Source organism: Elaeis guineensis, chromosome 15 (genome assembly GCF_000442705.2).
Source record: "Elaeis guineensis isolate ETL-2024a chromosome 15, EG11, whole genome shotgun sequence".
Lineage (NCBI taxonomy): Eukaryota > Viridiplantae > Streptophyta > Magnoliopsida > Arecales > Arecaceae > Elaeis > Elaeis guineensis.
In genome coordinates this window covers 61405734-61477822 of record NC_026007.2, presented here as the reverse complement: position 1 = coordinate 61477822, position 72089 = coordinate 61405734, and the positions used below count along the sequence as shown (strand labels likewise).

Below are 72089 nucleotides of genomic sequence, written 5' to 3'. Positions count from 1 at the left end.
TCTTGTCAAAAGAGATGCATCATCATATGTTAACGGGTGAAATACTTTTATTCAGCATTAATTTCATGTCTTGTCCTTTATTTCTCTTTTCATAATCACATGATCTTTAACCTTTTTCTTTCTGGCTTTGGACTAACCAAGACTATGCTTCAGTTTCCATCCGATCAAATTTTCACTCATAAGCTTCTCAAGACTGTCCCAGGCATAAGCTCCTGACGGGCTGTCTCAGGTATAAGCTCATGACCGACTGATCCACATATAAGCCCGTAGGATTGTCTTAGGCATAAGCTCCTGGCAGGCTGTTCCAGGCATAAGCTCCTGGCCGGCTGATCCATATATTAGCCCGTGGGGACTGTCCCAGGCATAAGCTCCTGGCGGGCTGTCCCAGGCATTAGCACATGGGAGCTGTCCCAAGCATAAGCTCCTGACGAACTTTCTCAAGCATAAGCTCCTGCAGGCTGTCCCAGGCGACTGTCCCAGGCATAAGCTTCTAGCGGGCTGTCCCAGGCATTAGCCCATGGGGGCTGTCCCAAGCATAAGCTCCTGACGGACTTTCTCAAGCATAAGCTCCTGACAGGCTGTTCCAGACATAAGCTCCTGACGGACTGTCCCACATAACGAGACTAGTCCAAACCATATCTTTTTTTTTAATTATTATATGTTGATTTCATCAAATCAATTTCGATTTACAGTGTGATCAAAATAGATATATCAAGCTCATATAATCATGCCATCAATCATGAATACACATATATTGACATAACCCATACTCATGCTTAAAAAATCATATAAGTAAATAATGGTGTCTCAAGCATAGCAAATTCATCGATCACGAATTCAATAATGCAAAATCAACGATACAATACTAACAATAAAATAGCATATATAATGATGATCATGTATAGAGATTCTTATCTCTATCGATGACCGATCTAAATGCAAAATTTGATGAGCTCCTTAATCTACGAATCCGAAATCAAGATATTTTGCTTCATATCTTCTTGTGCAATAATTACATCTCTACATGATCAGGATTAAATACCAAAATCATATATGAAAAAATTACAGATAAACGATCCTAATAACATAAATCCAGGACCTCTCCTAGGATTAACCAAAATTAAAATTTGTGTAAGTATCTGGACCCTCCATGGGTCCACAAGACTTCTAGAGAGAAAATTCATGAAGAGAGAGAAAATTTTAGAAAGAGAAAATTTTAGAGAGAGAAAGTAAAGAGAAAATCTAGAGAGAGAAGATAGAGAAAGGAGAGAGGAAAGAGAAAGAACTCTCTCTCATTTTTTTCTTTCTTTTTCTTTTTCTTCTTTTTCTTTTTTTTTTTTTTTTTTCTTTTTCTTCTCCTTCTCTTTTCTTCTTCCTTTCCTCTTCTTTCTTTCCCTAACCGAACAGAGGAGGGACACGAGGGGGGAAGGAGGGTGGCTTGTGCTCCAATGAGGTGCGGTGGCACAGCCTAAAGTCCGATAGTGATGGCCGATAGCAGAGAGCAAGAGATTGCCGGCAGCGAGGCCCGACTGACGGGGGATTTTAAAAAATTCAGAAAATAGGAGACCCGCCCCTTATCTTTTGTTTTTCGATCATTGGCCAGTTGCCGGCAGCCAAAGCTTCCCGAGAATGACAGGTAGAGGGGTAAGGGTCCTATCCTAGGAAAGAGACGCCGCAAACGACGGTGCTGGTGGTCAGAAAAAAGAGGAAAATAGTTCGGCCAAACAGAGCACAACAAAGCCGCACCTTTTCATGAATTTTTCGACGATCCCAACGGCCGATGAGGGTGCGTGAAGTCATGGGAAGGAGAGGAAGAAAGAGAGAAAGGAGGACCGGGGCTTACCTCCGACTCTGATGAGGTCTCCGGCGAGAATTTGAGACGAACACGATGAGGACACCCATGGCTTCAACGAAAAAAAATCGAAAAAAATAAGAGGAAAAATTCGGTGCTCGTCGTGGCTAGTCATGGAGGAAGGAAGGAAGATTTTATAAAGGTCTTCCTAGGGTTCCTAGTGGCCCTAGGAGTCCTTCTCCTGATCGGGCACGGGGAAGAAGAAGAAGGGGAGTCTTCTTCCAGATTTTTTTTTTCATATGGGCTTTGATGGTTTGGGCTTGGTCCAGGCCCAAATGGCCGGGTATTACAACTTTCCTTCACAATTGTAGGTATCCATTATCATAGACTCACAGCCCAAAAGTTTAAGCTAATGTGGGGTGGATTGGCCTAAGCTAATAAACTTTTATGGTATCCCTCCAACCAGTCAATGTGGGACTATGACAATCTTATCATCCTAATCTTGGGAGATCCTCATCATAGTTGCCTTACTCCAAAAGGGGGACCCACCTATGGCCTTGGTCCTATTTGATCCTAACGGATCATCTTCGACCCTGATTTCCTCTAGTGAAAGGCCCAAATGACTAAGGTTGCGTTTGGTACAATGCCAGGCAATCCTAATCTAAATTATCTGGTAATCTCGATTACCTACAATCTGAATAAATTGTCAATAATATTGATTCTATGTTTGGTACACACAGATAATGTTGCAGCAAAATCACTGAGAATTTTAATTGACATGTTTAGTATGACAATCAGATTACTGGTAATGTAACATCAAATTTTTAAAATATCTTTAAATTAAATTTATTAAAAATCGCATCCCATGCATAAAATTTTTAATTTTTTAGAATAAAAAATAAAAATATATTATATATTATAATATTTTCATCATCATCTCTCCCCATCGTTTTCCTTTCCAGCCCCTCAGAAGTTTTTTTTTTCAATTTTAAACAATTACCTGAGCTCCTCCTTCCAGCCCCTCCCACGGTCCCAACCTTTTACACACCTCCCCCCCCCCCAAAAAAAAGAAGAAGAAGAAGAAGAAGAAGAGGGACGGATCTTCCTGGGCCATCCCCTCTTCTCTTCTTCTTCTTCTTCTTCCCCACCATGCTCCCTTTCCCTTTGAACAGCAGGCCGCCTCCTTCTCTTCCCACATGCGGCCATCCGACATGGTGCCATCATCGATGACTGGCATCGCTTGATCCCTGTCGAGCCCAATCTTTTCCTTCCTCACATCAAGCTAAAAAAAAAAAGAAGATGGGAGAAAGAGACTGCTGGCTCCTCCACATCATGTCCTCCTTCTTCTTCGTGCAGTGACTACAGGCCGGCGTTCGAAGAGGTAGCAGCGACTCCGACAGCAACATTTAGGCAGCCGATTTTGGCCTCCCTCTTTCCATTACTTATCGTGAGGAAGAAAATCGTCCAGATTTTTGAGGATATTTTTGTCCAAAAATATTATTACAAGATTACCAAATACATGATAATCTCGGTAGCCACCATTTTTCAAGGTAATCTGGATTGTCTCTCAAGAGGCAATCCAGATTGCCACTTAAAAAATATATCAAATGTAGTAATATGGTGGGTCCATGTTAAATTGTATAGACTGTCAGCTACCAAACGCAACCTTAGAGAGTTTCCCCTCACAAGGGAGGTCTCTACCATGAGGAGTCCGATTGCATATATAGACTTAAACTAGCTAGCTAGAATCCATGATAGCTAGAATTGTGCCACTTATCTGTCATCTAATAAGTCAGAATTTTTAGATTCAAGATAGTTATAGGCTACCACAATATCTAGGAAATACGTAGAATAAGGCTGAAAAATCTCTAGAGTCCCAGGGAACTTTAGAAGCTTCGAAAGTCCTCAAGGATTTGAGTGATTAATTTCTTTGGATTCCTTTGGTGAGGTTGTGGCATTCTCCCCCATGTATTGCGCCAGTGTTCTCATCGCGCCGCGGCAGAAGTGGATTGATCTTGTCCTCACATTGCCATAGTGCCTCTGCACCATATGGAAGTCCGTTCCATTTTACTACATAATCAACATAGGTTTGGATGCTTGATCTCCACATGGTGCACTTAGTCAAGCACAGCTTCCATTTCTTTCTCAAATAATGTGGTCATCGTCACTGGCACTTGATGTGAAATATCCTCCCATGCTGGATCCTCCTTGTCTACGTGATAAGACTTTGGACAGACACCTCATGTGGAAGATAAAATGGATTTTTTTTAGGTTGGCCAAGTGCATGTACCTTGTAGGTCGCTTTGCCCACCTTCTTGAGAACAGGAAACATGGTCGCTCATATTTCTATATCAACCACTTGTGTACCTTCTGAAAGTCCTTGAATTGCCGCGTTAAAGTTTAACCATGATCACATCTTCTTCTTTGATTGATCGGCCCATTGCACTTCGTGGATTTCTCCAACAGCACCTTTGCAATGTCCATCATTTCTTGTATGTTTGTCACGAACTGTTAAGCTGAAGGGTTCTTGATTGCCTCTCCCTCAACAAGAGTGTGAGGAGCAAGAGGTTGCTGACGTGTTACTAGTTATCTCGAATGGGCTACAGTGAGATGACTCATTCTTCTGTAGTTTATACTTTATGGTAATTAAAATTGGGCAACATCTAAGTGATGTACCTAGTCCTTTTGAATGGCATTTAAAAAGAGTTATGGATATTCCTTCAACAGTGCATTCACTAGTTCAATCTGCCCATCTGTCTAGGAGTGGAAACTTGAAGAGGAGCAGCTTAGATCCAAGGATTTTAAAGACTTCCATCCAGAATTTGCTGAAAAAATATGGGTCTCGATGACTCACTATGCTTTCTGTTGGATGAATGTCTGGCCAAGACACCATCTCTTAAGATCTTTTCGTTACCATACGATGTAGTAGGAAGAAAGAAGAAATAAAACAAAAACAATCAAAATACATGGATCCGCCAAAAAAAGGTTCGCCTCCACGGAGCATGCAAACTTCACTATGAGAAAAGAAATATTACAAGAGGAGATCTCACTCTCAACCCTCGTACATCCAATTTCTCTCTCACAGAAAGTTCTCTCTCATAAAAGCTCTTTCTCTAGAAAGACCTCCTGAACCCTTGAAGCAACCACTGTCCGCTGTCAAGGAGCTCTGCTCCTTCTTTCAGCGTCGCGTGCTCTCTCTCTTCACAGGATTCTTTGTTTTCTTGGTTACCGCACGACCTTATGGAAAAATGAGCCACCACACCATCTTAATGGAGCATCAGGGCTTTTAAAGGCCTTAAAACCTAATTAGATTAGGTTAAAGATTCCTAATCAAGCCCAAAAAACTTCTTCAGCCATTGGATCGAGATCGGGATCAACTCATGCCCTTCAATCGTGCATCGGTCCATGGAACAGTGCCATGGACCGCAAGAAACACATAGGAAATACCCACGCGGTCCACGCCCTCCTCTGTGCACCGTCTGATCCACGGTGGATCGGGCTGTGATTTTCCAACGGCGCGCTGGGCCTGGGCCGCACTCGCACCGCGCGCCTGGTGATTTATGTCACAAATTGACATAAAAAATATCAATTAATATCTAAATTATCTAACTTTATTAGAAAATTGATACTTGTTATTATATTTTGCAGAAGAAGAGGTCATCAATAGAAAGAACAAGGAAAGAGGATTCCAACGGCACAAATTTTAAGCAAAACGGAGTTAAATTGACCCAGGAATTGAAGAATGAAGAAAGAAGACTCAATTGGATCAAACCCGAGTCAAATCAGGTCAAAATTGATCAAAAATCAACTGATTTGGTGATCTAGTTAGCCGCCTGGTCCACAGCAACAGACGCCTGGACCATGGACCCATCGGCGCACCATAAATCAGCCAATCAGCGAGTCTCATCTCACCGCAACGCATCGCGAGCCCGATCCACGCGTGCGGTCCAGGGCTCATGAGGAGAGAGAAGAAGGTCCGAAGGGCAACCTGGTAACTTCACATCACTCGATGGTCCGATCTTCTCTGATCAAGATCCAACGCTCCATATTTTTGCGCCATCAGACGGCCACCATCGCAGCCGGTCAAGATCCAACCGTAATCAAGGCAATTGCAAGAATCAATAAACACTAGGACAACACGGGATCCTTCTGCAGCGCGATCCAACGGACGAAATCTTCCAGTGCCTTGATCGGATGGTCCGCGATGCATCCGACCTAATCCCATCTCTGCAGCGCGATCCAACGGCAGCGCTTCACCCAGATCGTGATCCGACGGCCCAGAATCACTCCCGGCTTGATTTATTAGATGAATTGGGTCCTTTAGATGAAGATCGGACGGCTGAAATAATTTCTAAGGTTTCTTGATGGATTTAAGTACTTTTTGAGCGAGATTTGAGCCCCTAAACCCCCCTAACAGCCCTCTAAAACTTTTTAGTCCCACATCTAAAGTTTTGAAAACCTTATAACCCCCAAATGTCTATAAAAAGCCCCCAAAGACCCTTGTTTTTATGGATTCTTTCCTTCCGATCAAGCTTGTAACCCTAGATAGTGGGGTTTTTAGCTTTCTTCTCAAGCCTCGAGCTTTGAAATTTTTGTAATAATTTTTTTTTATATAAAATCTTATTTTTATGTAATTTTATCTCTTTACATTATGCAATTTATTTTTCTTGCAATTAGGATAGTTTAATTTATGCAATTTAATTTTATGCAATTAGGTTAGTTTAATTTATGAAATTATGGTAGTTTATTTTTTTGCATTTAAATTTTGCAAGTAGATTTAGATCATGTCTAGCTAAGCATCCCTTCTAGGGTTTGCAATGAAGATAGATCATGAGTAGGGGTTTTACATAGGGTTCTTTCTTTTTCTTAGGGTTTCTTTTTCTTCCTCTTTTGCCAAAAATTTTTTATGAACTACAGTTGGGTCAGAGTCCCTTCATAGTTCATGCTTGATTCAGTGCATAGGAGGAGAAAATCCTAAGGGATCCTAGTTACTACTCTCCTGTAAAGAATCTTGATGGGTTATCGTTGGGCCTTAGTCCCTTCATAATCTATGCTTGGGAAAGACAAGAGGAGTAGTCGTTAGGATCAATAAGAAAAATTCTAGGTAGAATTCCCTAATCTAGATCTAGTGGATTCAAAAACCCTAGATCCTTAGTTTTATTGTCTTTAGCAAACAACTTTCGATTTTCGATTTTCGTTAAAGCTCGCTTGAGCATAGATTTGAAAATCGTTTTTAAACCAAGTCTCTGTAGGATCGATCCGTACTCGCTGATCGTGCTATTCTGCACACTGTGCGCTTGCGATTTTATTTATAAATTTTAAGATTTGTCGATCAAGTTTTTGGCGCCGTTGTCGGGGATTGGCATTTTAAATTGTTTTCAAATATTTGTTCTTCGTGCTTTATAACTCTCTTTCTTTTTCCTTTAGGTTTCTAGATTTAGTTGGTGATTGCTGAAAAACTCAGGTACGCTTTTAATTTCTCTTTTATTATTTTTAGTTAATTACTTTTCCTTTTAGACCTAATCATTTGAATTTACTTAATCATAAAAAAAAAAAAAACAAAATAAAAGACATTTCATAATCGTGAAGTAAAATATCAAAATAAAAAAAAAATCTAAATTAAAATCTTTTACATTCTTGGTCATCTTGTTTATTTGCATTTGCATTTTCATAATTAATCTAAGGGCATCAACCCATTAACAAGATAAGGTGGGGATTTCATTACCCTTCCTTAGCCCAAAAACCATCTCCATCATATTGCATTACCTAGACCTTTAATCTTAAAATCAATTAGACGTCAACCTTAAAGAATTCGAGCTCAATAGGACAAGGAACCCTAAGAGTTTTATCAAGTTTGAGTTGTTTGATTAGTTGGTGTCTAGGCAAGTCTCTGAGAGTGGTTTGTTAAATTGGTTCAGTTGCTGGCCTGACCAACTCGTTTGGTGTCTAGAAAGGCAACGATGAGTGAACCTCCCACCTCTTATACTTACCTGGCTAACTAGTTGATCAATCTCCACTTGGAAGGCTTGAAGGGTCATCTTGGAACAGTTAGGAGCTGTTTAGATTTAGGTTAACCCTAGGATAGATTGAGTTTAATTTATTGTTTCACTTGTTTGAAAAATAAAAAAAATTTATTAAAATTTAAATTAATTTGGTTACTTTTCTTTAGATTTAAGACTCCTTAGGATCTTTTCTTTAGAATTTTTTCTCTTTTCTTTCTTTTTCTTATACATAAAAATTTTTATAAAAAAAAATTGTATAAACATCGAGAACCGTACACCTCGTGTGTGGAGAAGAGTGTCGGGTCGTCTAGTTAGAATTGAGTCAATTCCTGTTGTTCCAATGGTTGAACCAATCCAACCCATGACCCTTAAGGATTTGTGTTATCCAGTTGGCTCCATCCAACCATCTTGTATCAGGTTGCCACAACCCACAGCTAACAATTTTGAAATCAAACCTCAAATCATAAATATGCTTCCAAAATTCACAGGATTAGAGGATGCTTATATATTTATTAGAGAATTTGAGGAGGTATGTGCAACCATGAAACTGCAATTAACAGAGGATGAGGTCAAACTTAGATTAATCAACTTTGCCCTTAAGGATAATGCTAAGAAGTGGCTTTATAGTCTGCCAAACCATTCTGTCACTACCTGGGAGGGCTTTGTGAGAATATTTTTGAAAAAGTATTTCCCCCATCATAAAATAGCTAGGATTAGGAATGAAATAAATCAATTTTACCAACTAGCTGGTGAATCATTTTGGAAGTACTTTGATCGTTTCAAGAATCTTTTGACCCAATGCCCACACCATGGAATAGAAACTTGGAGACTATGCCAGATCATCTATGAGGGATTAGATTCAAACTCAAGAACCATGCTAGAGTCCATGTGCCAAGGCCAATTTATGGACAAAGAAACTACTGAAGCTTGGCAATTCTTAGAAGACCTAGCCGAGAAAAATTTACAATGGGAAACAACTAGGGAACCTGATAAAGCTACACCTTCAAGAGGAGGAATGCATCAAATTCAACCAACCCTAGCATCAGAGGCCAAGATTGCAACCTTAACACGTAGATTGGAAGCCTTAGAATTACAGAGACCAGCCAATGTAAATCAAATATCTGCACCCATGTGTAAAGAGTGCAATGCACCAGACCATGTCTTAGAAGAATGTTCCTACTCGAATGAGTGTGCACAGGTGAATGCCACCTATCAAGGACCATTGAACAATCCTTATGCACCCACATATAATCCAGGTTGGAGGAATCACCCGAATTTTTCATGGTCTCAGAATCCTAATGTAGGCAATCCAAATTTCAATCAGCAAAATCTAAGGTCCAACCTAGTGATGAACAACCCGCCAGGCTTCCATGATAATGACAAGAAAATTACCTCTTTAGAGAAAAGCCTAGAAGCCATGATGAAGACACATACCAGTTTTATGCAAACCATGGGTCAACTCATAAATAATAACACCCAAGCTATAGCCCGTCTGAAAATGCAAGTAAGTCAGCTAGCTTCGACCATTAGTGAATGAGAACATGGTAGGTTACCTAGCCAACCTGAGCCAAATCCTAGGAACCAAAATGGTCCACGACCCCAACAAGGAAACCAAGTTAATGGTGTAAATGCCATTCATACCTTAAGATCGGGAAAATAAATAGACAATAAGGTAGTTGCACTTGATGATATAGAGGACTCATCTGTCGAGTCACCTTCTAAAACTACTACCTTTCAACCTCATGCACCAGAAACTAAAAATTCACCTAGTCCAGTACTTAAAAGTCCTAGAGCTCCTTTTCCAAAGAGACTGAAATCCAATAAATCTGAACATTTAGACAAAATTTTAGAGGTATTTAAACAAGTCCAAGTTAATATTCCTCTTTTAGATATAATCCATCAGGTTCCAACTTATGCCAAATTTTTAAAAGATCTTTGCACTAGGAAAAGGACCACTAATGTACCAAAGAAAGCATTTTTGGCTGCAAGTGTCAGTTCATACCTATCTAGCCATGTGCCAATTAAATATAAGGACCCTGGAGCTCCAACAATTTCTTGTGTTATTGGAGAAACCAATATAAAAAAGGCCTTGCTAGATCTAGGAGCTAGTGTGAATATCCTTTCATATTCGGTGTATGAGCAACTAGGATTAGAAAAACTTCAACCTACTGGGATCACATTACAGTTAGCCGATAGATCTCTCAGGATCCCTAAGGGAATGGTCGAGGATGTTCTGATAAAGGTTGAAAATTTCATTTTCCCTGTAGATTTTATTGTTTTAGAGACTGAGCCAGTTGCGAATTCTAAAGGACATATACCTGTCATTTTAGGAAGACCATTCTTAGCTACGGCCAATGCTGAAATTAATTATCGAAATGGTCTAATGAAGTTATCCTTTGGGAATATAACCATTGAGCTTAATGTTTTTAACTTAGAACAGGAATCCTCTTCTCATGCTGATGTCAATGTAGTCCAAGATGGTATTTATGAATCCATTGATATTAGTGATGATGAAATCGACCTAGAGTCTAACCCCTGGTTAATCCATGAGTCTGAGGATGTCAATGAAATACTTAAAAAAAATTAGATTAATCAGGAATCGACACTTCCTACTGAACCAATCATTGAGATGGTGAAATCATCACCTAAACCATCGATAGAGGAAGCACCCATTTTAGAACTGAAACCCCTCCCAGAATATCTCAAGATGCATATCTAGGACCCAAAGAAACTTTGCCTGTAATTATTGCATCAGACCTAGATCCCAAGCAAGAGGAGGAGTTAGTGTCAGTTCTAAAAGCAAATCAAGAAGTAATAGGTTGGACCATAGCAGATATCAAAGGAATAAGCCCTTCTATAGTTCAACATAGAATATACTTAGAGGAAGAGGCTAAACCAACAAGAGAAGCCCAAAGAAGGCTTAATCCAGCTATGAAGGATGTAGTTAAAAAGGAGATTCTGAAACTCCTAGATAGTGGAATAATTTATCCTATTTCTGATAGCTCTTGGGTAAGCCCAGTTCAAGTAGTACCCAAGAAATTTGGGGTAACAGTGGTCCAAAATGATGCAAACGAACTTATCCCAACTAGGACCCAAACGGGATGGAGGGTCTGTATAGACTATAGAAAGTTGAATGCTGCGACAAGAAAAGATCACTTTCCTTTGCCATTTATTGATCAAATGTTGGAAAGACTAGTCGGACAAGAGTTTTACTATTTTCTTGATGGATACTCCGGTTACAACCAGATCCCCATAGCCGCTGAAGATCAAGAAAAGACTACATTCACCTGTCCATTTGGTACTTTTGCCTATAGACGAATGCCCTTTGGACTATGTAATGCACCGGCAACCTTCCAGAGATGCATGATCAGCATGTTTTCAGATATGATAGAACGATTTCTAAAAATTTTTATGGATGACTTTTTTATTTTTGGCCTAACCTTCTCCGAGTATCTGAATCACCTGCAATTAGTTCTAGAACGATGTAAGGAGAAGCACTTAGTTCTCAACTGGGAAAAATATCAGTTTATGGTCAAACAGGGAGTAGTTCTTGGCCATGTCATTTCTAAAAAGGAGATTGAAGTAGACAAGGCCAAAATAGATCTAATTGCAAGTCTTCCACCACCTAAATCTGTGAAAGAAATACGTTCATTTTTAGGTCATGCTGGATTCTATAGAAGGTTTATTGCCAACTTTAGCAAAGTAGCACGTCCACTGACTAATCTTTTGGCAAAGGATACCAAATTTGAATTTACTCATAAGTGCTTGAAATCTTTTGAATTTCTAAAAAAAGTACTTGTATCAGCTCCAATCATTCATCCTCCTATCTGGTCTGAACCATTTGAATTAATGTGTGATGCGTCCGATCATGTTGTGGACGCAATCTTAGGTCAACGGATAAATAAGCTACCTAGAGTGATATATTATGCAAGTAAAACCTTAAATGATGCGCAGCTTAGCTACACCACAACTGAGAAGGAGTTCCTTGCCGTTGTTTTTGCTTTAGAGAAATTTAGATCTTATTTGGTTGGGACCCACACCATTGTTTACACTGATCACTCAGCCATTAGACATCTCCTAGCAAAGAAGGATGCCAAGGCACGCTTAATCAGATGGATTTTGCTCCTTCAAGAATTTGACCTAGAAATTAGGGACAAGAAAGGCACTGAGAACGTTGTAGCAGATCATTTGTCCCGAATTCCAGTCGCACCATCTAGTGAACTACCCATCAATGAATCTTTCTCAGATGAGCAACTCATATCTGTGTCTACTGAACCTTGGTTTGCTGATATTGTAAATTATTTAGCCATAGGTAAGATACCTTCTCATTGGACTAAGCAGGATAAATATAAATTCTTTGCCCAAGTGAAGTATTTCATTTGGGATGATCCTTATCTTTTTAAACAATGTCCTGATCAAATTATTAGAAGGTGTATCCCAGATAACGAAGTCATAAATATTTTATCTTTTTATCATGATCAAGCATGTGGGGGTCACTTCGCGTCTAAGAAAATTGCTGCTAAGGTTCTCCAATATGGTTTTTATTGGCCCAATTTGTTTAAGGATGCTCATGAATATTGTAAAAGTTGTGCTCAATGTCAGAAAATGGGTCGAATCACCAAGCGACACATGATGCCACTCAACCCAATCTTGGTAGTTGAAGTTTTTGATGTTTGGGGGATCGATTTCATGGGACCATTTCCAAATTCTTTTGAAAATGAATATATTCTAGTAGCAGTTGATTATGTTTCAAAATGGATAGAAGCAATTGTATGTAGAACACCCGATAGCAAAATGGTCATAAAGTTTTTTAAAGAAAATATTCTCCCCCGTTTCGGTATTCCTAGGGCAATCATTAGTGATCGGGGAACCCATTTTTGTAACCGACCTTTTGCAACATTGATGAAAAAGTATAATGTCACCCACAAATTGGCCACACCATATCATCCTCAAACTAGTGGGCAAGTTGAAGTGTCAAACCGACAAATCAAACAGATCCTGAAAAAAACTATTAGTGCCAATAGAAAGGATTGATCTTTGAAATTAATTGATGTACTTTGGGCATACCGAACCGCTTTCAAGACCAATCTAGGAATGTCTCCTTATAGGATTATGTTTGGTAAACCATGTCACTTGCCTATTGAGATAGAACACAAAGCCATGTGGGCCATCAAACAACTAAATACAAATTTGAACGACGCTGGAAACCATAGGAAGCTTCAGTTGAATGAATTAGAAGAACTTAGAAATGAAGCCTATGAAAATGCAAGGATATACAAGGAACGAACCAAAGTATTTCATGATCAATCAATTATGAGAAAAACTTTCAATATCGGACAAAAGGTGCTCTTATATAACTCTAGATTACATCTGTTTCCAGGAAAGCTTAGGTCTAGATGGACAGGACCATTTTTAGTAAAGAAAGTCTTTTCACACAGAGCTGTTGAGATAGAAAACCCAAGTAATGGTGTTATCTTTAAAGTTAATGGTCAACGATTAAAACTATTCTTGGAATTACCTGTCGAGACTGTTGAAGATGCCATGGTTCTTTATGAACCAACTTATTCTGATTAAATTGCTTCGAGGTTTGGTCTGGCTGAAGACATAAAACTTAGCGCTTCTGGGAGGCAACCCAGCTTATTTAATTTCTAATACTTTCTTTGTTTTCAGTTTGCTTAGGACAAATAAATTAGATAAACTCCATTGGGGACAATGTCGGTCAAGTTGGGGGGAGAGCTTGAACAAAATCAGGTGTTATCATTTCCTTTTCCTTCCACTATGAGTTATTTCTTGCATTTAATATATTAAAAAAAATTAAAATAAATTAATCTAGAAAAGAAATAAGAGTAAGTTAGAAAGTATTTGCTAATAAATGTAGTGAGTCACGGAGAAGATTAGCTGGTTAGACTCTTGGTGGCCTAGGTCATTTAAAGACTATTAGCACTTTCAATTGCACATGCACACTAACAAGGTAAAGTAGGTGTTAATTGTAAGGTCAATTAAGGATTTAAGTATTATTTAAATTAGATAATTTTCTCTACACCCCAATTTAAGAAATTTGAATTTAAGGAAAGAGCTACCTGCCTGAAATAAAATGCAAAACACAGAGTAAATATGGATTGCCCTAAGCCTAGTAACCGAGTCTCTTCACCTAAGTCAAGTGTTGAGATTCGCGTCAAATGATGGTGGGAAGGCCAGGATGCTCAGCAAAAAAAAAAAAAAAAAAAAACAGTGTGAAAGCTACCTTAGTTCTTTGTTTAATCTGGGGTGTATAGAAAATTAATCGAACTAAGTTATGAAAAATGATACAATTGGCCTGTACAAGTTAATACTGAAATACTAAGTTAGTTATCACTCACACAAGTACTATAAAACTTTAAGTATACTCTAAGAAAGCTCCTGAGTAGACTGACTACCGATTCTAATTCGAAGCTCATTACTTAGTAATACTAGAAAACTTCTTGAATTTCGATCTTAAATTAATTTGTAAAGGAAGGATCTTTTTGGAATATGATTTTATTTTGGTACATTGCTAAGGGACTAGCAATGATTAAGTTGGGGGGTGTGATTTATGTCACAAATTGACATAAAAAGTATCAATTAATATCTAAATTATCTAATTTTATTAGGAAATTGATATTTGTTATTATATTTTGCAAAAGAAGAGATCATCAATAGAAAGAACAAGGAAAGAGGATTCCAACGGTATAAATTTTACGCAAAACAGAGTTAAATTGACCCAGAAATTGAAGAATGAAGAATGAAGACTCAATTGGGTCAAACCCGAGTCAAATCAGGTCAAAATTGATCAAAAATCAACTGATTTGGTGATCTGGTTAGCCGCCTGGTCCACAGCAACAGGCACCTGGATCATGGACCCATCGGCGCACCATAAACCAGCCAATCAGCGAGTCTCGGCTCACCGCAACGCATCGCGAGCCCGATCCACGCGCGCGGTCCAGGGCTCATGAGGAGAGAGAAGAAGGTCCGAAGGGCAACCTGGTAACTTCACATCACTCGATGGTCCGATCTTCTCTGATCAAGATCCAACGCTCCATATTTTTGCACCATCGGACGGCCACCATCGCAGCCGGTCAAGATCCAACCGTAATCAAGGCAATTGCAAGAATCAATAAACACTAGGACAACACGGGATCCTTCTGCAGTACGATCCAACGGACGAAATCTTCCAGCGCCTTGATCGGACGGTCCGCGATGCATCCGACCTGATCCCATCTCTGCAGCGCGATCCAACGGCAGTGCTTCACCTAGATCGTGATCCGACGGCCCAGAATCGCTCCCGGCTTGATTTATTAGATGAATTGGGTCCTTTAGATGAAGATCGGATGGCTGAAACAATTTCTAGAGTTTCTTGATGGATTTAAGTACTTTTTAAGCGAGATTTGAGCCCCTAAACCTTCCTAACAGCCCTCTAAAACCTCTTAGTCCCACATCTAAAGTTTTGAAAACCTTATAACCCCCAAATGCCTATAAAAAGCCCCCAAAGGCCCTTGTTTTTATGGATTCTTTCCTTCCGATCAAGCTTGTAACCCTAGATAGTGGGGTTTTTAGCTTTCTTCTCAAGCCTCGAGCTTTGAGGTTTTTGTAATAATTTTTTTTTATATAAAATCTTATTTTTATGCAATTTTATCTCTTTACATTATGCAATTTATTTTTCTTGCAATTAGGATAGTTTAATTTATGCAATTTAATTTTATGCAATTAGGTTAGTTTAATTTATAAAATTAGGATAGTTTATTCTTCTGCATTTAAATTTTGCAAGTAGATTTAGATCATGTCTAGCTAAGCATCCCTTCTAGGGTTTGCGATGAAGCTAGATCATGAGTAGGAGTTTTACATAGGGTTCTTTCTTTTTCTTAGGGTTTCTTTTTCTTCCTCTTTTGCCAAGAATTTTTGATGAACTACAGTTGGGTCAGAGTCCCTTCATAGTTCATGCTTGATTCAGTGCATAGGAGGATAAAACCCTAAGGGATCCTAGTTACTACTCCCCTGTAAAGAATCTTGATGGGTTATCGTTGGGCCTTAGTCTCTTCATAATCTATGCTTGGGAAAGACAAGAGGAGTAGTCGTTAGGATCAATAAAAAAAATTCTAGGTAGAATTTCCTAATCTAGATCTAGTGGATTCAAAAACCCTAGATTCTTAGTCTTATTGTCTTTAGCAAACAACTTTCGATTTTTGATTTTCATTAAAGCTCGCTTGAGCATAGATTTGAAAATTATTTTTAAACCAAGTCTCTGTGGGATCGACCCGTACTCACTGGTCGTGCTACTCTGCACACTGTGCGCTTGCAGTTTTATTTACAAATTTTAAGATTTGCCGATCACCTGGGCCAGGGCCGCCCCCTGCGCGCCCGCGCGCTTGGGCCGGGCACCGCGTGCTGGACCGCACCCAACCACGCATGGCACGGCCATGCCGCTACCGCTCCGTCGGCCCGCCATCGGCCACCGACAGTCCTCCGTCGCTTTGGGCTCCATGCGGACTTCTCTCGTATGTATCTCGATCATCTGGACTCCGTTTGAGGTGATCTTGATCTCGTTGGACTCCGTTTTTCATTGCGGACCTCACTGTAGGCTCAATATAGATTGAATCTTGAGATATCAAATCTTAACAATCTCTATCTCAACTCGATATTCGGTCTTCTCCTGACTTTGAGGGCTTCTAGATCTCCTCGTCCTCATGTCCTAGAGCAATCATCTGCTGATCATGGATGGGCAAATATGAGAGTTGAGCCAGACCGCTCGATCCCATCTCCGTCGTATGCTGTGTTTCTCCTGATCTGAGACCTATTCGGGGCATCATCCTGCGGTAATAGAAATCTCACCTTACGACGTCGCTTCTCATCCTCCCAAGTCTCTTGTCTCATACCCGATCCACCTCCATCTGGAGCTCCACCTCATTCTGAACTTCACCTGGCTCCTGAAGCTCCACCTCACATTGGGCTCTCCACCAGATAATAATGTCCTCTCCTCCCCTTTTTCTCATCCAGTACAATCCTATCACCGCGTAGCACCTTCAGGATTCCTCCACCAGCTACCGTCTTGTAGCCTCTCGAATTCAGTCTACTCAGTGAGATAAGATTCTGTCTAAAATCGGATATGTATTGGACATTCTTCAATCTTCTCACTACACCATTATGTGTCTTCCAGCTAATCGTCCCGATGCCTCTGATCACACAACTCGATCCATCCGGTAGAGAAACAGTGCCCTTATTGTTCTCCATGAAGTCAAACTGCTTATCTCTACAACATACATGATAGGTACATACAGAATCTAAAATCCACTGTTGGAAAAAAGTAGATATCTTGTCAGATATCTCCAGAACATCTCTCTCTGAATTGCTACTGGCCATCGCCACAGCAGCCATCGTCTGATTTTTGAGTTGAGAACAATCTTTGGCTAGATGTCCCAACTCATCACACCGGTAACATCTAGTTTTGCTCAAGTCCCTCCTGGACTTAGACCGTCCTCGTTGCGATCTTCTGTCGCTCCGTCTACCACCTCCTGCTCCTTCAGAAGTCATCAAAGCTGAGCTACTGCCAGCTTAGCTCGAAGCCAGATTCTTCCTCCTGAGAATCTCATTCCAGAGTATCGCCACAGTGACCTCGTCCATCTTGATAGTGCTCTTCCCTACTATAAGAGTAGTCACTAAGGACTTATATGAAGGTGGAAGCGATGCTAGTAAAACCAGCATCCTGATCTTCTCCTCAACATTCTCACCAACGCTGAGAAGATCGGTGAGGATCTTCTGGAAGTGGCTGAGATGCTCTTGTACGCTCTGTCCCTCAATCATCCGCATTCGATAGAACTGCCTGCAGAGGAAATGAGTGTTGGTGAGAGATTTTGCCATGTACAACTTCTCTAGCTTCGACCACAGCACCGTCGGAGAAGTCTTGCTAAGCACATGGATCACCACCTCATCTATTAGGTACATGCAGATGGTACTCACCGCCTGCATCTGTAGCCATTTCCAATTTCGTACCTTCATGATAGTTGACTTCTCCTCGCACAAGAGAGCATCAATCAACCCTTGTTGGATGAGCACGTCCTTCATCCTTGCCGGCCATAAGGAGAAATTGCTCTTTCTATTAAACTTATTGATCTCCAACTTGATTGATCATGTCTTCTCCATCTTCAGTCTTGCTCATCACCACTGCAATCTACGTCTTTGTACCGTCTTGCGCTGACACCAATTGTTGGATGGATATCTGTTCAGGACACCATCTCGCAGGATCTTTTGGATACTGCGCGATGCAGCAGGAAAAAAGAAGAAATAAAATAGAAACAATCAAAATACGTGGATCAGCCAAAAAATGGCTCGTCTCCACAGGACATGCAAACTTCACTATGAGAAAAGAAATATTACAAGAGGAAATCTCACCCTCAATCTTTGTACACCCAATTTTTCTTTTACAGAAAGTTCTCCCTCATAAAAGCTCTCTCTCTAGGAAGATCCTCTGAACTCCTGAAGCGATCGCTGTCTGCTATCCAGGAGCCCTGCTCCTTCTCTCAGCATCGCATACTCTCTCTCTTCACGGGATTCTTTGTTTCCCTGGTTACTGTGCGACCTCATGCAAAAATGAGCCACCACACCATCTCAGTTGAGCATCAAGGCTTTTAAAGGCCTTAAAACCTAATTAGATTAGGTTAAAGACTCCTAATCAAGTCTAAAAAACTTCCTCAGCCATTAGATCGAGACCAAGATCAACCCATACCCTCCGATCGTGCATCGGTCTATGGAACAGTGCCGTGGACCGCAAGAAATGCATGGAAAATGCCCACACGGTCCAGGCCCTCCTCTGTGCACCGCCTGGTCCACGGTGGATCGGGCTGTGGGCTCCCAGCGGTGCGCTAGGCCTGGGCCGGGCACGCGCATGGGCCTGGGCCACGCCCCGCAGGCCCGGGCCTGGGCCGGCCTGCACGGTCGGGCGCCTCATGCCGCCGCCGCTCCACCAGCCCGCCGTCGACTGCCGACGGTCCTCTGCCGCTCTGGATTCCGTGCCGACTTCTCTTGTACGTATTTCGGCCATCTGAATTTCGTTTGAGGTGATCTTGATCTCGTTAGACTCCATTTTTAATCGCGGACCTTACTGTGGGCTCAATATGGATCGAATCTCGAAGCATCAAATTCTAACATTTTCTGGGATTTTCTAATACTTCATCACGTTGGAAATGAACTGCTTTGCAGCCTCCCCGCGGTGCAATCTATGGGGGCAGCAATAAATTGGGTACCATATTGGGAGACAGTCCACGACAACCGTAATGGATCCAAGTTCTCCGACGTTGGATATAGCTAAAGTTCAAGAAAACATTCTCCCACGGACGGCTCAATACTTGCAAGAGTTTAACAAGACCTCCTAGCTCCTTTGTCTTGTTGGCAGGCTAAGTAGGTGCAGACATAATACTATACATCTTCATGCGTTGTTGGCAAATAATAAGTTGTCTCAAGTAACGCCATTGTCCTTTTGAGGATCCTCCTTCCACTTTGTGTCATGACATTCTTTAAGAACCTCTTTCCTTAAATTATCCCACTTAGGCATCAACACCCAATTTCTTTTGATACAAAGGACACTAGTGTTGCTTAAGACAGCTTATTATTGTCCATCCCTCGTCACTTTTTCTTTTCATCATTGCCGTTGATCCACTATGCCGGATGATGTGCAATGCTTCCTCTCATGGGATCTTCGAAGGACTTGGCAACCTTTGGATAAGAGATGGCACAAAAATCCTCCAATATGCAGATGACACCTTGATCTTCACTCATGCTAAGAAGGATTACATTGCCATTTTGAAAATTATTTTATATTGTTTTCAGTTATGCTTAGGTTTGGAAATCAACTATCAGAAGAGCTCTATTTTTGTTGTTGGTACACAGTTGGGCTTTGGGAAGTTCTGTGCATCTTGGCTCAATTACAACTTAACTCCACTACCGATCAAATACCTTAGACTACCTCTTGGTGGGAAGAAGCTATCTGAATCAGATTGGATGGTCTTATTACAATGGGTGGAATCTAAATTTGCTACTTGGAAGGGCAAATGTCTTTCTTTTGTAGGGCGCCTTATTTTGGTTAATTCGGTACTCTCCTCACTCCCTTTGTATTTCATGTCACTCTTCAGACTGCTGGTCTAGATCATTAATAAGTTTGACGCGTTCTTATATTTGGAGTGGTAACTCTTCATCCAATGGAATCACTTGCAAAGTAAATTGGAGAACTGTTTATTTACAAAAAGAGGAGGGTGGTTTAGGCGTCAAAGATATCCATCAAAAGAATACCACTTTACTTGCAAAATGGAGATGGTGAATGCTTATTAAAGAAAATAACCTTTGGAGGAGGCAAGTTAATTTTGCATATCATCGTAAAGTCAGACTATCAAGCTCTTGGAAGCCAATCAAAAAATGCTCAATCTGTGTAGGATGTTATTAGAGCTCTTCCTCCTTTTTGGAATAGGGTTCAACGCATTATTGGTAATGGGCATGAAACTCTATTCTGGAGAGATAACTGGATTTGTGAAGCTCCACTTCAATCTTTTTTCCCATCACTGTTTCTTCGATGTAAGAAGAAGAATGGTAGTGTAGCTCAGTTCTACAACCACAGAAATAGAATATGGAAAATCAAATTGCATCCTTCTGCTGGATCCCAAGATAGAATCGAATTCATACACCTCACTTCCTTGCTCAATAGCATCAGCTTGAACATGGAGAATGACTAATTAAATCAATTGGAAAGCAGATAGCAGCAGCAATTTCTCCTCTTTCTCATTGTATCACTTCCTAAATGCTACTGGTGTCAAGTGCAAATTTGCTTCTTCGCTTTGGAGCATTAGTACCCCTTGGAAGATTAAATGCTTCTTGTGGTTATACTGGAAAAACAAACTCAACATTAGAGAACTGCTAGGGAAAAATACTGGACGTTTCTTGGGTGGTTGTGCTATCTATAACCAGGTGCCTGAATCTACTGATCATCTCTTCTCCTCCTGCCTCTTCTTCTCTAGCATTTGGAAGGTTCTCTACTCTGCTTTAGGAGTACTTCATCCACAATCTTCTTTTAAATTTCTGTGTTTGGAGTGGATTAAAAGGAACATTTTGAAGAAGATACAACTAGCGATCTTAATACTACTTACAGCAGTGGCTTGGAATTGTTGGAAACAACGTAATGCAAAATTTTTTCTTCATAAAAATTCATCCATTTATTTAATGGTTATTGATGCTCTTAACTATTTCAAAGACTGATCCCTGCTTTGCAAAAGCTCAGAGTTACCAAAATTTACAAAAGTTTGGACAAAGATTAAAGCAATACCTATAACGAATCTCTCGAATCTCTAATGCTTATCCTTTGGCTCAATATCTTTTGCATATGTGTTGAAGTTGTCACTCAGCTACTCTCTCGTCCTTCAATTTTAGAAAATGCATATGGCACGTCACATGCAGAATCACCGTATCTCTCCGATGTGAGCTTGGTGCAAACAGAATGATACTTCCCTATCAAGAGGCTGGCACAAGTTAAAAAGCTTGGTTGGCATTTTTCCAGTACTTATCATTAAATGGAGGTGCACTTTTAGAATTCTACCTTTTTTTTTCTTATTTCAGGCTATTGGAACAAAGAAATTAAGTTACTCTTAGCTGGTTTCTACTCTGTATTTCCACATCGCTTTCACTTGAGTCTTGATACATATATCCATGTTGTTAGGCAGGTAGCCTAGCACTTGTTTTATTTTATCTTTTTCTTTTATTGGATTACATTACTGGATCTAGCTCTGTAACCTTCCTTTGTAATCTTCTCTTTGTTTACAATATAGGCTGAGTGGTTTTTACCTCCTTTTTCCTCAAAAAAAAATTATTGTCCATCTCTGTTCTTCTTCCTCCCTCTCCCTTCTACTCCCTCCTCCCCTCCTTCTCTAGCTCTCTCTATATTGGTACGCCCTAGAATGGGATGGTATGGACCCATACCGTGCCAAACTAATCAGCAGCTTGTACCCTCTCCGGTATTGGTTCGGCAAATCTTGTTTTAGATGTTTGCTGGATATTTTGATGGCTTATAAGTATCTTTGTATCTAGAGAATTCTAACAAATTAGATGAAGGACAAGTGGCACAATCCCAGTCACCATGGATCCTTTTTTTAAATCTATATAAGGAGGAATTCTCATTTGCAACCCAACTTCTCATGGTAGAGAGCCCCTTGGAGAGAGAAAACTCCCCAAGCATCTTGTATTCTTCTTATTTGTAATAGCGGTCCTTTTCTAATATCTTCCCACTCTCTTGCAGCTCCACTTGAAAGCTTTGCCTAAGAGGTGTAGGCTTACTGGGCTACGCAGAGGTAGTCCAAGCACCCGCTCTGGATTGGGCAAATTCCATGAGACCACGGCACCATGTCGACTTTTCAGCGATCAATGGTGATAACTTTATCAAGGCTAAAGACACAAAAGAAGCCGTAAGGAGGCAGCCAGCCAAGGTTAAAGGTGCTGGAGTTAAGATGTCATTGCCAGTGGCTTCGGTTGATCTCTCCGCTTTCCCAGTTTCTATTGGTAAGGACAAAAGCACTCGCCTGACACAACCAGAGAAAGAGTGGTCCATCTTCAGCAGACTTTACTCCCTGGAAAAGGGTTCGAGCTGATTTAGTGAAGACTCAGAAACCCGCATCATTAAGGAACATTTAGAGGGAACAGGAAAAGAAAGCAGCATTGGATTCCAATGCCAAATCCCGCCAAGGTCCAATCAGGTAGGAATGGTCATGTGAATAATTATTCTTGGCCATTTCGTGAATCATCCCCATCCAAGGTTGTACCTTCCATCCAAATGAAGGTTGCATCAACCATGAAAAAACAACAGAACTACTGCTCCATCAAAATCTAAAATGGGGAACGATCTATTTTGGGGTCCAATTGACCAATCAAATCAAGGCAGTATGCTCTTAACATTATTTGTTTAATTTATTTTATATTCTAGTTTTATTTTCACATTGCATCGCTGCATTTTCAGCTTGTTTGGATTATTGTGGCTTTTTCATATTAATCTTTCTGGCAGAAGTAGGAAGGATAAAGTGTGCTGCTGATGCTGATCAGATTTTTGATATCTTTTTCTTTTAACACACACACACACACACCCACCCACCAAGTCAAGCAATGCAGAACCCATCAACGTAATAAAGTGATAATGGCTGCGGCTCTGATACTCGGCTTGCAAGGCCAAACCAACATCTCAATGTTTGTCACTTGAAACTGTATACCTTCCCTGGAATCAAGTAGAGAGAGAGAAGCAAAGAAACTAATCAACAACGTAGATAGAAGGGACGAAGGGCGGAAACTCGTCGTCGACGTCCCCGAGCAAGCCCTAGCGCCGGGCGGGGAGGCCGGACCTGGTTGGCACTTTAGTGAAGAGAGATCAACCCACGATGCCAGCCACCACCAGGCAGCTCACCGCCTCCGCCGCCCCAATCGACACCCCAGGCCCAAGCGGGAGACAAGCAACCGGTCGTCTTGAGCGTGTAAAGCGACAGTCCGATCACCGGCTTCGCCAAAAGGCCCGCCACCGACGGCACTCTCCGCGTCCTTCGCATTTCAAGTGACCGCAGCATTCTTGGAGGCGACGCCATCTACGGTGGGGAGGAAGCCGGAGCTTTCCGTCTCTCGCGTTCGTCCTCGTTGCCGTCGAGGGGCCATTCGTTTCGTCTGCGCTTCGACCGTCCGATTAAAGACCAGGAATGATGACCTGCACCACAAGATGATAACCACAACATTCAGACCATCTGAAAAGTCGGGCGGAGATTACTCAACTAGGACACTATTCCTGGTCAAGTTTGGTGCGATCTATGAGTCATGTGACCACTGACAAAGTGGACGCGGACCCAGCAAATACGAATAAGACAGAGGCCCAGCAAATTCTTCGGCTTTTGAAGTGGTCTGAGCTGGAGGAACAGTGATTGCTGATGTTAAATGGTTACCTTGCAATCAAAAATTTCGAAGAATTTATAATTAACACTCATTCTGTCCACACGTGACTCGGATCCTTTTTAGAGGAGATTAAGACGGCCGAATTTATAGATTGTTCTTCTCTAAGTTTCTAATTATTAATTCGACCATTTCATCACGTGCCACAAAATAATAAAAGGCTTAATTCAGAGTAATTTTGCCCATGGCCACAGATATGTTCCAAAGGCCGAAACTGTCATGGACCTGAGCCCTGCAAGCCATGTCTACTAGACAAAAACCTAAACCTAATTTTGCTGCAGTGGTTTGGACCGACCGAACCCGCTCACATCCGGTAAATGATGAATGCATGATTATAAAGGCAGAGATTTGAGGAGATAAATGATACAGATTATATGATCCAACAACTACACGATATGATGAGAGAAGGGTCCCCGTGGGTTAGCCACCTATCACACAAAGAACAGATCCAATCGATAACAAAGCTTGTCAGCGAAACCGCCTTCGGATGTGATACGGGCCTGCTTGTGGTCCCCAACAGTGACAAATTGCAAAACGCCCTCTTTCACACGCGCGAGCGCGCGCACACACACACACACACATATATATATATATATATATATATATATATATATATATATATATATATATATATATATATATAATTGCTCCAACCGGGCCCACTACAACCGTGTGAGGCAGAGCGGTACCAACACTCATAGGCAATCAACCACAGCTGGCCACCAAAGCCTCCACCAGTCAACAATCGGATTAGAGCCATCTCACCTCCAACAGGATATTCGTCATTTTTTATACATCCCAACAAGCACCAGATGAGCCTCTGAGCTGTACCCGACGCCACATCCAGACAAAACACAGCTCCTAAGCCCTAGCCAATCCCTTCACTCTGATAGGTAACATGACCAGCGGGTGAACAGAGCACCAACAATAAGTCAATGGTGGATTGGCGGAACCATCCAACCCCACACTATTAAAAATAGAGAGAGATACGTCAAGACTGCTGCAATGACACTCATCCAGCATCCAATGGACGTGACATGTAAAAACACACAAGCAAGAGATAGTCGTAAAATAATCTTACCGCCCTCATTAAGGCATCAAATTTCCTGCAACACATGCTCAACTCCCCCGTCCGTATGCGCCGCGAGACCTGGAAGAAAAAGAAAGCATCTGCCAACGCCACACCAACACCAAACACAGAGCGTCAGAATAAATGCTTTGAGGCAAGCGGAAACAGAGATGCGGCACTCCAAACAGGTACCAGAGAAGTTAACCAAGAAGAAACAACTCGCCCATTGCCGAGTCTACAAAATTCAAACAGTACGCAACGGCTACTTGTCTTTTGAACCTTCTGATCTATTTGGAGGGAAAACTCAAACCCCACTTATCTATATATAACTGTCATTTGAAAGTAAGGGCTGTAACGGTCGACTAAGGAACCGGGTTCTTACAGGAACACTAACGAACTTTCGAAATAAGGAGGGAATAAACCAAGCTACAAAGTCATTCCCTCCAAGTTTTAAACTACCAAATTCAAGTCTACACAAACATAGATAAAAGGGAAAAAAACCCACCCCTTGTTTCTTCTACCAGCATCCATGTACACTGCTGCTGAAACATCATCAGTGATGCTTTGAAGACCTCAAATCCTCAACACTGTCATCATCTTCTTCATCTCTCTTCCTCTTGTTGGGTTGAGAAGATGAAGGAATGTGTGGCAGGACCCCATTGTTGTGATTATCCTCATCATCATCAACTTCATCATCATCAACCTCGTCTTCATCTTCTTCATTGCAAGCATCAAAATCACTTCCTCCAATCTCATCCACAGGTTGAGCAATCGGCTGCACTAGATATTCTGTTCCGAGATCCTCTTCCTGCAAAAAACAATATCAGAAACCGCCATTGCATGCATTAATTAAAATGGGGAGTAAAGGTTTTAAAACAAATCAACACATTAAGACAAAACCAAAAAAAAAAATGAACACAAGACAGGCATTTGAAAAAAAGGAAAGGAGAACAGATGAACGACAGCAGAGCATCCATTAAACGTAAAAATTTAAAATAAATATAAAATAAAATAAAATAAAACAATGAAACAGGAAATATGATTGTAAAGAACTAAAGGACAAAGTTGAACCTATGCATGTCAACATCTAGCCAAGTGAAGAAATCTCAAATGCCAGGGAAATAGCATAAGAGAAGTTCCATTATTGCTTGCATCAAAATTACTCCAAACATCAGGCACAAACATATTATATTCAAATTCTTCAGCATGACATCCAAAATAAAAATCATAACTGCAAATTAGAAAGCATACTTTGAATTTACAAAAATTATAAACTCCACAAGCATAGGTCAGCAACAGATTATACAAAAAGAAAATAATGAAAATTAACTTATTTTTAAGAACTAATAGTCAAGCAAGAATGATGATCCAAAAGAAAAACATATACAATCAGCTTAACCCTCAGATATTTATTAAACCATTACCAAAAAATCACTGAAAAGCAGTAGAGTAGACAAGGATGCAGGGATAAAAGCAAAAAGGAACAGCTTACCAAACAATAACAAATAAATAAAATAAATGCACTACTAAGTTACAGCAGATTTTTAATTACAGAGTCAATGACCTAGGCAAACGCCATCAACCATAAAATTGTAAAAACTTGTCCAAAAGTAATGCTAAGTCATTCATATTGAGCCTTGGAAATGAAGAATACTTCCAGCAGAGTCCTAAAATACATGATATCTAAACTCATATAACCAAAACTGACCTAGAGGCACTAATATCCAGACCAAGGACAAAAAAATATGCTTAACGATTCCAAGACATACAACGTGATAAAAAAAATTAATGTACAATTATGATACTTCAAATACATTTATTTACATACTCAAATTCATATATCCTTGCACATATGTAACAAAATTTAAAAAAAAAAAGAACTGAAACTTCCATATTCTTCTAGCCTTCCAAAGGCATATCTGCTAAAACATGTAAAATACTCAATGTAACTATTCATGTTCAGAGAGCAATTGTAAGCCCTAAGCCACAAAAAAAGGAGGCAAAAAGCCTGATCCCTTTTCTTTTGCCTTTTCTGGGTCGACACATCTTAATAGCACAGTAAAACCACATTAGCAGATAATACAAAAGAGCTAACCCATTTCTTAAGCCACACTATCAACCAACAAAACACACCAGAATAACTTTTTAAAAAAAATACTCATAAAACCCAATTCCTTGACTTTAACTTTTTGAGTCAACACACATCTTACTAGCATGGCAAAGCCCTGTTAGCTGAAAAAAAGAAACAGTTAATCTACTTCCTAAGTCATACCATCAACCAATGAAATCAACTTGCCAGAATCAAAACACTCATAAAATCACCAAGAGTATATCAGATAATAATTTTGCAGATTAAAGCTAAACACAAAATAACATAATAGAAGTTTGAAACTATTAATAACAAACACGCATTCCATCTTAAACCATCTCAATCAAAATAGTGAAGTTCCCCTCCGTGAGGACGGCAAACATAATTTTGTGCCTTAACTGTGTTTGCGAAAATATATATATATATCATCCATGCATGTGGTGAGATCCAAATAATACTGCTGTCAGATCATAAACATGCCAACTCACATCCTGAAGCTATTTCACCATGACTAACCCAACTAGAACCTGTCAACATATTAATCAAAATATGCCTCTTCTGTTATTTTCATATGCTACCCAGTAATCAAAGCATATTACGGTTGCAGATAATTTTGCAGAAGAAATTTAAGAACAGAAAAATTAGAAAAGAGAAACTATCTTCTAGTTTCATAATACTTGTAAGTGAATCAGAGACAAATAACAGAATATGGAATTATATGCCAACCCCAACTAAGACATAGCATGTCTTTGCAATTAAAAATAAAAAAATTAGAAACACACACACACACACACACACAGAGAGATCAGAAATGTCAAATATTGCATCAAAGGATAACAGCACACTGCTTCCAAACGAAGAAAATGAATCCCCGTAGATCAACATTGTAAACACAAAATACATAAAATTTCTGCATAAATATTGAATAACAGGTTAGACTAAGACACTGAACACACAACATCTCTAAATCAATTAAGAGAATATATTTCTTAATCAAAATGATATATAAAATAGTTACTGAAAGCAGAGTAAAATGGGAATATACCTCATCTTCATCCTCACCATCACCCTCCTCATACTCCCTATCCTCCTCCACTCCCTGCTCATCCTCCTCACCAATCTCCCCGTTTCCATCCTCCTCCCCCTGCTCATGCCCATCAATCTCCCCTTCCGTGCTCGTCAACCTCCCCGTGCTCCCAGGCTCACCATCATCCTCTTCATCCTCCACATCCTCCTCATCTTCATCCCCATCCCCATCCCCATCCTCCTCCTCATCATCCTCTTCATCTATCTCATCCTCCCCAACCTCCTCGACCCCATCAGCATCGTCATCACTGTCCCCGACATCATGCACCTCGACCACATCGTCATCTTCCCCTTCCTCCTCATCGATCTCCTCCACCAAATCCTCTTCCTCCTCATCTTCATCCTCCACATCCTCCTCTTCGTCCTCTTCCTCGTCCTCCATATCAGTGGAAGCTGCTCCAACCGGCGCCACCCGGAACCCATTCGATAGGTGGTGATGTGACCCCCGCCCCAGTCCATTGGCCTCCACCCTCCTACCACTCTCTGTCTCCTCCTCATCAGCGTCACTCTCACCGTCCTCATCCACATCGACAATCGCAACCACTCTACCACTTCCTCCAACGCCATTCACCGACCTTCCGGCCCGATCCCCACCATCAACCTCGCCGCTCCCCGGATCCTCCTCCTCCTCTTCGTCATCTTCCTCGTCCTCCTCCTCGTCATCCGACTCTGGCCGCTCGTTCTCATCAGCATCCATCTTGTCAAGATACCTCAACGTCCGGATCATCCCGAACACCCTGGATCGGTAGTCCTTGACCCTGGTAACGGGGCACTCGTAGAGATCCAGCGACACGAGACGAAGCTGGGCGAGAGGCGCGAGATCCTCGAGGAACTGGATCCGATTGTTGGAGAGATCGAGATCCCGCAGCGAATCAAGCCCGGCCTCCACCAGAAACTCGAGCCCGCCAGCGATCCGGTTATCGGAGAGGATAAGCCGCTGTAGGTTCCGGAGTCGCGGGAACTTCTCCAGCGACGAGACCCCGATGTTGGCGATCGAGAGATGCTCCAGGCTCTGGTACCTCTCCAGCAGCCCCGGCGGCGGAAGCCGCCCCTGGAGGCACTTCACCGCCCCATCTAGGGTTAGGGTTCGCGGCGCCGAGGACGAGTCCGCCTGTCCTTCGAGGGCCGTCTCCACGGCTCTCTCCCAGGCCTCGTCCATTCCTAAAAACCAATGCACAAACCTTATATGCCCAATCCCAATCCAAAAATCCCCAAAAAAAAACACCAAGAATAAGCGATCAAGACCTCTCAATCGACCAAGCTCCCCCCCAACCCCGGAATCCAAAAATCAATCGATTACACTCATCAATAAAGAACAAGGAAGCAAGGAGAAATGGAAGAGGAGAAAGAAAAGACCTAACGCTAGATTCAGCAAGAAGGGGACGAGCGAAGAAACCTTGAGCCTCACCCCAGGAGTTGGAGAAATTTACAATTTTTCCCTCTAATTTTCTTCTCCCCTCCCTCCTCTATCCAGCGAGCCCTCCAGAGAAAAAACACCCTCGCAACGAGTCCGCGATGCGCTTTCGTTTGTTTTCCTGCTCTCCCTCTCTCCGCCCCCTCCTGCTCTCTCTCTCCTGTCTCCCCCTCTCCGCCCCAACCCCAGCCCTTTATTTCTTTTTTATTTTAATTTAAGTTTTTATTTTTTATTTATTTAAATTTTGGTTGGGTTCGATGGCTCGGGATGAAGTGTTGGATTCGAGCCCGGCAATTATTAGATGGAGATGAACCGGATCTGCACGGAATAGGGGTGGGACGTTTTTATTTTATTTTTGATGGCCAAGCAAATGAGAATCTTTGAATGAGATATCGCGGATTGATGACGTGGATCATTTGAACGATAGATGTGGGGTTGAGTACGTTGTGTTTTTTTTTGTGAGAAAGAGAAAGAGAAATGCGTTTGACTAGTGTCAGTAGAGATTTTTTTTTTTTTTCTGAATTGTGATTGAGGATTTAAGAAAATAGATAATATCGATAGAGAAAATGTGTGAGCCCGTATCTGTCACAAATGGAGATGATGATCGTTAACTGAAGTCCATCCAAATTTATCCTAACAATAATGACCTAACTAATATGTTTTCTTGTATTATTTTCCTTAATGTTATGACAATTAGTCCTTTGCCCAAGCATTGACTTCCCAATGTAGTATGTTTCCTTGCATTGTTTTCATTAATATTGAGAATAAAGTGGTATGTCATGTAATAAGAATTTGCTGGTCTACATATAAATCTAACACGTTGCAGCACATTCCTGGCTCTGATCAAGATAGCTGGAGTTGCATGGAGGCCACAAACATCGTGAGACCTATAAAATAAATTTTGTCGGAGTGGGCTCCAGTGGAAATCTTCCGATGTTCCAATAAAAAAACTAGAACAAAAAAGAAGAAACACAAAAAATATTATGTACATATCTTGAGGATTTTTTTAAGACCTCTATTTATGGATAGAAATAAGAGTCGTTTGGAGGCGATATTCTTGATCTATCCCCGCCGATTGGAGCGCATAGAAAGGTGTAGCTCCGAGCACTATTGTTAGATTTTTTTTTTGGGGAGGGGGTAAAAACTACCGTTAGATTTTTGTCGGCGCATGTATGTGTTATTATCTAAGTTGGATATGATTGATAAGAATGACAGTGAATTAGATAATATTCATTCGAATTTATTTTTATATTTAAATTTATTTAAATTTAAATAAAAAATTAAATATTTAATTAATATTGATATTTATATCCATGTCTGTTTAGAAAAAGAAATGAATATAAATTTGGATAGATAATTATATATTTTTTTAAATATCTAATTATATTTATAATCTTATTTATAAATTTGTATATTATCTTTCACACTTATCTTCTATTCTGATTGGATCTTATTTTGCAGGACTCACAATGCTCGCGGCCTCTATTTAACTCTAGACATTCCGATCAGGGTAGAAATCTGCCGCAATATAATGGTTTCAAACGAGGGAGATCTTTCACAATCAAATTTGCTATCACCTACAATGGAGATTGGGTTTCATTCGACGGCTTTTTTTTTTTTTTTTTTTGATAGTTCGGCTCCTTTTCTTTTGTTTGCAATATCTCCATTATTACTTTGTGCAAGATAAATGATCTTTTTGTGAGGTCATGGAACATGGCGATAATCCATGCCTTGGTGCATCAGCAAATGCCACACAAAAGAGACGGTAGGTTGCATGTGTGATGTATTATAATATGTGGCGCACAAAAAATGCTGCTAATGGTGCTCAATCATGCCAAAACATTTGTGTTTCAATTTGATGGCTTGAAAACAAAAATGAATCGTGCCGTTGGTGTTGCAGGTAGTGATCCAACCAACTCTTTAAAAATTGCACCAACCTCCAGGCATCACACTGTTCCTATCAACTGCATGGCATTCATGATTCAGTGGTACCTTAGAGTATTACTCTAACATAATTTGGTTATAGTAATATAAGTATTCTAATTAATGGCCTGCTAGAGGCAAAGTGGGGAGCTTATACATGTTGTTTTTTGTTTTTGCTTTCACAGCAGGTACATACGTATAATTGCCCATCAAAAGCTATGGAAAGCATAACTTTAATTTCATATATATTCGAGGCAAGCTGGGCATGATTGACCAATAAATCTTTTTTTTGATAAAGTGAGCATGTTATACTTCATTCAGAAAACAGAGTAACACATACAAAGTTTGCATGACACGGTAGGTGGTGCCAGAAATAGCGAAAGAACTGTAAATATAAAATATACAGTAACAAAGCACAGAAGAAGTTTGATCCCAAAAAAAAAATACTGTTGGCCCAGCTGTGACCGTAATAGAAAACTTCCAAGACAAAAACTCTTTGTTTGTCCGATTTCACTTTGAGGAGGTGTTTGGTTTACAACCGGAATCAGAAATCAAAATAAGAATTAGAATCGAAATCGCAATGAATTGAAATCTGAATTAGAATAACAAAATTGTTCAGAATTGAAATTAGAATTGGAATAAAAATTTGAATTTTTAAGAGATAGTAGGGATTGAAGTTTAGATAAACCGAGTCATTTCTATTTCATTCCAAATCAAAATTGGAATGGAACTCCTTCCAACCAAATGATTGTAATAGAAGTCACTCATTCTCATTCCGATTGTAGACCCCAACTTCCTCCAACCAAATATTCTTGAGGACTCATTTGGTTTGCAGGAAATTGAGAAGAGAAGAGGCAGTTCTTGCGAAATGAAGAGGAGGCCCTTTATTTGGTTGGAGTTTTAAGAGAATAGAGAATGAAAAAAATTCTTTCCAATAGAAGTCACTTCACATATTTTATGAGAAGTGGAAACCTATGGGTGATGGATTTTGATACTTCCTGTGGGATGAAAGTTGTGGTACTTTTTTCTTGCCTAAAATATCTTTTTAAGATCTACGATTAAGATTTTGTAAAATATCATAGATGGTTAGGATGAAATACTGAATACTGATAATATAATATTATATTAATATTATAATATTTATCATATTTTAAAATTTATACTAATATAATATTTATATAGTATTAATATTAATATATTAATATTTATACTAATATAATGTTATATAATATTATATTTATTAAGATATTGATGAATTTATTATATTAAATTATTAATATTATATTAACATAATATAATATATATTAATGTAATAAATTATTATAATCTAATATTGTATTATAATATATTAATATTATTTTTATATTAATATAAATATAATATTATTATATATATAAAGTTTAAGGATAAAATGTATTATTTTATATCTATTAAGAATATCATAGATATTTTACATAATATTTTTAAAAAAATGAGTGCTCAACCAAATACAAGCCTCTCTTTAGCAAGTTATTTTCTCATGATCAACTAAATATATTAAAATTTTATTTTAAAAAATAATTTTTTAAAAAATAAATTTTTAAAAAAATATTTTTTTTTAAAAAAAATTTCTTATAAACCAAATGAATCCTAAATGTATTCTCAGAAGAACTTGTTTAGGCCATAATATGTAATATATAATAACTTCAATCTCCTCTTCCACATGGAACATGCAAGGGACTTCGAACTCTGAAAAGATGAAACCAGCCGTTCTAAATTCAACAAAGGATTAGTGTCAAAGGGGTTGTTTTGATTCACAAAGAGTTCCGATTCATATTCTCACCTCATTTTGCGTCACAATATATGATGGTCTACATAATTTTCATTCGCCAGGTACCTTTGTGCATAGCTTCTCATGCACCTCTAGAAAGCTGTTCTGCACCTTCTCTCTCGTGACTTTTTTTCCTTGCCTACAATCCATGGCCCGGACATTTATAACACATGCCAAATAACGGAATGCGGTGCGCTTTGACCATATGACGCTGAGACAAAAGATCCATGTTTTACGTCACTATTAACCAGCACTCAACCTAATATTTTACATTAAAAATTATTTTTATCAGTTAATTCTACGATGAGATCAAAAAAAATTTTAAAATATTTTTTTAAAAATAACTACCCAAACTAATGAAGATTACTGTATTTAGTAAAATATTTTTTATTTTTTTATCATACTATTTATATTTATATTTTTTATTTTTTAAAAAAATATAAAAAAATTAATATGTGATGTTACAAAAGATTATTCTATAATCTTACGTATTAACACAGAATACCATCTCTAATAGTTATATATCATTTTATTATTATTATATAGATTATGCTTCTCAATTATATGCTTATGTGGTGCACTAGACATATGGAAACTCTACGTTGCCTACGTGACTTCAAACTAGCACAAACAATTAGATTTTTTTTCGGATAAAATAAATTGACTCTTTTGATGCATCAACTAATCTCAAGGGTTAGAAATCTTTAATTAACTATTCACATTTCAACTTAAGCCTTTCTATTTTTATCAAAAAAAACTTAAGCCTTTCCATAAAATCTCTTATTAGCTCATGCCCAAAGATTGGACGGCTATGCTAATAGATATGGATATAAATTTTAAGTAGATGTAAAAATTTATATCTATATTTATTTGAGATATATATAGATAAAAATCAATATCGAAAGTATGAATATAAATAGAGATATAAATTGGATAAACTTGATGGCCACATAAGTAAAAATATTACTAAGTAGATAATAAATTAATTTAAAAATATATTAATATGATTATTTATTTTTTTAAAAAAATATAAATATTATATATAATTAAATAAGATTATGAATATAATCAGATATTTGAAAAAAAATGATATAATTATCTATTTAAATTTATATCCATTTCTTTTTCTAAACAGTCATGGATATTAAAGTCTAACAGTAGTTTTTACCAAACACCTTCCCATGCGCACCCTTCGACCTTACAGGGTGCACGCGAGATGGACGTATCAACAAACCACATTACTTGATCAAACGAGAAAGCCCAAGAGTCATGGCCACCCAAAAAGTCCATCGGTCACCAGGACCGAAATAATTGCATGGAGATCTCATGGAATCATGGTATCATTTTTATGGTACGATGGATGATTCGAAATCCATGCTTTTCACTGTCTCAGTGATTGGTTTATAGGATCCATGAGAGGCCTGCCATGGCATTATCCCCATCCTGTACAAATGGCATTGAGATATTGTTGGTCTTCTTAGTGACATGGGGATTCTGACTCCGTGAGCAAGCATTAGCTATCAGCATTTTTAATAATACATGCAAATGCACAAATTCTACGGGGGAATGATCCACGTTTAATGCAAGCTTCAAAATGGTGGAATCTTGGGAGGAACATTTCATACGATAGCTGTTAGGGCGATTCAGGTGATTCTTCGATTTTGATTTATGATCAGCTTAATAAATATGATTTATTAATTTTCAATTGGTTAGCCGACTGACAGTCGGCTGTCCATAAATTTGATAGGCTCCAATTATGATAGCTCGATTCATTTCAGATTAATGACCGTCAGCATATTAGAATTACCGATCGATGGTCATTCGAACTTCCATAACTACTGACATATAATCGACATATCTTGATTACCGATGTATAGTCGGCTTATCTGAAACTGCCAGCACAGAAAGTACATAATGGTCAGAATATGATCAGTGACTGGTATAACCACCCATCCTATGATCATATAATACCGAAATAAGTGAGACCCACATGTCTAACCATTACAGATGGTTACCAACTACTCGTTTATAAAAGGAGGTAAATAAACAACATTTGTAAGGCAATTCTGAGCTGATACTCCGCCATTATAAATACTTATCTGCTGTTCGTCACTCCCTACTGATTTAAGCATCAGAGGATTCCTGTCAGACATAATTTCGATCAATGTGGACTTCATTTTGCAGGTGTTCTTCATCGACGACAGGCATAACAGGGGATTGACCGCAACAGATTAACGCACCAGGAAGGAGAATACGAGCAACCATATCTAAGACCAGAGCTTAGCATTCAACAGGATCTGCGAGACAATCTTTCCATCGGAAAGATATTCCTTCTCCTCCCCCATTGGCAAAGCCCAACTTTTCGCATCCTGTAGTCACCACGAACGTACAAATTACTGCCTTAATGCAGCAAATAAAGGTGTTAACTGAGGTAGTTCACAGCCTCCAACAACAACAAATATAATAGCAGCAGCAACCATCGGTGGAGGAGTCGGTGGCTCATTCAGTGCTGTCTAGGCACAACCACCGTCTTTCACAACGTTTACCCTCTTCATCTCCAGAACGACGGTTGTCTCAGCATTCTCATTGAGTCAAGCAATCACGTTCTCGGCATTCTCGCCACACACCCATCCTCCGCGGTGATCTCATTCTTCTTCTCATGTACATAGTATCAAGAAGAAAAAAAGACCGTGTGAACCTTGAAAGACAGAAGGTCATCAATGAAGAGATCGACAAGCTCTTCACGGCTGGCTTCATTAGGGAAGCTAATTATCTCGATTGGCTCGTCAATATAGTGATGGTGAAAAAAATCAATGAAAAATAGAGAATCTACATCGACTATACAAATCTAAATAAAGTACATCTGAAGGATAATTTTTTTTTGCCAAAGATCGACCAATTAGTTGATGCGACTTCGAAACACCGATTCTTAAGCTTTATAGATGTCTTTGCAAGCTATAATCAGATTCGGATGGTACCTAAAGATGAGGAGTGCACTGCCTTCATAACCGACAAAGGCATCTACTGTTACAAAGTAATGCCATTCGGTTTAAAGAACATCGGAGCTACTTATCAATGACTGGTCAATAAATTATTCAAGACACAAATCGGATGAAATATAAAAGTCAATGTTGATGATATGCTGGCAAAAAGCTTCCAAACTTTGGATCATATTCGGGATTTAGAAGAAGCCTTCAGCACATTTCAACGACATCAGATGTAAATGAATCTGACTAAGTGTGTATTCGGAGTAACTTTCGAAAAATTTCTTGGATTTCTTGTGTCATAATAAGGAATTGAAGTCAATCTTGAAAAAATTAAGGCTATCATCAATATGAAGTATCTAAGCTCCAAAAAAGAGATACAACAACTTAATGAAAGGATCACCACACTTAACCGATTCATCTCAAGATCGATAGAAAGATGTTTACCCTTCTTCAAGCTCTTAAGACAAGCAAAAGATTTTTCATGATCGGACGAGTGCCGATAATCCTTTGAAGATCTAAAAAGATATCTGGCATCTCCACAAATACTTACAAAGTCGAAGGTAGGAGAAACTTTATATCTCTATCTGGTGACTTCAATAGAAGCAGTTAGTTCGGTATTCATCAGTAAGGTGCTTCATAATATTGAAATAAGATATTTAAGAGTGAAAAAAATGATCTACGCTCTAATCATATCATCACAGCAACTTCATCTGTACTTTCAAGCACATCCTATAGTTGTCTTGATAGATCAGCCGTTGAAGATAATTTTATACCGATCTGATACTTCAAGTCAAATGACAAAGTGGGCAATAAAACTCAACGAGTTTGATATTCAATATTGCCCGCAACCATCGATGAAGGTGCAAGTTTTGGCCAATTTTATCGTCGAGTGTACTATATCTGACAATAACTATAAGGATGAATGGAACAACAAATTAAAGCAAATTGAAACTTCTGAGGCCGATTTAATATCAATATAGGTACTACATATTGATGGAGCATCAAACGCACAAGATAGTGGAATCGGTCTCATCCTCACCAATTTCGAAGGAATTGTAATCGAATATGCCCTTCAGTTTAATTTTAAAACTTCAAATAACTAAGTCGAGTATGAAGCTCTCTTAACCGGCTTGAAGATTGTCAAAGAGCTTAACATTGACAACCTGAAGGTCTTCACCGACTCACAGTTGATTACCGAATAAGTTAAAGATGAGTTTGAAATCCGAGACCCCGTTATGATGAAGTACCTTCAGAAAGTAAAAGATCTTATATCAATTCTAAAATATTTTGAGATCTCTCACATTTCAAGAATGAAGAATGCTCGAGCTGATGTACTTTTTCGATTTGTAACCACTTCATTCAACTCGTTGGATCGGACATTCATCGAATATCTCGAATAACTGAGTATTGATAAAGTCAAAGAAGTACTATAAATTAATGACGAGTCATGCTGGATGAATTCGATCATCCAATACTTGACTGATAGAATTCTACCTGTAGATCCTTTAAAAGCTAAATAACTAAGGTAAATGGCCTCACAATATCTCTTGATGAATAGATAACTTTATAAAAGGTCATTCTCTCTTTTCTTACTGAAGTGTTTGAGACCAACAGATGCCGACTATGCACTCCGAGAAGTTCATGAAGGAATTTATGAAAATCACTTGGAGGGTAAATCTTTGACTTATGAAGTCTTACGATAAGGATATTATTGGCCGACCATGAAGAAAGATATAGTTGAACTTGTCCAAAGATGTGAACCATGTTAGAAGTATGCTAACATACAACATCAACTAGCCAGCTAGCTGACGTCAATTGTTGTACCATGACCCTTCGCACAATGGAGAATCGACATACTTGATTCTTTTTCTCCGACATCTGGTTAGAGAAAATTTATTGTAGTTGCCATCGATTATTTCACTAAATGGGTAGAAGCTAAACCTTTGGCATAAATCATTGAAAGTAAGATGAAAAACTTCATTAAAAAATTGATTATATGTAGATTCGGTCTACCACACACCATCATCACCGACAATGATCGATAATTCGACAATCAAAACTTCAAAGAGTTTTATACAAAATTTCATATTATACACAAACTCACATCAGTGGGCTATCCACTATCCAACGGTGAAGTAGAGGTAACAAACTGAACAATCCTACATGATCTCAAGATCAGACTGAATGAAGCTAAAGATCTCTGGGTGAAAGAATTATATTCAATTTTATGGATATATCGGACAACTCCTCGCATACCGATGGAAGAATTGCCATTTAATTTTGTCTATAGGACAGAGGCGATGATTCTACTTGAGATCGGATTATCATCGACAAGAGCGGAACAGTATAATGAGTCGAGCAATTCTAAATATCGGAGAGTCGATCTAAACTTACTTTCAAAAATTCGATAACAAGCTCAAGTTCGAATAGCAGCATATCAGCAAAGAATAGCCTGGTATTACAATACAAAAGTCAAGCCAAAAGTCTTTCATCTGGGAGACCTGATCTTAAGAAAAGACAAAGTTTTAAAGCCTCTAGATCAGAAAAAATTATCTCTGAATTGGGAAGGACCCTACAAAATAATGAAAATACTTCGACTAGGAGCATATCGACTAGAAACTCTTGATGGGACAGCTATTTTTCTCAGACTTGGAATGTCAATAATTTGAAGATGTACTATCAATAAAGTTGTTCACATGTATGACATTCGAAATAAAATATTGGAATTCAGAATCATAAAAGCTTCAGTCATCCATGAGTTATTTACAAAATGGTATCAGGCCGACAAATAATCAGTCTATTTTTACCGATTGTATCTCGATTTTTCACTATAAAAACTGACTTAAGTCAAACAACAGTATCAAATCAATAAACAATCGATTAGTTTATACCGACTATATCTCGATTTTTTATTATAAAAACTGACTTATCGACTATATCTCAATTTTTACTATAAAAATCGACTTACATGCTGTATCTCGATTTTTCATTATAAAAATCAATTTAAGTCGAATGACTACTAATGCCAACTCAGCTTTAGCTAAGCGGAATATTACGTCGATTTGATCTCGATCGAGTGAGAAATATATCGATTTGACTATGATCAATTGAAAGATATTCGGTTTACCACCGTCTATCAAATATCTAAAAAATATATATATACTAAGTCGACTGACACTCGGCTAGTGAACAAACTCCACTGCGATTATCGATCGATATTCAACTGACCGATGGATGATCAGAAATTCGACCGTACGATATTAAAAGTACAAATAAAAAGAGATTCCATACTTAGAAAATTTTTTTTCATTTTTTGATGAAAAGATTACAAAATTGGATCCAAAGTTCGATTACAAAATTAAACTATCTGATTACAAAAAGAAAGGAAGAAATGTTCCACCGGTCACCAGTGAGCTTCTTGATCACCTTGCTTCGACACAGCCTCGATAGTTGGAGTATATTCTGTTGCAGCCGGTGCGTCTTCTTCAGTCGACACGGTGGTCTCCTCAACAATTTCTTCTTCTGAACTAGGAGGGACGATGCTACTCAGGTCCAAGTCTAGATACAACCTTCTGACTGCATCTCTACCATCCTCGAATTCGATGCAGTAGGAGGTGAATCCGCTTTCGAGAATTTTATCTTTAAACTTTTGTGAATCCTTGAAATTCTCGATAGCCAGACTCAGAGCACCTCTCGCCGACTCAGCTTCTGCCTTCGCAGAGGCCGACTCTACATCGGTCGGTGCCAGCCTCTCCATAGTGGCCCGATGCCTTCCGCACTCCGCTTCTAACTCCTCGATGCATCCATCTCTCTCCCTCCAAAGCCGACTGATGGAATGCTTCTTGCTCTTGACTCAGGATTCGAGAGACACGATGCTCTGATGAGCCGACTCAAGTTCGACTTTAGAGGACTGTAGGTCAACCGTCATATAGGAGATCTCTTCTAAGAGCATTTTCTCCCATTCAGTTGCCGCCTGAAGCTGTTCAATGATAGCAGTGTTTTCGGCATTGGCGGCCGCCATCTTGTCCATCCACGCCTGATGAAGCTCGACAATCTTTCGATATCCGCTCTCTAAAGCATACATATCGTGCACCCACTGAAAAGAAAAGACAAGTCAGATAAAAAAAAAAGAAGAGAGGAAAGGAATGTCGGAAACTTATCCCAAGCATCGTCGGATATAATAAAGAAAATATTTCAGACATTGTCCGATTTCTCCTGTTCTCCCTATCAGTCGGGAGAAGTGCAACTTCGATGAGTCATCTGGCCAATGATGGATTGGCCAAGGCTGACTCACCAGTAGGGATACGAATGTCTAAGAGGGTGGGGAGGCCCGCAAATGATTCATCATCGACAGAAGTAGCCGATACCTTTCTTCAGTCCTCAGTCAGCGATCATGCGCTTGAGACCACCAAGAAATCAATGCTTGACTGCACCCGAGATCACTCTACTGGAGGAACAGCTGGTGCAGCGACAGATTGTTCAGGTTTGACTGCGAATTCTGACTCAGCTCGAACCTCCATTGATGGAGCCGCTGATGGTTCTACCGTAGCATCTTCATCTCTAGCTATCCCGACTCCAGTAGACGGCATTTCAGTTAGAGAAAGCATTGTTGGAGCCGACAATGCAATAACCGGCTTGAAAACTATCACCAACGGAACGTCGGGTTCCCTTACCAGTACCGATTGGGAATCAATTCGATTTTTTTTCGATGGTTGGGAGGATCCAGCATCGATCGCTGTCCTCTTCTTGGCAGCATACAAGTAGATGTCAGCAGTCAAAACACGTACCCTCATCCGCATAGCTGCAATCCAAAGATAAAGTTCAGTACAAAATTTAGAAATAAACAAAGAGAAAAGTGATGTAATCGACTATGCTATACCTAAAGAAGTTATTGAGCTAAGTCTGACATCATAGAGAGTCTGCTCTGTAATCAGCTCTCGTTGAGGTGGAACTTCTATATCTTTTAATCAGAGGAAACATTTTCGATCGATGGCATCAACACGACTATGCTTGTTGGGGCCAGTTCTCGGACCACCCCATCGTGAAGGAAAGCTCCAAGGAGATAAAGAAGAAATGAAGAAAAATTAATTTTTTCATCTATGAATGGACGATGGAAGGTCGAAGATGAAAGAAAGATCCTTCTTCGGGTTGAAAAACCACTAACCCTTGGCCTTGGGATGGGGACAAAGAACAAAGAAAACTCAAAAAAAAGAAGGACGAGGGTTGGTCGGGATAAGAAGACACAATAAAGCGAAGCTGATAATTAGTCAGATAGAGTTCGGAGCCAGCTGAACAGGATAAAATTGATAATAATCAAGAAGATTTTAGACAAACTTCAAAATCGAAAATTGAAGATCGGTCCGAAGGTCCTTGATATAGAATGCAACCTGGTCGGAGGAGAAGAGTTCACCCGACCGTCCGGACCAGGAGCAGAAAGCTAATATTACTTCAGGATACAATACTGTTTTTGAAGCCGTTCGACATTGGATCCAGACAAGGAAGAGACTTCCGTCTCCAGATCCGAAGGAGAATTGTTCTCCGATCGACTATCTCGAGAAGATGAAGCTTTCATTTTTCTACTTGCCATTGAAAATGAAAAATAACAAAAATCCAAGGAGGAGTAGAAACTCAACTTGAAACTATGGATGATGCGAAAAACAGAGAAACTTGAAAAGCTCCTAACACTAGAAAGCTCCTAACACTGGGGCAGAACCTTCTGCTGCAGAGGAGAATGACGAATGCAAAAACAGAAAATCCAAATGAAAGCAACTTCATATATATAGGACCCCATAATGATCTGGATAAAATCATTCAAATCAAGATTTTCTCAGATATCGACACGTAACTACATCAAAACCGACCATTGATCGGATGATTTAATGCACCTACTCTCAGATCATGCCACCTCACCATATCCGCATGAACAGCACAGAGCCAATGATATCTAGACACATGACGAAAATCTATTAGTCAGAATCAAATTATTCGGATTCTTCGGATGTCGAATTATCTTTCTGAAATGATATCCCAATGATGATCTCATAGATATCGAAACAACAAAATGACTAGAGACCTCTCATATCTCAAAAAATCATTAATGCCTGCAGCCGAATCGGAGCTCAAGATAATACGTGACAACTTTCTTCGTCCAACATGACAGACTACGTGACAATACGCATGTCAGACTATTTGGGACTTGGGAGTGGGGGGCAACTGTTGGGGCGATTCAGCCAACCTTTCGATTCCGACTTACGATCAGCCTGATAAGCATGACTTGCCGACTATCAATCGATTAGCCGACTGACAGTCAGCTATCTATAAATTTGATGGGCTTCAACTATGACAACTCGACTCATTTCAGACCGATGACCGTCGGTATATTAGAGTTACCGATCGATGGTCATTCGAACTTCCACAACTACCGACATACGATTGACATATCTTGATTACCGACGTACAGTCGGCTTACTTGAAACTTCCAGCGCAGAAAGCACATAATGGCCAGAACATGACCAATGGCTGGTATAATCATCCATCCCACGATCATATAATGTCGGAACGAGCGGGATCTATGTGTCTAATCGTTATAGACGGTTACCAACTACTCCTCTATAAAAAGAGGTAAATGAACAGCATTTGGTAAGGTAATTTTGAACTGATATTCTGTCATTTTAAATACTTATCTGTTGTTTGTCACTTCCTACTGATTTAAGTATCGGAGGATCTCCGTCGGATACAATTTTGATCGGTGTGGACTTCATTTTACAGGTGTTCTTCACCGATGATAGGCATAATAGGGGATTGGCCGCAATAATAGCCATATAAAGGAAAAAATTAAGTAATGTCTATGGCATTTTTATGTTATAATAGGTATTGAAAGGGTGAAAAGCATGTAGAAATGAAGCAAAAGATGTGTTCAAGGGACCAAGATTTTGGAACTCTGTAGTCATCTTTTCAAGTTGTCAAGTCTGATATATATATATATATATATATATATATATATATATATATGCTGTTGATCCTTTTTCTATTAATTTAAGCTTTTGGATATACTAGTCAATGAAGATGATGCATTTATTCTATTGAAAACTTGAAGGTGCAATGTCTCTATTGGTACCCCAAACTGCTTCCCTCTTTTTCTTTCTTTAGCTAACAACTTCTGCTCATGCTTCATGCTTGTAAAACCTTGCAAAACTCATGCTCAAACTGTACTCAAGTTTGTAAAGAGAGTAAAGGAAAACCTTCCTAATCTATTATTAGACATGATCGGGATTTGACAGGGAAATGACCTCATCAAGACAAGCTCAACGAGACAATAACATGTTTTGGAAAATTTTAATGGTATTATAGTTTTTATTAGGGAATTAAGATGTTGAAAAAGATTTATTTAAATCACCCACTTCAAAAATAAGAAACTTCTTACTAATTTTTAATTTTTCAATTTGCATATTTCATCCAATGATCATGGTTTTATAGTGATCACTATTTGAACTTATGAAATATGAATTGAAAGATGAATAATAGTTGCACAAGGAAACTATTCTTGGTTCTCTGCTGAAGATCTTGGTCGGTGCAGAATCCTTGAAAAGTCATACGGCTTGTTACGATCCCTTGAATTTTTTAATACTTCTATGCTACATAAGGAAAAAAAAAGGACCTTTCATCCCCGTTCCAAATCAAAAACAATATGAATATCGAATAGCTAAGATCCTTTATTGTAATTAAACTTTTCTATTATTCATATAATCCGATCATCCTATTTTCAACTTAGAAACCTCTACTTCCCTTATTTCTTTCTGTCAAATTAAAAAAAAAAAAAAGAAAAAGCAAATGTATTACATATGGTAGCAGCAATAGTTATGAGAGATAAGAGCATACTTCTACCATATCACTCACATCGTTGTGAAGCAAATTAGAAGGTCCGTGGATTCTTTCTACTCTCAAGAAGGAAAAAAAAAAAAATCCAATGACATTTAAAACATTTAACCCTAGCAATGTGCAATTTATGAGTATTAGGACGAGCGAATCTGCTTCTCCAATTTAATATCAACTTCCCAATTTATTGTCGGTCATCCCGATTATGAGTCAGTGACAAATGATGGACCGTCAAAATCAAGCCGCCAAAGAAGGTTCGATTCGACTATAGTTTCTACGAGTCTCAACATCCGACTTTCTATCAATGTCAGAAAATAAATAGTCGATTATTAATCGATGGATTGTTGGTAACATTCGGTCGATTTTCTTGACAGATACGACATAACGACTTGATCAACTGCATAACCGCTGACCAATTGATATATCAGAGTTACCGATCGATGGTTAGTCGGAATATCAATAACACCGACATACTATCGGTGCGTCATGCTTACCGACATAAAATCAACATATCAGAAACCACCAACGTATAAAACGCATAACGACTACATACCACAATTATCAGTGGGCATTAACTGCCCACCACGATCACCTAGTGCCGAAATAAATGGGATCCACATGCTTAATCGTTATAAACGGTTACCAACAATTCATCTATAAATAGAAAGTAAATGAAAAGTGTTGGTAAGGTAATTCTGGATTGAAACTCTACAACTTTGTATTTTCTACTTACTGTTTGATCACTCCCCACTGACTTAAGTATCGGAAGATCTCCGTCGGATACAACTTCGATCAGTGAGGACTTTAATTTATAAGTGCTCTTCTCCTACAATGGATGCAATAGGAGATTGGCCGCAACAATGAGTGATATGAGCATACTCCTGCCATATCACTCACATCATTGTAAAGCAAATTGAAAGGTCCGTGGATTTTTTCTAATTAAAAAAAAAGATACTGTGACATTTAAAACATTTAACCCCAGCAATGTGCAATTCTTATTGATGTCACAAGACTCCAAAGACTCCAAAGGATAGATGACGATGTTGGTTCTGGGTCTATACTTTTAAGATCACATCAGTTCACTGTATATTGGTAATCGGCTAAGATGAGCATTGTGTTTCGTCAAGAATTAACTTAAGTCAGACGTCTCTTGTAAGAATGATGATCTCCTCCTTATAAACATGAATTTTTTTTGACTCATAATTAATGTGAAACTGTTGGTGTCCTTCATATTATTAAAATCATAATATTTATTATCAAAAATAGTTAACGTAAGAAGGTGAGAGACACCATAATTTGGCCATCACCATTCAGTTTGATTAATTATGTAATTTTGATAAATACAACCCCAAGTAGGAGGTGGATTCTGGCGGAACCAGACCGAACCCGTACCCGAACCGGCCAGCCTTCAACCTCCGAATTCCGGTATTATTTCCGGGTTCTGGCTCAGTTCCTTCGGCGTATCGTCGCCTCCGGCACGGCTCCCTTCCGCCATCCCTTTTCCCCGGTCTCTTCCCTCCGTGGAACTCCTCCGCCTGTGGCTCTAATGGCGTCGATGTCCATCTCCACGCCCTTCGGCTTAGCGGCGGCCTCCCCCGCTTCCGTTTCCCCTTCGCCATCCGCTCCCAGGTTGCTCTCTCCCTCGTCCGCTCATTTGTCTTTCGATTTCCATTGCTAATTTCCTTCACTCATTTGAGTAATTTGCTTTCTTTGATTTTGTTTTCCTCCCAGAAACTTGCTCAGATTCGCTCCTTCCGCCTCGCTTGACCACGGAGGTGAGTTCATGTCTGTTCTCCCTGTCTCTATTTTCCCCTTTGTGAGGAATTTAGATATTGTGGACGATTGATTTCATTATCCAGGTTGTTTAAATTGTCATCTATGGATTTCCCCGAAAAAATCAAAACATCTGGATGCCAGTTGGTGGATTTGTTATGAGGGTATTGTCTTGTGTCTACTTTCGGTTAAGATTCGTATAATAGCGTGAGTTGTTTGCACATTATGTGTTTTGAAATGAATGGAGGAAATGAAATGGTAATTGGTGATTTTTCACTTTATTATCTGAATGTTTTAGAATAATTCTGTTAGTAATTGGCCGAGCTTCCCCGTTCATAGTTTGAGATCTGGCATTAAAGTTTTCGGAATTACTAATTGCTGAAAGGCTAAGCTGAGAAGTTGTTTGTATTGGGAATGAAAGAAGTTATAGGGAGCTACTTGTATGAAAGAAAAGAAACGGGTTCCCTCCAACCACATTTGGTTCCATATCAGCAGGATAAGTTGATTATATGTATAGGACATCTGGATTTTTTTTTTTTTGGTTCTCAGATTTTGGAATGGATGAAAGAGTGATAAACATGTGGCGGATTCTGACTAAAATGGATATGAGAAGTGAAGAAGAGGAGAAAAAAGAGAAGAGAGTAGTTGGGATAAAGTAAGGGTGCTAAAAGAGAAAAACCACAGATTTGGTTAGTTTGGAAGCGGAATAAGTTAAGCCGGAAATGGATTAACTTACCCATACTCCTCCATACGCTGGAATAAATAACTTCCTCCTACATGATGGAGTAATTTGTTCTGGGGCTAACTATTCACAAATACCCATTTTGCGCTTCTCAACACAAGCATTCCAATGAGTATTTGGATAAAAATGATGGAATAACTGAGCTAAATGGGTTTTGCTCCCACTTGTTCCACTTCCAAACACAATCAAATAGACGTATTTCACTCCTTCCCACCAATCCCCACCCCCTGCAAAAAGGAAGAAATGGTGGCCCTAGATTCCTGCTCGAACTTATGATGAAACTAGCATTGTAGAATTAATAACATGCATTCACGATGAGCTTTCTGATGCAATAAGGTTTAGTTACCTATGATAAACATTATGTGAATGGGCAATCAATTCAAAACTAATAATTTTAATTTTCAGAGTTAGGAGGATTATATTCAGAAAATTATAAAATTAATTCTTTCATTATTTGGAAAACATACAAACAATGGTCAAATGTTAATTCTAGGACTTTCTAGCTTGGGTTGACTTCTGTCATCCCAAGAAGACATGGCTAAAAGATGGAATAGTTGAGCCTTTTAATAAGGAGGGGGGGGGATGTTTTTTTTCCGCCAAATAACTTATTTAAGCTTGATAGATTCCTAGATGGAGATAGCCATTCTCAAACACACTCCTAAACTAGTAATGATTTTGAGCTTCATGAATCCATCTTATAACTTAAGACTTTTTGTTGACAGTAACAGTGTTCAAAATAGAGCTCCTAGGCATATGAGAACTATATTTTTCTAAGAACAGAATTCCTTATCCATTTTAAAAACTCAAAAATTAAATTTAAGAAGTCTCAAATCAGCTATGCATCCAAAAAATATTTCTGATCCACATTTCATAAAATCATGGTCACATATGTACTAAAAATTAACAAGAAAACCTAAAATCAAGCCTACATAAATCTCTTCAGCTGGAGAAAATTTATCTCAAGGTTTAAGAGCTTTTCAGCTCAAAGAGGCACTACCTGTATTGATGAATTCAAGGGTCCTTGCTTCATCCTTCATGATTAGAAAATCTGTCATAAAAGTCATAACTTGTTTTGATATCAAAATGATGCAAGCCAGCTAAAATTAGACTTTAAAAAGAGGAAAGCAGGATGGTTTTCAATTTTGATAGTCAGCAAAAAATAACTTTAATAATACTTTGTCTATTTTACTAGAACCTATTGACCATGATAGTTTTGCATTTGTTGATTAGAATATCAATTATTTGTCTCTAGGAACCGAGAACTCTCCAAGAATTGACTTTTTGAAGTGACTCTTAGGTAACAAAATCAAACATCTTTCAAATTTTTAGCTGCATGGAACTAAGCCTTATCTCATCAGTTAGAGATCTCATAATAATCCATGCATACCGATATCTCAATTCTTTTCTTAAGTTTTATTGTTATTATCTCTCTCTCTCTCTCTCTCTCTCTCTCTGTCCTGCAATACCCGGTATTTAAAAGCTAGACCTCCTTCAAGGGCAAGTTCATAGAGATGAGGTGCCGACAAACCAAAGATAGCAGTTGTTGGCTGTCTTTTACTTATTATTACTTCACTGTTTTTTCTGTAGGTTGCCTGACCTTTGCATTGTTAAAAGCTTGCATTGGGTGCTTGATTACTTCATTGTCTGGGCTACTGGTTATTGTTATGCTTCATCTTCATGTGTCATGGATGGTGTTTCTGTTCTTTTCTAAAGATAATCCCTGCCTGTGACTCTGATTTAGTATATTAACTTGAATGCCCAAACTGTTTAGAGGGTATAGTCTAAAACATGTCCAAGTTATATCCAGGACTGCATGGTAGAACCTATGGTTTATCGCTGAAGCTTAATGAGCAGACACAGCACCATAATGCTTCGAGGTATATTCCAGCATTAGTTTTTTCTCTTCTCTATTTATGTATCCTGCTTAGTATCTACATATCATGCATTGGTCTATCTTTTTAAATTCTTATTTGCTTATGATAGATGCACATTGCTGGTTTTCTTTTTCTTTTATTTATGAATTTCCTTAAATTAAATATTTTGATATGATATTTGTGCATTAACCTGATGGATTGACAACAATTATTAGATGGTATATAGAATTGACAGTGATAGGGTTCTTGGGGTTCCCTAAGGATGGTTAAATTCTCCATGAGGATGATATTGAAAAAAAGGCATTCTCTCTGTGCATTTTTATTTTGCAAATGTGAGAGTTGCTCTGAATGATGATAACATTTGGTATTGGAAGATAAAAGGGCATTTTATTATCTAAATATTTGCTTCCATTGGTGGTGGCATTCTTCATCCTGAGTCCTTTAAGAAAAACAATGCTACATAGCTGGATTTATTGCAAAGTTCTTCCACATGATCGTTGACTATTTAAGGGGCTATTTCCCACAAAGTTTTATGTTCTGCAAAGAATTGGCTGTGGAGAGTCAATTCAAGTAACTTGGAAATCTAAAACAGAAGTGGGAATTGGAACTTACTGTTGGTTTTATTTGCTCTCGATTTTCTTTGCCTGGTCAAGTTTGGAAACTTGTTTCTATACCATTACTGTACCTTGCTATATAGAAAAACTGTATTGCATGCATGCCTTCTGCTCTAAAAGCGGTAACATGGGAAGTATGAAGCAGAATACCTGAGGAGAAGAAATTCATATGTGGGAAGTTGCTGCTATGAATACCAAAAATTTTTGATTTGAATGGATTATAGAATAAAAAGGAATCTGCAACTGAACATCGGTAGACAATAGAAGCTGGGATGATGTTGTGAAAGGCAAACTTCAACGGTTGAGAGAATTTAGCCTTTTCAGATCAAGGAAATCCAAAAAAAGAAAAAAAAAAAGTTTTCAGATGTTTAATTGGTGAAACATTATTTTTTAATTGCATGATCAAGGGACACGAGACTTCTAACCACTGGATTCAGCATATTGTTTTCTGGCTTAGTGTTTTTATGCAATTAGATCAAAGCTTATTAGTAGATTTTAGTTTCCTCAACTTGTTCGGTCAGTAAGTTAGATTTGTTAGCAGCATTCTTCTCTTATTATTGGGCACGCAATAAGTCTTGGTTTAGTGAAGGACAAGGGTTGATGCTTGTCGCCTTGGTTTAGTTGAAAGGGAATATTGAAATATTAATTTTATGAGAAATAGAAGATTATTTGAAAGCTAAAGCCTTGTAAGTATTTGAGAAGATAGCATGGTGTCTTCATGGGGTGATGTCTTGTGACAAAAAGCTATATATATTCATATTGATGGATGTGCTTGAGAGCTATGTGTAATCTTGGATACAAAGCCTTAAAGCATAAAACCAGATGGATGCCTCCTGAATGAATGGTCAAATTGAGTTTCAAGAATAGCTCCTTGTCTTTGAGCTTGTGAGGTGATCTAGATCAGAGGGTGGTTGGAGATGTTAAGGGGCCATCAACTTTTTTTTCCCCTTCTGGGAGGATAAGGCCTATTAGGCAGGCTTTTAGATTGTCCAAGTAGAATTCACTTGTCAATAAATATTTAGATGTTGACTTAAAGAGCGTTGCTACTCGGGAGAAAGACATTTATTAGGGGATTGTATGACATTTTTAGTGTTGTTAGCTATGGCTAAGTTTTCTTTCTTTGTTTTTGTCTTCAAGAGTACTGTTTCCTTTCGTCATGTATGTAGAGTCACAATATTTGTTACCTCACCTTTTGGATTAGCCTAAGGTTCCTGCATGTGATATTTAGCATGGACTTTGGTATGACACTTGGATATGGCTTTATTAGAAGAAATTCTTAAATATTCAAAGGATCCAATGCTTAAACACAGATGCACATATCTGAGTCAATCAGACAGCTCAAAAGTAATCTGCAGATCTGCAGATGGTAGGATATATATATATATATATATATATATATAAATATAAATATATATATATATATATATATATATATATATTATATATATATATATATATATATATATATATATATATATATATATAGCAAGGGAATCTCTTCTTCCAAGGTTGTCATTTTGGCCTTGTGCTATTTATGATGGACTACCTTCTTCTTGGTGCATATATCCGTATGCTGTAGTTATTGTTGTGTCTTATCCCATCTCATTTGTAAAATCTGTTTCTTCTCCATCTCATCTATAAATCTATTCATCTTGATCTGTTAAGAAGCGGACAAGGAAAAATCAAAACTTATTTGATCATTATGGCTATATTTTAATGTTGTGAAATTGATGTCATGCAAATGAAATGAGGGGTAGAATATTTATCAGTCTAAGCACAACCTGTCGCCATTTTATCCCTTCTAGTATTTACCTTTAGTTCCTTAGAAGCTAGACAGAGCTATAAATGAAACCATGTACTTTCATGCAATGTGAATTCTTTGCATCAACCTAATTATTGGCAGTTTTCTGCATCAAATAAAAGTCATAAGGTTTGTCATGCATGATAAAGCTGTGCAACTCTCACAGACACCAGTTTTAGCACCAGAAAAGGTAGGAATTAATGGCAATTTCACTCAAGATGGTTAAGTTTGAGTAATTTTATATATTAACACTGATTGGATGATGAAGTTTTATGAGGGAGGTTGAGTTTTTTCATGGAATTGCATCTCTGGTTTAGTGCTTTCTCTTCTTGTTGCATGATTTAGTTGTATCTTTGGAGGCAATAAGAACTCCTTTGATTTGAAGTTTACTTTTTTTTTGTATTTCTTTCTCTAATTAGGAAATCTTGGTTAGTTCTGGAGGCCATGAATGAGCAATATATAAGTGAATTGCTTGGGACAAAACCAAAAAGGAAAAAGAATTATACTAAAAAAATAGGTAAATTAACCAAGATCCAAGACCTAAGACCTAAGACAATATGTAAGTGAATTGCTTTGGGAAAGATCTAAGACATCTTTTACCATCAATATACATACAAGAATCATGTGTCAAGCCTAGAAAGCTCAATAAAACATGTTCTGTCAGACCTCTCAATCTTAATATTAGTTTGGCAATCTTGGTGTGAATTGGACATTGCTGTAGTGGTATTGCTTAATAAGTAGAAGTCCTAGGTTTAGTCTTGGGTGGTTTATCGTCAACAACGCGAATATGGGTAATTTAAAGCCACCGGTCTCCCTCCATTTCGTGTGTCCAGATATGTTTTGGTTGACAATAGATATATATCTAATATATATATATTAAAACGAAGGCCTTTCAGCGTAGAGGCCTTCGTCTGCCTTGTGTTCTCGAAAAAAAAGAGAAGAGGCCGCCATGCGTTCTCAGAAAAAAAGAGAAGAGTCTAGGTTTGTGTGTTCGGACCGAGATGGGGAAGTGCTAGTGGACGCTATTGCTGCTAGGGTGGCGATCATGGCGGTCGGAGGCGGCATTGGCAAGATCCCAACGACGTGGACGGCCATTCGTTCTGATGGCATCGCCATTGGATGGTGCCAGGTTCTGCGACTGCATTGTCGATCTGTTGGACTCCGACCCCAGGGTGAGGTGCCGGGTGCGGGGCTTTGAGTTGGATCAAATCTTCGATCCGGTGAGACAGAGGCTGTCGGCGTGCAAAGGGCAGGCCGTGCCTGGGCTTCTTTGGTGGGGGCGAGCGGCTCCCACTTGCTGCTGGAATCGGTATCGTTGATCACCGTAATGGAGAACTGGAGAAGATGCCATGGAAGTCATTTAGATAAAGACGAGGGAAAGCTCGAGGAGATAGAGGAGGGAAGTGAGGGGATAAAAAGGAAGAAAAGGGAGATGGTGCTCACCATGGCTAGAGGTGGTTTTGGGCTATTCGAACCTGAGATTGGTTGCAGTCCTATTTGCGAGTATACAAATCCAACTCCAGCCCTGGATCCAGATGGAAGTTTTGAGGATTTTGCCTTTAGGATTCTACCTTTAGAAAGAAGGCGTCTCAACCGTGGGACCGTGTGAGCCCTATTTTTGTTTTTTTTTAAAGCTATATAGCCTTGATTGTATGCTAAATATATATAGAACTAGTTTATAACCCATGCAATGCGCGGGATAGGGGCGTAGAGGGGGGCATCACGACAGCCGGCGAAGGCTGCGAGGAGGTGGAGGGTGGCGGGGATGCCATCAGCGGGGTGGAGAGAGACGAGGAGGCGGAGGGTGGTGGGGATGCCGTCAGCGGGGTGGAGAGAGACGAGGAGGGTGAGGAAGGAAGGAGAGCACGAAGATTGGAGGGGTTTCTTAGGTTCCGGTTGAGGGTTTTTTCTTCCTCCCCATCGTCACCGCGTCGGCCTTCAACGAAAACAAAGGAAAGACAAAAAATTTAAGGATAAGACCTTTTCCCACGTAGATGGTCTTTATTTATTTATTTATTTTTACATTTTTTTTTTCATTTCATTATCTTTTTCAGATTTATGTGGGAAAGGAGAGCACTTGAGAGAGATTAGAGGGGTTTCTTAGATTCCGACTAGATTAGAGGGTGGAGTTCAGGGGCGGATGCAGGATTTTGTGTAAGGAGGGGCAAACTTAGATGTAAGAAATTCAACAAAAAATGTGCTCTTAATCAAAATAATTAATTTTTGACGAAAATCCGACAGCATAACTACTGTAATTTGACCTAAAATCCAACCTGTAGAAGCATAAATAAAACATATCTTAAAAAAATATACAAACAATATATACCATTAACATCTATATGTCTAGCCGCAAAAGGTGTTATGCATCACTGATATATCATTAATGCTCCACAAAATTTATAATATTTACAAAATGGAATCTATTAACCTGTCATTCTATTTCTCAAAGCTAGGCATCCTAAATTGGACTCGGTGTTCTTTCATGAGATCAAAGTCATCAATAATGCTATCTATAGAAAAATCACGAGCAATATCTTTTTCAATATATGTCACCAAGTAACTTTGGAAGGGGGGGTGAGTTTAAAATTTAAGGGAGAGCAAAATTCAATTTAGAAAAAAACTTACATAGAACTAATATAAAAATTAGGAAAAAAAATATGATTTTAAGGGCGAGCGACCACCTCCTTTAGCCCCCCTAGGTCCACCCCTGTGTGAGTTGGTCTCCTGAGGTTTTGAGATCTCTCTCGAACCTCCCCGAGCCTCGCATCCCATGCATCACATGGAGTTATAATCTAGTATAGATATATATGGAGTGAGGTGATTTTGTATGTTAAATAGGGATTGGTTACTTCTTTTTCATCAATTTATGGAAGAATTATATTGTTTTGCCTGCTTTATCAAAAACAGTTGAAACATTACCTCTCTTGGATGAAACCATGGTTTACCATGCTGACACATACCACTTGGTATTGGAGGCGCCATACCATTCCAGTGTGATATCAAGTTTGGATATGATGTAGAGGCCAAATCAGCCTACCACCAGGTAGAACTGAATGGTTTAGCTTGGCTTTGTGTTGTACCAAGCTATACCGCCCTGTTTCGGACGATACTATGGCTGGGCATCAGAAATGGGTCTCTTGACCCTGTGTCTGTACAGCAGATGTATCGAACCATGCTAGACGTGCCATACTGAACCTGTAAGGTGCTGATATGGTTCTTGGTACCATCATAGCAAAACTTGGAAAAACCATGCCTCTTTTTGAAACAAGGTGAAAATGAGCATATTAATAATTGATTGACCTTGACATCTTGAAGAACTAAAATGTTCCAAACACAATTTGAAACTATATCTTTGTCTTCCTGGATTTTGTTTTATCTGATTGGGTTTCTTTCTCATAGTTTCATCATGCATACAGGTATGATGCAGCCATTGAAGCAAAAAAGGGGAACCCACCTATAATGCCTGCTGTCATGACTCCAGGAGGACCCTTAGATCTTTCATCTGTATTATTCCGCAACCGTATTATCTTCATAGGACAGCCTGTTAACTCACAAGTGGCACAGCGTGTTATTTCGCAGCTTGTAACGCTTGCATCTATTGATGAGGATGCTGATATTCTGGTGAGGAATATTTCAACACCTCTTCTATCTTATTTCCATGTGTTGTTGGAATTACTGACAAAAAGCTTTGAGCAGACTCTTTTAGCTGACCCCAGACTTACATTCCTTTCTGCTTCAACCTCTCTCAATTTCTGTGATTAACTGCAAGAGACACCTTTTTTACCAGGTCTACCTAAACTGCCCTGGTGGAAGTACCTATTCTGTCTTAGCAATTTATGACTGTATGTCATGGGTAAGGACCTAAAGTTTGTCAGTTTTGTAGATTATTTTTTATATGATTGACCGTGCTCCAGATTTTTAGTGTAAAGCTGTCTGTCTTATCTCCTCGATCCTTTTTTTGCACATATGAATTCATTGGTCTGAATCCTTGTGTTTCTTGTGACAATCATGAAAGTCGCTATCAAAGTGTCTTAGGCTGCAGCACAAGTTGGGCTGGAGCTCCACCAATTTTGCATTTTGCTATCAACAAGTGTCCATGTGGGGCTTATAGACAATGTACCAGAATATATTTTTCTGTCATGCTTATGTGTTGTTGGCTTGTCTAAATATGTGATGGTGGCAACCAAAATTACCAACCAAATGATGGTCAAGAATATCAATTCCTGGTTCTTCATGAAGTTGACCATCATTTGCACTTGCAACTTCGTCTAGATTGGAACAATCACATTTTCAATATCACCCACATTCTACTACTTAAGACACTGATGCAGAATACTTAAACTAGATTTGACGAGCAGAACTTAGGGGAAAAGAAAGAAAAGTTAAAAGAATGTATAGCTTGTAAGTTTCAGTTCTGACTTTTTAACCCAAAATACAACTGGATGCCATGAGCTAACTGGGTTAAAGTAGATCCAAAATTTTGACATGAAACCAACTTAGAGTTGCATCTGGCTAAAGCTGAAGCATGAGTCCATCCTCAATCGTGCATCATCCTATGTTTCATAACTAAGGAAAATTGACGTGGTAAAGAGAGAGAAATTATAGCTTCCTTTGACATTTGGCTCCTCCCCCACTACCACCGTATTAAGTTGCAAGGCTTAGGATAAAGGATCATAGTAAATAATGAAGTCTAATAGGCTGAGTTGATCATAACCCATGTTCTGTATAAACCTAACATAGACATGCTACAATGAATAACTATGAGATGCATAAAATAGTCTTCTTACACATGCGAGAGGATAAACATTGTATTCAATACATAAGACATAATTTACATGCATGTATATATGGCAGCGTACATTATATGTGCATAATCTAACATTCTATTATGTAATTTCATATATACATTCTACAAAAAAGTACTGCTTAATACATAGTAGAGATAACTAGTTACTAATCAAGGAAATAACTTGGTTCTGCAGAATTTTATTAGATATTAGTGATTATTATTAGTTGATAAAACAGTAAAATATTGATTAGTACAATATTGAAGCTGACCCCAAATAGTTGTGCCAATAACTATGGATAATATACTCAGCATTTTCCCCATAATGTACGTCAATGCATACTTTGTTGAAGCTTTTAAGAACACTTGGTGGCATGATATCATCATGAGTATCAAGGAGTCGTGTACTGCGGTATCTGCTAAATGTTTTTTATAATTTTGGCTACATATCATATGTTCTTCCCCCACCCTTTCCTTTGCTTTGTGAAACCCTATTGATTAAATAGCATTTTGTCAAACAATATCAAAATAATTGCATATTTGCATTATTTTCAATAACATTTGCCCCTTATTTTTCTCAATATTAACATCAGTACCATTTCCTGATCTATAATTATCAGAGGTAGCACGAATCTAGGCACACAGGAATGCAATCTAAGTTTGTGGGCTTGCTTTACCATTAACAAGATAGTTGTTTATCTGTTCATTCTGTTCATAATATTGAATGTTTAGCAGGCATGCTCTTTGATTTTGATGATTATTCTTCTTCAATTTGAAGAATATTATTTATTTACTGACTATTGGAAGCTAAGTGATACGTTTCTTTTTTCCCTTTTTTTTTTTTTTTTTTGTCTCACTGAATAACCAGATAAAGCCCAAGGTTGGAACTGTATGCTTTGGGGTGGCTGCAAGCCAAGGAGCACTTCTTCTTGCTGGGGGAGAGAAGGGAATGCGCTATGCGATGCCAAATGCTCGCATAATGATACATCAACCACAAAGTGGATGTGGGGTATGACTTAATATCATGTTGTAGTTCATTGCATCACACTGATAGGGCTAATTTATAATTAGTGTTAAACCTGTCATTGTTGCTGACCTTTGAGTAATTCATTAATTGTTCTCTTGACCATTGACATCTTGTTTCAGGGTCATGTGGAGGATGTGAGGAGGCAGGTGAAAGAAGCTGTTCAATCTCGTCATGTAAGTTTCTCTTTTGGGATACTTAGAAGCAAGTTCTAGCTGAGCCTGCGTGGAATGTCATGCTATTTTGTGTCGGTTGGCTATCTGGTTTCTTCCCCAATCTAAGTATGAACTCCTGACTATCCATAAAAGTAATGAAAAGCCGAACTAATTGAACGGTTGGAAGAATGAGTAAATTCAATAGGCATCTTATATGCAATTTCACAACAATGTTGCTTATACTGAGGACACTGTTTAGAGATATTTTTAACCGAGTTGTAGTTGGTCATGTTTCAATGGATTTTTTTTCTTTTTCTGAGAAACATGGTACGGACACCACCACCGGGGTTCGAACCCTAGTCTTCTCCTAAGAGGGGAGGGGTGCCAGTCATCTAAGCTGGGGCAGGTTGGCTTTCTATTAGATTTCTCATGCAGTGTGCTACATGTCATGAATATGATCATGCCATATTTATAATCTGAATAATTATTCAGAGATTAGCTTGTATATTGAGCATTGAAAAAATAAAGTTAGAAAAAGGAAACTCTGTGAGGTCTCTTTGTATTTCTGATAAATTCTTTGCAACCAAAAAATATGGAACGACGTGCAGAAAATTGACCAAATGTATGCTGCATTTACTGGTCAACCTTTGGAGAAAGTGCAGCAATATACTGAAAGGGATCGCTTCTTCTCTTCCTCTGAGGTATATTTGGTACTTCATCCTTGGCAAATGTCAAGCTACAGACATGTTATAACAAATCTTTGACCAATATTTTGATGTTGGTGACGTGCTCTTACATTCTTGTTTGCTTCCTTTTCAGGCCTTGGAGTTTGGACTCATCGATGGGGTATTGGAAACAGAGTATTAGTTAGAAACCAGAGGTTACCCTGTCTGACAGCTTCATAGATCAGGCAGAAAATCAAAGTTTGCAGGTTTTGATGGTTTATTTGTCTCCTTTTATCTCCAGTGGCCTTTTCAGCTCAGAAAATCAAAGCCCTCATTCAGCAAGCAGAAGCAGTCTGCAATTTAATGATCTCGTCTATAATTGTTCTCAGATCTGTGATTGTTAAAATTTTTACTTCACGGGACCCAAATCTAAACCTGCTGATCAAGCTTGGCAGGGTTATTCCAATCAACTTGTACTTTAAATGGAATTACCTGGTCATTAACTCACTATTCTTGTAATTTGCATTGATGATGCCAATTTAAGGTGTGGAAAATTATCCTTTGCAATTGAGTTTCTGCCATTGTTCCATTCTTGGAGGAGTGTTCCCAGTGGAAATGTCCTCGAACCACATCTGTCCCAAGAGCCATTTGTTCTCGTTGTGAAGATTGTGATGGTGCCAGGTGAATTTCTGGGGTTAGAATGGAACAGTAATTTCAAGATGCATTGGAAGCTAGTTGTCGAAGGCTTCATTATCTATTTTCCTTACCAAAATTTTTTTAAAAAATCTTTGTTTCAAGAATCTTGATAATTATAGACCATTGGTCAACAATGTAGATCATAAAAAAAATATTTTTCCTTCTATCCATCAGAAACTCATTGCTGGACTAGGTAGATGACTATGAAATACCATTTGTATATTGTATGATGTCGTGTCTTTTTTCTGTTCGCTAGAATCGGTAACCGACAAGCAAAACTTGCGCCTGTTACCAAAAGCCGGTGGCTGGTTGGGGCACGTAACAAACTTTCATTTGTAAGCATAACCTTGCAAACTCTTCTTTCAACAATATCTCTTGATTTGTTCCTAGCACCCTTAATCATGATGCACAAGTAGCTGTGCTTCTCCTTTATCTAAAGTTAGTGGAAATTAGTATATATTTTTCATTTTGCAGGATCATAATAAATTCACTTAGTTATTGACTTTGCAAGAAAAAAATTGAATTAATATTTTTTAACAATAATACTTGTTTAATTTTTTGAAGGATTTTATTCTTGAATCTAAGTAAAAATAGATAATAAATAAATTATTAATATTTTTGATGTACTCTAACCGAATATTGGAATATTTTACGAAAAATCTCATATATATATATATATATATATATATATATATATATATATATATATATATATATATATATATATAACAAAATCAGCAATGAAATGGAACTTCAAGAAAATTCTACTGTAGAATCAACAAGTGCCCTTCGATCTCCCATTTTTAAATGCTAATGTCCACAAACCTTTATGGAATGTTTTTATCATACTCTACTTCTGATTCCACTAATCATCCGAAGCAAAAAAAAAAAAAAAAAAGGTAGATAAAGAATTCTTCTCTTTCCAACAGTATCAGGTGTACTACTACAAGCTCCGTTTATTTGGATGCGAACCCTTTTGCAGGCCTTTCGTCCCCCAACTCACCCTCCTCTCCTCCCCGATCCCTCGCTCGGACTTCGCTCATGGAGAGCACAGTGGAGGCGCTGAGCGCCGCCTACCAGGAGTTCGTCGCCGCGGCGGCAGGCGTCCTGGAGGCCAAGGAGCAGTCCGGCGGCCAGAAGTCGGCCGCCACCGACGCCGCCCTCGAGCTCTTCAAGCAGCGTTGGGAGCTCTTCCGCGTCTCCTGCGACCAGGCCGAGGAGTTCGTCGAGTCAATGAAGCAGCGGATCGGCTCCGAGTGCCTCGTCGACGAGGCCACCGGTGCCGCCCCCGTTCGTCCCCCCGCCGCCTCCGGGATCCCGCCCATCAGCGCTGTCCGCCTCGAGCAGATGAGCAAGGCCGTGCGGTGGCTCGTCATCGAGCTCCAGCACGGTGCCGGGGCCGCCGCTGGCGCCGCTCCCCATCCCCACGCCTCCGCCCCCTTCGATGCCCGGTTTTCGGAGGACGGAGCTCAGTAGGTGCGTCAACCCTTGGCTACGTTTCTGTTGTACTCATTGCTGTTGGGATGGTTGTTGTTATGTTGTATGACTTCAAGATTGTTTCTTTACATGTGAAGACTTAAGAATGTCAAGTTAATTAGCTTCAGATGGATTACATTGTTGGTAATCATAGTATTTGAGGATTGCTTGGTGACGTTATCTTTTCGATGCTTTTGAATCATTCGAATATGTATTAAAGGAATGTGCTTTACTGAAAGAATTGTGTAAAACAAGGATCCTATTTAGATAAAGTTGCAAGTGTATGAAGGATTGATGGCATTTGTTGGAGCTATGTTTGAAGGGTTGTAAGAAGTTCTCTTGTGAGTTTATATGAGATATTGGAATGAAGTTATATGGTCAATGCTAGCTTTAAAAAAATCATGAATTGCTGTGAATATTTTCATGAATTATGTGAAACCATTTTATTTATTTACTGCATTTTTGGAGCATTCCTTCATTTTGTAATTTATAAGTAGGGTATAATTTGCTTTCTGATTTATCTCAGGCCTTTTTCTTATATTTGTGCTTACAAAAATTGTACTTCAAATGATTTACTTAACCTAATTAAGACCTTCATTTGCCAAAATAATCCAAATCTTGCCATAGTTAATCTTTGTTGCATTGGCTGATCATGCTTAACTTCAACTGAAATTCCTAGCCAGTTGTCAGTTTGGCCAGCTTTTGCATCTAAACTACTGATTGAGTAGAAACTAAGACTTGAATAGACCTATATACACCCAAATACTTATTTAGACTTGCATGAAACATAAAAAGCATTGTTTTGGTTCCTGTTCTCAGTGAACATTAACGAGAATCTGATCACAAAATTGTATCTACATCAATCTTAGAGCATTTTGAATGTTTCAATTGTTGATCACCTGCCAACATGGGCCATTCGGTTATAGAGTTTGATAACCCAGCTTTCTGCAACCGACCACTTAAAAGTTTTCATCTGAGCTGATATCTCAGCTGAGATATTGGTTTGTATTAGTATTAGACTTCCACCAGTCTGATATGATGCATATCTCAGCCCCTATTATATATGATGATATGATATCAAAATATCATCTGATTTCCTGATCTTCCTTTTAGAATCTTAAATTGATGTTCTAGTCATTCAATATTCAAATCACTGTCTTAACATGGAAGTTATGCCAGGTTCGCAATAATAACTAAAATCTAAGAAACTTTTGGTTCCTATACTATCAGCCTAGATTTTGGAAATCTTGCTTAGTTTCTATTTTTCCAAATTTCTATCTTGGCTGACATAAACCAAGATAGTGGTCCATCTCGGAATCCGGCTCCATCTATAATGGCCAAGATCTCTGGAACTAAAATCTTGATACCCTTTCAATTGAAAAAACTCTTGCTTGGTTTCGCTTCTTTTGTACCATACTTCTCAATAATCTTTTGATCAATCTTCTTTAACTCTCGCATGACTGAAGTGACCTTGATAAGTAGTTATTAACCCACTCAGCAGAATACTGAATGCTAAAACAGATTGCTCTTTTGCTAACAATTGTCTCCTATTCTTCTCATATAAATTTATGACATTGAAGACTTTGAGAGTATTTTAGCTTGGCAGAAGCTTAAGTCCATAATCATTGGTCCAAATTCTGTTAAACATTGAAAATGGTCCAACTTCCTTTGAAGCACTCTGATCAATGCAATCACAAGTTTACTGTTAGGTACAACCATGATCGCCTTAATGACCCAGTCTACAGTAGTTCTTCTGGGATGAAGAGAGCTGTATTTTGCTTTGTTTCTTTATAACATTAATGGCCTCTTTGTTGCTTATTGTTAGAGGCTACAGATTTTGTATGGTTCAAAATGGGGACCATTAGCGGCACCAACTTTCTGTGAGCATTGCACAAGATTTTTCTCCACTTTAAAACAAAAATTCTTGCAACCCATGACCTCGGTGATTTATCTGGCAGTTAAAAGCTCATATTGAATTCCAAGTTAAAGTCTGTTGTATAAGGTAACTTTAGGATTGTCTGAGCTTCACATATCTGCATAACCAAGTAGAAGTTTGAATGGCTTTAAGTGTGTTAGTTTACTTTAAGTTTCACATTTGTTAATTTACTTTTATATCAGTGTTTGACAGCTGTTCTGTTATTTTAATCTTTAAATTTGCATTTTCTTCCGCATCTGTTTCTAGATTTAGTCCTCATATTGATAAACATAATCCTGAAAGGCTCAAATATATAATGTGATTATATTTCTCTTCCTGTATTAAGCTTGTGATTAAGTAAATAATTATCATAGAGTTTGAAATTTTGGTAATCATTCTCTATGCAAGAACACTAATTTCCTACAACTGCATTCGCTTGAGCAGCTTGTGGAACCACTTTTGTATGGCTCTTTGTTAAGCTTTCTATCTGGTGGATACAGCTGGAAGTGTTAGTGAAGTGATGCATTCTGTTCCTGAAGGAGGTGTCTGGATGCCCACGTTAATAATCCTTCGAATAAACCATATATGCTAAATGGTGAGAACAAATCATCCATTGGAGAGAGGAATTTTATTCATTTAAGGCAACTTTTGATCTTAGAGTCCTTAAAATATGGCAATGCTGTAAATCACCTCTAAAGAAGAATGCAGAATCCCTATTTTCTTGGGATTGTTTGATCTCAAAGCTTCCCCTTGCATTCTTCTCTCCCATTCCCTCTTCTTTCTAAGTCTTTGGTTGAATGGGCAATTTATACAGTGACAATATATTTGAGCATCCAGACAGGTCCAAAATTGTGGAGTTATATAGTTACCATTTTGACAAGCTATAAACCACTTCTTATTGTTATCTAGGATTTGCTGTGTAGCCTATGAATCAAAATACTTTCCTTTTTCACATGGATTCAGCTTTCATATAAGAAAATATTCTGCAAAAGAATCTCATGTAGTAATTAGTGGCTATTGAGACTTCTGCTATGATCATGTGCAACTCATTTGTCAATCATGTTGATAACCCCTTGTCACTGCTTAGAAGGTTTTAGCTTAAGCCATCAAAAAGAACAAAGCCATATTAGAAGCACCATGTTTCATCCAGTTCCTTAATATCCACTAATTTGAAACTGATCTCTCAACTACTGCATCGGCTTCCTTATGGGTCATCCAGGCATGCTGAATTAAGCTTATTTTCAGTTTGACAAAACTAGTTCTTGAAGGTCCATTTGTTGGAAAATTGTGATCTAGCTCGTTTGGAAAATCCTCAGTTCAGAATGCAACAAACTGTTCTGGAAAATGTGTCATCTGCGAGGTTGTCTTCTGAATTCTGATAGATATGATTCCCTTGGTATGTTCCACCAATTTTGTTGCTCTCATGCCACCACTGATTTCTGTTCCAGCCTTTGTCAAATTGCCCTTTCTTTCCTTTCCCCCTTTGAATATATGCCTGATATCGCATATGTTCTCCAGTCTATATTTCCCATGCTTTTGTTTGATCGCTACTTTTAGTTTCCATTGGACTCCATTCCTTTAACATATAAAGCACATAACAGACATGTCCTCTAGCAAACAATGTTGTGGTCTCTCAAGCTACTGTTCTTTTTTCTTTTCCTATATTTTGTTAATGTAACGCCGGTCAGATCCGGCATAACTCCATTTGGACTGGATATGTGACCTTCCATTTTTGGATCCTGTAATCTGTACCTTAGATATCATAATTGACTTACAAAATATGTTACTATTTTTTTTTTTCCAATGGGTCAGAGGTTAAGCTTTGCATGTCAACCCTCCTGGTCTTCTTTATAGCATTTCCATTTCGTATGTCGACGGAAATTTGCTGTTCAAGGGCTTTGCCTTCTTCATTGAAAATACTGGAATGAAGGGATATAGGACTGCATTATAAGACTAGGTGCTAACCATAAAAAGTGTTTCTATCTAACAAGAACAAGTTTGGCTCCATGTGGATCTTGTGGTCTTCTTGGGAAATTTCATAAAAAAATGGTTTGCATATTCCCCAGTTATATTACAATCATCAGGGATGATCTTCTTTCAGAAAAGTCACCACCTTTCCCTTTGTCCATGCCAAATCTTGGACTATTACAATGCTATATCTAAGGAATTACGTTTTAATGACTATCCCACCATCATTAGGAATATCTAGACCAAGTCATCCAGTAAAACTTTGTTCTGCCAATCCATTACCCTGCTATCAAGAAATCCTCTTATTGGTCGTAGACTTGCTTCCATGTGAGCAAGACTATATTCCGACTCCTTTACCGCGCATGACATTATCCGCGGGTTACGTGAGCTTCAAGTAGTTTACCTGACAAATTGATAAATCTCGTATTTCCGACTCACCGAATAGAATCAGTGGTTTTTTAATCACGATCGGCTATTGCCGACATTATTTCTCAGTGCTGCCTATCAGTTTTATGTTATGTCAAATTTTTTTATTTTTGGGTCCGAGGATGTTTGGTTCGTAACCAAAATTGAAATAGAAATGAGAATCGAAATAGCTTAGAATCGAAATTGGAATGGCAAAATCTTCCGAAACGTTTGGTTCGTGATCAAAATTGAAATAAAAATTGGAATAAAAATTTGAATCTATAAAAAAAAAAAAAATAGAGATTGAGTTCTATATAGATTGAGGTATTGCTATTCGACTCTGGAATTAAAATCGGAATGGAACTCTTTTCAACCAAACGGTTAGAATGTGAGTCACCCATTCTAATTTCGATTCCAGATCTCCAGTCTCTCCAACCAAACATCCCTCCAACCAAACATCCCTTTGGTGTCTTCATCATTATTGTCTAAGCCTTTTCCTGTTACATTTGGGTTGGCTACAGAGCAGGTATCTAAGTTGAGAACAGGAATTTTTTTGTTTTATAAAGAAATGGCTGCTATAACACCATATTGGCCTTTTTTTAATAATGGAGGCTCCTAATTAATTTATAGCTATTAACAGTGAGAGAACTTAGCTCATAGCCTTAATTTTGCTGTCATTTCATGATAACAACCTTTGTACACAAGGAATAACTAGGAGTATTCATTCAGTTTTAACCGGCTCGATGCGAACCGATCCAAATCAAAAATTAAATAATAAAAAAATAAAAATAAAAAATTGATTCGAATAAGAAAGGAATCGAATCGAAACCGAATCAAGAATTTTGATTCGATTTGGTTACTCAATTTTTTTATATTTTTTATTTTTAATTATTTATTTTTGATATAATATATTTAAATAATTATTATCGATCCATTATTAGTTTACTATATTATATTTAATTAAATTTAAAATTTATCAAATTTATTGTTTGATAAATTTTTATATTAAAAATTAAAAATTAATAAATAATGATACATTGATAATTCATAAATGATAAATCGATAATAAATAAAATATAACATATCAAAATTCACATTATCTACAATAAAAATAAACAATCAATCATCACAGTAAATTATAACAATAGGTCAAATCTAATATCCAATCATCCATTTATACAATCAACAAATTTTTAAAATAATAAACAACATAAATTTAAATTATAATTTTGATTTTTGATGTGATTATTAAATTTTTTGATTTTTAATTGAATTAAAAATTAAAATTTTTAAAAATAAAAATTAAAAATTAAATCAAATTATATTTGTTTCGATTATAATTTAATTTTTTGATTTGATTCGAATTTTTGATCTAAAATTGAACGATGAACGTTCCTAAAAATAATTACCCTAAGTCAACAATTTCAGTGTTCGTTGTTCGACGAACTCTGTGAAAGTCAAATCTCTGTACTAGCTGGCATACGTGTTTTTTGAAAAAAATTATAAACAGTTATTTAAGCTAATAAAACCTTTATATCTCTAATAAACTATTAGTGTCCATTATTTCCTGCCATAACAATAGTAGTGGTCACCATAAAAAATCTCTCCTATACTGCCAGTCAGGCAGGTTTGGACAAATAATGGCAGTTATTCCAGGATGACTCCAACACTGGATTGCGTAAGTTATTGGTGTTTTTTAAATCTTGATCAGGAGATTTTCATTTTAACTATTTGGTTAGAGAAGTCTTATTTCTACTCCAATTTAATGAGATAATAAAAATATTTCAATCTCTCAAAATATAATTTTAATTTTTTTTTTATATTTAAATTTTATTTTGATTCTGATTCTACTCATGAATCAAATATATACGAGAATATGATCATTTGGATTTTCATTCCGGTTAATTCCAATTCAGATTGTGAAACAAACACACCTATAATGGATGGAGCATACTGTGGCGTCAGAAAGTAATTTTTCAGGAAACATGAATTGTTCATTCTGGAATTTTTTGAGGCTCTGAAATCTATCTTAATGTTATGGGAGTGATATCTGTTAGAGGTGAAAGCTCTCAGCGCCTGGGGCTGCAAGTCAGCAACCCATCTACGTCACCGCAATGGATTGTTTTTTTTTTTTTTTTTTGTGGGTACAAACCACAATGGATTGTTTGTTAATAAAGAAATCATGGATTAGTGCAAAAAATATAGATTTAGTGCTGATTCTTGATACAAGCCAGTAGTAACTGCAAATATACATATGGTTTGCATGCTAATGATTTCAAGCCATACCTAATAATATGCTCACGTGCAGCCATCCTTTATTTCTTTAAAATTCTATCGTTTTTTTTGGAAGAATGCTCGTCGGCAGATTTTTCCATGCTGATTTCTGGTGGCAATTAAACGTGCCAAAAATAATGAAGTCGTCCGTGGGCTCTGCCGACTGGTATGACTTCTTTGCAGCGATCCATCGCAGTGGCAGGCCTGCTGTTTGTTTATTGGTGTATTCTCTCCCTCGGAAAATGGTGGTTTGGTATGCGTCAATATCCGAAGTTTCTAAAAGTTTTCCTTTTGATTTGGTGGTTGGTCGTCAAAGCGCATCACGGTTCAACTCCTGGGCGACAAGTTTCTTTTTTTTTTTTTTTTTTGTTTAATGTAATTCTTTCTGTTGCACAAACACTAAGGGCACAGCCATCTGTTCTCAATCTTCCCGAAATGATCAAAGTTACTTTGTGTTTCATTCCTTTATTTATAGCATTTGTTTATATATTTTATCATCAAGAGAAAAAAAAATTACTTTGTATATTTGCATCAAAATCTAAGCATGTATTGTTCGTGCTGTATTTTTCGCACACTCAAAGTTCAGTTTCCATTCTACCAAGTGGATAAACTTAGGTATCGCTCTCTAATATGGAACAGGAAAAGAATTATTTCATGCAAGTATAACAATGTTATTTTATATTGAACATTTTAAATTGGTGAGACTACACAAAGCGAAGGAAACATGAACAAGATGAGTATGTTTTGCAGGCTTAATTAATCATCATCTGGTAAGACAGGAGTAAGCATAATGTGTAGGCCCAGCCAGTTGGTTATCAATTACTAAAATATAACTTTGCTAGCTGCAAACTCAGCCATACCCAACGGCTGCACCTCTCATGATATAATATTCTGGCTTTGGAAATATTCTCCGAAGGTTTGAGCATAACACACCGTTAGAAAACAATCTATCATAATTTATTCAAGCTTTATCCATCACGGAGCGCCTGCTCGGATATCACATGCATGGTCTATTGCAGGTTGTATCCATTAATGCAAGCTCTTTGATTTTAGTAGAGCTGGCTTTTATGGTTCTCTATTGGTCTCTATCCAAATCACCCAGAGCTGATTCCGATGATATAACTTAAAAGGATAAATTATAAAAATTTATTTAAAGTTTATGATTATTATATTTATATTTAATAATTTAAAAAATTTATATTTATATCTAATTAAATTAATAATATTAATACAATCATTTATAATATGTAAAAAATTAAATTTGTTTCTTCCACCTCCCCCCCCCCTCCCTCCCCCTCTCCGATCATAGAGATGTCGGGTGTCGTGCTTGGTGATGCAGTACACGGGCTGCCACCTGCGGTTGTGCCCCATCACCAACCCATAGATCCATCCCAAATGGTCCCTCCACTCTGTCGTATCCTTGCACCTGCGACAATGTATTATGTTATGGAGCCCATAGACAGACAGAATATTTGGAAGATATTTCAAAAAAAAAAAAAAAAAAAAAAGGATGATTAGCATGCGCACCGACAAGAAATGATCGAGACAGCCTCAACAAAGGTGTGAAGTCTGAGGGGCTCGCGAGGGATCCTAAGGGCATCAAGTGGGCGGCCAAACTGGATCCCTGGGTGATCCACGAGTGAGTCACTGGTCCTGGAACTCGACAAAAAGATTGGACTTCACAAGCACTTCCAAGTTGCCAAATCGCTTCAGCGTGAGGGCTGCATTGAGGTCCCAAAGTCCTCAGCCCTTGATGACTGTGTCTTGGCCTCCGTGTCCGTGGGTTACATATTTTTCTTTCTTTCTTGATGAGTCATCCTTTATCTTCCGCTGTACTTGGAGGGTCGAATCCATGCAACGCAAATTGCCGAAACATGCAGCCAGTTCCACACACACTTGGCCCTGCAAGCATGTGCTATTATTGTTCTTTTGACTTAATTTTTTTTCCTTGGAAATTGCACTTCAACAATCTTATTAGACAATTCCCACGCATAGGAACATCAAAAGAATGGCTTAACAGAACATTCTTCAATTATATCATCCAAATTACATTGTTAAAAAATTAGATAGAATTACATACATGGATTTTAAAATTTTTTTGAAGTAGCAGCAGAAATAATTTAGATTAAATCTTTTAATTCCACATACAATAGAACTAATCTATATCTATCCGAACTCTGGATTAAATATATACCTATAATCTGAAAATAAAATAAAAAAAAAATGAGATCGGATCTCAATATCTTGCGTGAGTTGAAATACACCGTAACCGATGATCCTAAATCTGAAAGTTCTTGAGCTGCACACAAGTCCGACCTCTATAGATATCCATCGAGATCAATCTTGAACCTTTCTTCTCGTTATAGATCCATCTTCTCTAATATAAATCTCAGCCTTTTGGACTTTTGATCAATACTTGATTTTGACTGCAATCTCAATACTTGAACTACAGCCTTTCTCCCTGTTTCTTGCTATAGAACAAATCACACTCAACTAAAGTATGTAGAAAGATGGGATGCCCAACCTTTGGGCATTGGAAAGAGAGGAGGAGAGGAGATGGCATGGAGATGGAGAAGGAGATCTGAATTCACAATTCAATTAATTTTAAAATCCTAGAAGACCATCTCTTATATAGATCTTTTCTTGATTCCAATCAATCTCCAATCAATCTAAAAATGCTAGACCTTATCTCATAAGAATTTTTATTTTTTAATTTGATTTTTACTCAAAAAAATCAGATCTAATTGAAAAGATCCTCACCTCTTTTGGCAAGTAGATAGAGCGCCCCATAAAACATACGGCAGGTAGAGTGGGTGTCCTCATTAAATAAGATAAGTAGTTGGGGCACCAACTCTTGGCGCCCGTCTAGGGTTTTTTGCACACAAGAAAGGGGGTGTAGCCCCTCTCTCTCTCCTTCCACACTAAGGCAAAAGAGGAGGCGGGTCCCTCTCTCTTATGATGCCCACTCTAAGGATTTTGCACCATTTGGTCTTTCCAAAAAGGAAGGCTTGCTCCTCTCTTCTTTCCAATAATAGTTGGCACCCCTCTACAATTTTTTGCACACAAGAGAGGGGGCGTAGCCCCCCTCTCTCTCCTTTCATGCCAAGGTAAAAGAGGGGGCAGGCCCCTCTCTCTTATGACGCCCACACCAAAGGTTTTGCGCCATTTGGTCTTTCCAAAAAAAGAGACTTGCGCCTCCTCTCTTCTTTCCAATAATTTCACGTCTCATAAAGAAATAACAAGAAAAAAAATAAGTAGATTAGTTTGCCAACTAATTGCTTTGATCCAATCTTTTTGGATCCTCAAATAAATACCTCATTAAACGCAAATCAAAATAGATCTAGTTAAGGCTAAAGACTATAGACTTGATCCAATCCTTATCTAATGAATTCAAGTCCAGAGAAAAATTGGATTTAATCATATGCTAGCATGATTCTCTTAAACCCAATAGGATTTCAATAAATCCTAATTCAATTAAAACTTCATAAGTTTAATTGGTTAATTCAAGATTAAATCTCTTAATGTGTGATCTCATAGGTTCCATTCTATCTGGTAGTGAGATATATTTTGATCTCCATCACAATATCATCGAAACTTCTTTTGATGGATTGGAATAATTTCAACTCTATCCTTCGAAGATCATTGATCATCAAAATGATGCCCGATGAGTCACATAATGCATCAGTGATACCTAGCAATATATAGTGGCAACTCAATAGAATGAAAGTATGAACTCCTAGGTACAGTTATCGTGTGAGTCAGTCCTTGTATCATGAGTTCTGACTTGATGGAGGTCATAAAAAACTCATCAGATCCCATCGTCAGTCATATGCTAGATTGGCTCAATTCGAGTTCACTTGTGAATCCCATAGAAACTCTTTTTCAATATTCACACTTGCTTTGACCAAAGACTTTCTGAACTCAGTCTTGCAAATCGTATAGGATTTTTCTTCTACCAAGATCGATAGATTCCATCTAGGTGTATCTTACTCCTAATAGCAAATTTGAACCTACTGTAGCCAACATACACAGTAAGGATCCGAATGGCTCAGGACCAAAGAAATATACAGTCAAACTCAATAGCCTTGTTGCGAATAGCTGATGACACCACAGGTCAAAGGATTACTCATACCACTGCAGCATCGAGACGACAACTGATGCATGAGTAGACATCCAAGTGATTTTTCGTGTTGGTCATGTTCAGTATAAGTTGTTCTTTAACAACCACCTGTACTCTAACCTCAGTATCCCTACACTGCAAATTCGAGACTCATTTGTTCAAAAAAGAGGTAATCCATGATCGATCTTTGAATGGATTGATCACTATCCTTCATGATGATCCTTTGATCGAGAATATTTAGAAACTAATCACTAATTAATATATGTCTCAAATTCTTAACACCTTGAGAATATACAAAATCATCTTTGTTAATTATAGGACAAATCATGGACACATAAACATAATTGATTATAAAAATATCTTTTATTAATAATAACAATGCTACAAGTATGAAGTTAAGTTCTAAAATTAAAAAATATGTCAGTTAATAATTAGCTTCTAGGACACTCATCTAACAAACTTTCACTTAACCTAAAGTCAATTGACCATATACCTAAGACCCATCTTCTCAAGATGAGCTTCGATCTTCTGCTGGCTGAGAGGCTTAGTCAGTGGGTCTGCCACGTTCTGCGCAGAGTCGACTCTCTGCATCTCAACGAACTTCTTCTCGAGATATTCACGTATGATATAGATCTGTTGCTCTATATGCTTGGATTTCTGATGAGATCTGGACTCCTTAGCGAGAGCTATGATGCCGTTGTTGTCGTAGTGCAGTGCAATGGTATCTGATGGCATCACACCTAGCTCTGTAATAAACTTTTTGAATCAAAAAACTTCTTTAGTAGCTTCAGAGGCGGCGATATACTCGACTTCTATGGTCGAATCTGCAATAACCAGCTGCTTGAAACTCTTCTAGTGAATCGATCCTCCATTATATAAAAAAATACACTCCGATATAGATTTTCTATCATCGACATCAGTCATGAAGTCTGAATCGATGTATCTTTTTATTTTTTGCTCCGATCCTCCACCAAAGATCAAGAATAAATCTTTATTTCTTCTTAAGTACTTAAGGATGTTCTTCACAGCAATCCAATATTCTTCATCTGAATTCGCCTCATATCTGCTCATAACACTCACGGTAAGGGCTATATCAAGTCATGTACATAATATGGCATACATAAAGCTTTCTATTGTCGAAGCATAAAGGATCTTGCTCATGTTCTGAATCTCCTCAGCTGTGTCAGGACACATCTTCTTGGAGAGATAAATGCCATGTCTAAGGGGCAAGAGTCTCCTCTTAGAGTTTTTCATGTTGAACCTCTTCAGCACTTTCTCTATGTACATTCGTTGTGAGAGTCCTATCATTTTCTTAGATATATCCCTATGAACCTTTATACCAAGAATATAGGAAGCTTCTCCTAGGTCTTTCATGGTGAATTCTTTTGACAACCATATTTTGACCAATGTCAGCATGAAAATATTATTCTCAATTAGAAGGATGTCATCTACGTATAATATGAAGAATGTGACAACGCTCTTATTGATCTTTTTATACACACACGGTTCCTCCTTATTTTTGATGAAATTAAATATTTTGATCACATCATTAAAGTAAGTGTTCCAACTCCAAGATGCTTATTTGAGTCCATATATAGACTTTTGTAACTTGCAGACTTTATGATCACTATCATTGGATGTGAAATTCAAAGACTGCTCCATATAGATATCTTCCTCAAGATATCTATTTAGGAAGACAGTTTTCACATCTATTTATCAAATTTCATAATCATAAAAAGCTACAATCGCAAGCAGAGTTTGAATAGATTTTAGCATTGCCACGAGTGA

General features: G+C 38.2%; 3 protein-coding genes and 1 non-coding gene across 8 annotated transcripts; 2 read left to right on the top strand and 2 right to left on the bottom strand.

The window, feature by feature from the left end:
• Nucleotides 1-8503: 8503 nt before the first annotated feature.
• Nucleotides 8504-8610, bottom strand: LOC140854178 (small nucleolar RNA R71). The gene has a single exon (XR_012137312.1). It is a non-coding gene; the product is annotated as a small nucleolar RNA R71 (small nucleolar RNA).
• A 14343-nt stretch (nucleotides 8611-22953) lies between these two features.
• LOC105058142 (uncharacterized) lies at nucleotides 22954-29603 on the bottom strand. 4 transcript variants are annotated; one of them, XM_073249171.1, is made up of 5 exons: nucleotides 29361-29603; nucleotides 27964-29165; nucleotides 25335-25637; nucleotides 24842-24930; nucleotides 22954-23521 (listed from the first exon to the last, which is right to left on the bottom strand). In XM_073249171.1, the coding sequence occupies exons 2-3, from the start codon at nucleotides 29161-29163 to the stop codon at nucleotides 25383-25385; spliced, it is 1455 nt and encodes a 484-aa protein (XP_073105272.1). In that variant the 5' UTR covers nucleotides 29164-29165; nucleotides 29361-29603; the 3' UTR covers nucleotides 22954-23521; nucleotides 24842-24930; nucleotides 25335-25382. The 4 variants fall into 4 exon arrangements, with proteins under 4 accessions (XP_073105272.1, XP_019710754.1, XP_073105271.1 ...); XM_073249170.1 differs by lacking the exon at nucleotides 22954-23521 and adding an exon at nucleotides 24194-24727 and having other exon boundaries at nucleotides 27964-29590; XM_019855195.3 differs by lacking the exon at nucleotides 24842-24930 and having other exon boundaries at nucleotides 27964-29590.
• Nucleotides 29604-45430: 15827 nt separating this feature from the next.
• LOC105058141 (ATP-dependent Clp protease proteolytic subunit 6, chloroplastic) lies at nucleotides 45431-58014 on the top strand. 2 transcript variants are annotated; one of them, XM_019855031.3, is made up of 9 exons: nucleotides 45431-45642; nucleotides 45745-45788; nucleotides 48336-48405; nucleotides 54234-54438; nucleotides 54605-54670; nucleotides 56472-56612; nucleotides 56750-56803; nucleotides 57391-57483; nucleotides 57602-58014. In XM_019855031.3, exons 1-9 carry the CDS (start codon nucleotides 45560-45562, stop codon nucleotides 57647-57649), a joined length of 804 nt encoding a protein of 267 aa, XP_019710590.2. In that variant the 5' UTR covers nucleotides 45431-45559; the 3' UTR covers nucleotides 57650-58014. The 2 variants fall into 2 exon arrangements, with proteins under 2 accessions (XP_019710590.2, XP_073105504.1); XM_073249403.1 differs by lacking the exon at nucleotides 54605-54670.
• Nucleotides 58015-59035: 1021 nt separating this feature from the next.
• LOC105058140 (mediator of RNA polymerase II transcription subunit 32) lies at nucleotides 59036-59932 on the top strand. Its single transcript, XM_010940958.4, has one exon. The coding sequence runs from the start codon at nucleotides 59185-59187 to the stop codon at nucleotides 59617-59619; it is 435 nt and encodes a 144-aa protein (XP_010939260.1). The 5' UTR covers nucleotides 59036-59184; the 3' UTR covers nucleotides 59620-59932.
• Nucleotides 59933-72089: the final 12157 nt, after the last annotated feature.

What these genes read in the sequence shown, in the direction of transcription:
- LOC105058140 (XM_010940958.4), top strand. Translation starts at nt 59,185, where the DNA reads ATGGAGAGCACAGTGGAGGCGCTGAGCGCCGCCTACCAGGAGTTCGTC.
- LOC105058141 (XM_019855031.3), top strand. Translation starts at nt 45,560, where the DNA reads ATGGCGTCGATGTCCATCTCCACGCCCTTCGGCTTAGCGGCGGCCTCC. An exon ending in CCTTCGCCATCCGCTCCCAG is followed by an intron (nt 45,643 to 45,744) that starts GTTGCTCTCTCC and finishes TTTTCCTCCCAG; the next exon opens with AAACTTGCTCAGATTCGCTC. An exon ending in TTTATGACTGTATGTCATGG is followed by an intron (nt 54,671 to 56,471) that starts GTAAGGACCTAA and finishes CTGAATAACCAG; the next exon opens with ATAAAGCCCAAGGTTGGAAC.
- LOC105058142 (XM_073249171.1), bottom strand. Translation starts at nt 29,163, where the DNA reads ATGGACGAGGCCTGGGAGAGAGCCGTGGAGACGGCCCTCGAAGGACAG. An exon ending in ATGGTGAGGATGAAGATGAG is followed by an intron (nt 25,638 to 27,963) that starts GTATATTCCCAT and finishes TGTTTTTTGCAG; the next exon opens with GAAGAGGATCTCGGAACAGA.